This window comes from Paralichthys olivaceus, chromosome 4, assembly GCF_024713975.1.
Source record: "Paralichthys olivaceus isolate ysfri-2021 chromosome 4, ASM2471397v2, whole genome shotgun sequence".
NCBI classification, from domain to species: domain Eukaryota; kingdom Metazoa; phylum Chordata; class Actinopteri; order Pleuronectiformes; family Paralichthyidae; genus Paralichthys; species Paralichthys olivaceus.
Genome location: NC_091096.1, coordinates 27,654,091 through 27,725,148, shown reverse-complemented (window position 1 = coordinate 27,725,148; position 71,058 = coordinate 27,654,091). Strand labels below are relative to the sequence as shown.

Below are 71,058 nucleotides of genomic sequence, written 5' to 3'. Positions count from 1 at the left end.
TTAAGTGAGTCCACCGGAAATCGAGGTTATATTGAAAGCCTCAAAGAGAAAAAAATGGCTTTAGCCGACCTGCTGGACAGTAAAGTACAGGGCGCCTTGGTCAGGTCCCGGTTCCAGAACATCACAGAGATGGATGCTCCCTCTAGCTATTTCTTCAGCCTGGAGAAAAAGAACGGGCAGGGGAAAGTAATCCACGCACTGCTGTGTGACACGGGGCAAGAACTGACGGAACCAAGCCAGATACGAGGGCGGGCTGTGAGCTTTTATCAACTTTTATACTCCACCGAGTACAAGGAGGAGCCGGCGCTCCTGGAAGGTTACTGCAGGGGACTACCCCAGGTCTCTGCAGAGACCAACTCACAGCTCGAGGGCCCCCTCCAGATGCAGGAGCTACTGACCGCCCTGCAGGGCATGCAGGGATGGCGAGCTCCTGGCATTGATGGCCTCACAGTAACATTTTATAAGGCCTACTGGGACATCCTCGCAAAGGATGTCTCAGAGGTTTTTAATGAGTGTCTGGCCTCTGGTTCCATGCCAGTGTCCTGCAGGAGGGCAGTCCTCACACTACTGCCCAAAAAGGGGAACCTGCAGGACATCAGAAACTGGCGCCCTGTGTCACTGCTCTGTGTGGATTACAAACTCCTGTCCAAAGTATTGGCCTCCAGGCTGGGAAAGGCTATGGAGCAGGTCATCCATCGGGACCAGACCTACTGCGTCCCCGGCAGGTCCATGGTGGACAATGTCCACCTGATTCGAGATGTTTTGGATGTCTCTAGTTCATTAGGTGCAAACACTGGTTTCATTTCCATAGACCAAGAAAAGGCTTTTGACCGTGTTGAACACAGCGTCCTGTGGAAAGTGATGGAGAAGTTTGGGTTCAGCGCTGGCTTCATAGCTAAGATCAAGGTGCTGTACAGTGATGTTGAGAGTGTGCTGAAGGTCAACGGCAGTCTGAGTGCTCCTTTTAGAGTGTGTAGAGATGTCAGGCAGGGCTGCGCTCTGTCAGGGATGCTCTACGCTCTCTCCCTGAAACCTCTCCTCCACAAAATACGTTCCAACCTTCAAGGGTTCTTTTATCCTGGTTTTAGTAGAAACATGATTTTATCTGCCTACGCAGACGATCTTATAGTTTTTATTAAGAACCAAATGGAGGTTGACGTTTTAGTAGACATTATCAAGGATTTTAGCTTGGCATCGGCAGCGAGGGTCAACTGGAAAAAAAGCGAAGCCCTTGCTGTCGGTGAGTGGCGCAGTGGTCTCCCGGTTCTCCCCTAAAATCTGGAGTGGAAGAAAAGAGGTTTAAAATATCTCAGGGTGTTTTTAGGAGCAGACCACATAATGAAGAAGAACTGGGAGACCGTCACAGAAAAAATTCAAAACAAACTCAACAATTGGAAATGGCTGCTCCCCCAGATGTCTCTTAGAGGTAGAGTTCTGGTTTTAAACAACTTAGTAGCATCCCAGCTGTGGCACCGACTAACCTGTGTAGACCCCCCCCCCAGGCTTACTCGCAGAAATCCAGAGGAAGATGGTTGACTTCCTCTGGTGTGGTCTGCACTGGGTGCCACAGGGAGTGCTGTTTTTAGACAGAGAGGAGGGGGGACAGGGCCTTGTCCACCTGGCCAGCCGGACTGCCACTTTTAGACTCCAATTCATACAAAGGTACCTCACAGGTCTGGCAGATCTGGTGTGGAGAGATGTGGCCAGCAGCATCCTGAGGCGTGCCAATAAGCTGGGGTTGGATGATGCTCTGTTTTTAACTGATCCTAAATTTTTAAAACTAACTATGTTACCTCCTTTTTATCAAGGTGTTTTTAAGTCATGGGCCCTTTTTAACCATAAAAGGTTCCCAGAAGCCAACTCTCTGCACTGGTTGTTGAGAGAACCCCTCGTCAATGGAGCCAGACTGGACGTCAGCAACAAAACAACACATGGCCTGATGGCGGCGCTGATCCGGTCTGGAACCCTGACCCTACAGCAGCTGGTGGATGCAGTGGGGCCGACACTGACCAACACCCAGGCCCTGGGCTCTCTGCTGGGGCTGCAGTCTCTCCGGGTGGCCCAGAGGATCCTTGAACTCTGGACCCAGAGGCTCTCCGAAGAAGAAAAGAGCCTCCTGAGGGGCCACCAAAGCAAAGAAATCAAACCTGATGCTGCAGACCCCTACCCTGATATCATCCTGAGCCCAGGGCTGGGGGAGAAGACCGGCCCCCTACTCACTGTAGTAAATAAACAAAAACTAACCATACACAGAGGTGACAAAAAAACCCTCTACAGGAACTGTGTAAAGAGCATCCACCAGTCCCGACTGAGCAACAGGCCCCCCACTGTGTGGACACAGAGGTGGGGTGAAAATAGACCCAGCCCACAGTGGCGTTTTATATAAACGTGAGACTGTCTATCACGTTTTTACAGAGTGCAAGAGACTCACAAGTCTCTTCTCTCTTTTAACCACGGTTTTTTAGTCTTTTTAACGTAATTTTTACTGAGAAGGTTTTTATCATGGGAGCTGGCTACAAGAATTTTAATAAAGAGAAGTGGCAGCTCCTTAACTTCCTCTCAGGTGAAGCCAAACTGGCAATTTATATCAGCCGTAAACACAGGGTGGAAAACAGGGAAGGGCAGGAAGCAATGGCAGTGTGGGTGACAAACCTCCGAGCAAGACTCAGACTCGAGTTCAACTTTTATAAACATATCTCTGATCTCGAGTCTTTTAAAAAATGCTGGTGTTTTAAAAACATAATCTGCACCGTAAATGATGATGAGCTGTCTTTTCCACACTTTTTAACTGTTTGATGTATTTTTAAATTATTCTAATTACATGAACACTTTATTTTAAAAACCTGTACAAATGAAAATATGTAAATAAAGTGTTTTTGTAAAAAAAAAAAAAAAAATCTAACTCTCTCTCTCTCTCTATCTCTCTGTGTCTCTCTCTGTCTCTCTCTGTCTCTCTCTGTCTCCTTACTCTCTACACATTAAGAGAGCAGAACAAGGAATATATATAGGTTTTGCCACCACCAGGTGTGAATGGTTTGAATACAATGACAAGTAAGTGATTGGCAAATACAATCCTGCTGGTGAAGATGCGTGCGCAGGTGTGCATTTGTGTTGTGTCTGTTACAAGCCTCTCGCTATTTGTGTTTGTATTCTTGCATCACACCAACCAAGGTATCAACGAGCACACGAAACGCGCACTAATAGTAAAGACGCATAATAATGGTGGCTTTTCTGTATAGCAATTTTTCATGATGTCGTACTGTTTTAAACACACAAGCGCAGCAGGGTCCAAATGTGTGACGTATGAACGATAATGCTGAGTGTACAGTTGAGTTGTGACTGTCACAAGGTAACCTGGGTGTATTCGCTGAAACAGTAACACATGGTGAGTGGTTCGCAGACTCCACAGTCATCAGAACAGTCATCAGAACGTAAAGGTGATAATGCTTCCTCAGCCAGATCAGTGGCATAGTGGGTAGCGTCACCACGTTTACGTGAGGCATTTTTATGTGGAGCACAGCGTATCTACTCCCGTGGTGGGATTTTACTCACATTTATATTTAGCCCCAATAATAATAATAATTATAATTATAATTTGCCAGAGTTGTCATAGTTACACAGGGTACTTTATTTACTCCTTCGAGTGACACAGCCCCAACAAAGCACGTAGTCATCTGACAGAAGAGAAGAAATACACAACACGTTGTTCGACCATGAAGTCGTTTAGTTCGTTTTCCACATTTGCCTCGTCACACGTGTCACGTTCACAACACACTCGACTCAGTTCAGACAGATCATCTGTGGATCACACACAGATAAACAACACTGGCAATACAGAAACTACGAAAAACAAACACACTCGTGTTCTGATGAGCGTTTGGGTTGTTTTCATTCTCCGAGGACTGAACCTCATGGTCGAGAACATCGAGCACATCTTTTAAGATCACGTCTGCTGACTTTAACCAGCAGCGAGAGTCGGAGGACACATGAAGCTAAACACATCCAACACAAGCACGATCATCAACTTTACTCACACAAACACCGCGCGAGCTTCCACCTTGTTGTTCATGTGAGGCATGTTTTCATGTGACAGGTGTTTGGTGTGTGCGCATTGTAAATGATCACCAGCGTCATACAAAGGCACTTTGCGTGGAGCTGGCCACGCGTGTGTATTCTCCATAACTCCATGTTTCTCCTATGAATGATGGTCATCAGTTTGTGAAGCCTGTTAATAAGTATGCAGTGTTTAATCTGTGTTCGGACTATCACCAGATGACATGGGTGTTTCCTCAAACCACATCTGGTGTGATACACCTGATAGAGTAAAAAGCGCTTGATTGAGGAGAAGCGCACAGAACTTTTCAGCGGCTCCATGGCGTAATGAGATCGTCATCAGGCCAGAAGCTCAAACTGCTTCAACTCGTCGTTTCGAATCTCGTCCAAGATTTTAGGACTATCTTTATTTTTTTACCCATATGATTTAAATTGTTGTTTAATGTGATGTTGACACGGACAGACATGTATAAACTCGGTTTTGTTTGATGTTATCACTCAGTCCTTCGCTGTATTTATATATGTTTGCTCATTGAAAAGTCCAGGAGAGGGGAAAAAAAGGAAAAAGAAGAGAACGGAGCTGAGTCACCCGCGGTGCTCAACGTCCGTGAAATTCAAAATAGTGTCACCTGACTGTAACGCATGCGCCGTGTTCAGGGTGGTATGGCCGTAAGCGATTGACTCCACCCACAATACCTCCTTTATACATGTGAATCATCACCATCATCAATGGTTCTATTGCTTTGCAATTGTTCATGAAAAACAAGCTCAAGGTGCAATTTTGTCATATTGTTGCAAGAAAAAAATCATTACAATTTTCAAAAATGACCTTCAGCAATATTGTCAGTGTTTCATTTCCAGTTGTTTCCCTGATGCAGAGTAAACTCCCTGCTCTTTCATCGCTCTCTCCAAATAAGACAATTTGAAAATGATATGTTAATAAAACATGAATAAAGTAGTGTTTTGATTAGAAACAAATCTGATGAATGCTCACTCTCACCTTTCAGTGATGATGTGAGGGTTCCATATTCTTTTTTTCTTTGATGAACAGTCTTTCCTGCTCTTTCCAAGATGTGTCTCCTCTGAAGCAGGAGCAACAGCACCATCTGCTGGCAGCAAAGAGAATCATCACCATAATCCACAGTTTTGTTGCTTTGTGACCATTGACACTCTGGAATTCCTTCAACTGTTTTATTGTGCAGGGAAAATAAACTGAAGGTGTCATTTTGTCCTAGTATTGCAAGAAAAAAAAAATATTTGAATTTTCAATCATTTCCTTCATTAATTATGTCAGGGTTGTACAGTTTTTTCCCCTGATGCTGAGTAAACTCACCGCTCTCTCTAAATATGACATTTTGAGAGTGCCATAATGAAATGACACGGATAAAGTAGAGTTTTGACTACATATGGTCTTTTGAATGCTCACTCTCTTCCTTCAGTGTATGGAGGACGAGAAATGACCTAAGTATAAATAAGTAAATAATTGTATAAATAAATGTGGAAATAAATAAAGAAACTCCTTTATCCGACCAGACGTCATTACTCCGACCAGAGTTTTTCATTCATCCTTCCTTTTCTTTACTACCACATCTTTTGTCCAATCACACACCCTTTATCCAACCAAAAAGAAAACCTGGCATTCTGCCAATAACCAAGATAGTTTATCTCCCATACAATTTTTTTGTTACACAAAAGCAAGACAGAAGCTGAGAAGTTCCTGAGGGGAGCTCTTTTGAGAAGTTGCAGACCGCGGATGACTCGGCTGGCCCCGAGGCATCATATTACATACAACGACATAGAATCCAACACGCGTGTCTCACTGTTATAATGGTTTATTTATTACAGGTCATTTATACTATTGTGTCATGTACAATGAATGGTGTTATTCTCACAGATGTACAGTGCCTCATTGTTATAACGGTTTATTTATCTATTCTGGTCATTTATACCATTGTGTTATGTACAATGGATGTGCTATTCTCACAAAATGTACAAAGAAATACAATAAAGCGCTTCCACAACCTCAAGGATTTCACCTCTGACTTTTCATGCTGATGTTGATGGAAACAGCTTTCGAAGTTCTGTGATAGGCTATCACAGACAACACATCTGCTGCTGTTGCATGTGCATGTTACATGTCCACACTTGATAAGCCAAATTTTTACCTTGCCGCATGCCTGACATTCAGGATTCAATTCTTGGGACCCCTTGATGTCAAACCACTTGAATGTTTTGGTTCTGCAAACACTGCACATGACTGAACCTGCGTCTTCCAGGCTGTTCACACAAGACAGACCACACAAATGTCCACACGACAGGCAACAGTCAGAAATCTGGTAGCAGCAGAAACAGGCGAAGGGGTGACAGCTTCCTCAGTTTCATTGTCCGTCTCATCTTCGACACGTGTTGGACCTATGAGAAAACATTATAAAACAAAATTACTTTTACAATTCTACACCGATGTCTTTGACATTACCGTTTGCAATACAAGTATGCAGAATCACATTACCTGTGAGGATGACGTTGTTGCTCTGTTCCACCTCTACGACGTATCTAACGTAATTCCTTTTTTCTGCTGTGTCAAAACAAGATGGAACAAATCGACCGTCAGCCTTGACCACATCGCTCAGACTGAGCGCAAATAACTATCAAATGCTGGGTCTCATTTTCTGTACAGTTCCACCTGCTCATGTTCCACCCAAGACCTGATGGGGGGAAATTGATGTGAGGCTGTGGCACAAGGCACCATCGGACAACCATTGTCATGTACTCCATCATTTTAAGGCTTAGCGAGCAGACAGAGATCTGTTTCTGAGGAGAAACAAAGCACAGAATGATCTCTTCTGCTTTTATGCACTGATGAGGACCTTAAAATATCCATAAAGGTCTGAATCATCCCACTTCGTAAATTTATCCAAACACCCCTTGTTTGTCTCACCAAGGTTTCTCATTTATCCAATCACATGTTGTATATTCAACCAGATTTTTTTAAACGAGAGGTGGTCGGATAAATGAAAAAAAATCTGGTTGGATATACAACATGTGATTGGATAAATTAGAAACATGGTCGGAGCAATGACGTCTGGTCAGATAAACGAGAGGTGGTCGGATAAATGAAAAATCATCTGGTTGGATATTGTGGTGGCAATTTCTGTGAAACAAGCTCAAAGTCAAACACTTCTTTCTGAAAGTTTAATTCAGCATCTGCAGATGGACTCATCAGTACACATCACCTGAATGACATGCACAAATGAGCAAAGAACATAAGAAAATCAGTGTTCCTATAACTCACAGCCCGCTCCCACTTAGCATGCAAAGGTTTTTATTGCCCTCTTGTAGTTTCACTCAGTGGAGGAGACATCTTGTCCTTTTGTTTACATGTTCTGTGGATGACCCCCCTGTGAGACGCCAGGTGTTTGATCCCAATAAGAGATACCAAAAGATACCATAAAGTTGTGGTTTCTCGAGGCCATAAAACTCAAGTCTCTTAAGCCACCATCATAAACCTTAAAGTTACCCTTTTTAGATTAACCATTTGGTCAGTCCTCCACATACATGTCTGCTCATGCATTTAAACATACACAAATGTAAAATTTCCATTACAGGTTAAAACACATAGGAGACTGTAACACACTTCAGGAGCTTGAAGTACCATTTTAATCCTTTTTTTTTTAATTTTAACTGAATTTTGGAGAAGAAAATTGTCCTCAACTAGTTGCATTGGATAATCCATAGTAGAAAACAGGAGAGCTGACAGAGAGCTGTTTCTTGCAGCATTCAATTCCATTGCCATCTTCTCCTGAGCCCCCTGTGCCTCGACTGCAGCGGCAGCTGCCATCTCTTCCGGAGCCTCCTGTGTCTGGACAGCAGCAACAGTGTCTCTTTCTTCCCTCACCACAGTCTCTCTCTCGATCATATCCATCCATTCTTTCGGCATTGCCTTCTTAATTTTTTCTATCACTCCCTAAGCTGTACCCAACCACATTTCATCACCATTTTCTCTCACCTCATCCACCACCATCTGAGCCCTCATGAACCCCGGCACATACTCATAAACTAGATCCCTCAACTTTCTAATCCCTGCTTTCCATATCACCCTGTTGTATATTGTTTCCCCGTCAACTGTGATTTTTGGGTTTAAAAACACTGGTTGTTCCCATACTTGTTTCACATTTTTGCATTCATACTTGACACATTTCACAAACTCACCCCATGCTCCAAGCAGCTCTTTGTAGAAATCTCCCACTCCATTCAGCATGCCTTTTTTCAGTTCCATATACACTCCACTCTCTCCACACCCTCCACACTTGTTGATCGCCTCTCTCAGAAAAACCTTCCACACACGATCGCTCCTATTTTTTAAACCTCACCATCATTTTCACCCTTAGTGCTTTCTTTTTCCTTTCTAGATTAATTAGCTTCATCCCACCATCCTCAGTCATTTTCCATTACTTCTCTGGCTATCCTCACTCCCCTCCCATCCCACAAAAAGTCACTCACCATTCTCTCCACTTCCTTCAACACTCGCTCAGGCACATCCAGCACATTCATTATATATTTTAATTTGCTCATAATTAATACGTTTACCACTATCACTTTCCCTTTCAATTTCAATCGTCTCTGTTCCCACATTCCTAATGTCTTTTTTATGTTGTTTACTATCCCTTCATACTGCCTATCTCTCCCTTCTTTATCTTCAATCCCTAAGTTCACTCCTAACACCTTCATATATTCATTGTTTTCTTTTAGTTTTTTAGACTTCTTCCCCTACTCTGCTCTCTCCTATGTACATGATTTCTGATTTTTCAATATTTAATTTGTCCTCATACATTCTCTCATCCATCTCCCATTTTATGTATTCTCTCACCTTCTTTATATTTTTTTCCTTGAGCAGCTCTCCATTCAAGCACCACACCCCTCCTCCTCTCGTCTTTGTTTCTTGCCCTAGCGTGAATTTTAGCATCATGTGATCGCTGAGTGTTATTTTGTATTGTATTTCACCTAATGTTTCTGCTAATTTCTTTGTGCTTAATACTAAGTCTATTCTGCTTTGTTTTAATTCACCCTTCACCACTTGTTTTCTGGAGAATACTTTCACCTCTGGGTTTCTGTCTCTTCACACATCACACAATCTTTTCTCACTTTTTATCTTTTCTAATACCCCTCTTGATGAGTCATGTTTATATTTCATTTTTCTGGAAACATCTAATTTTCCACACCATACATTGAAATCACCCACTATTATACTGTTGCTTTCACACATTTCTCCCATTTGTTCAAACATCACCTTTCTCTCCTTGTCTGTATTTGCTGCATGCACATTTATACGTTTTATTTCTTCATTCATATATTTAAATTTGATCCCTATCAACCTCCCTTCACCATCATTCTCACACATCTTCACTTTCTCTATCACTCCTTTTTTTTTATTAATATTGCTACTCCCCTTGCTTTCCCATCACCATTGTTAGTGTATACTTCTCCTGACCATTCTTTCTTTACTTCATTCACACATCTTTCATTGCAGTGTGTCTCTTGAATTCACATTATGTCGTACTCACTCATTCCATATATGTCTTGTCTTTTCCATTTGTTGTTGAGCCCTCTAGCATTTAGTGTTAGGATTGTTTTCATTAGTAGTGATATGTTCATTTATTTTTGTTTTTGCTTTTCTTATTTTGCCTCTGGTACCTCTGAGGATTCTGTCTTTTCCTTATTTGCATGATTTTGGATACTAAGTCCATGTCCATGTCTGAGTCGTTTGTTTTCTGGCTCTCAGCTTCATCTTCTTTCTTTTTGGTATGGGCTCTCCTTCCTCCGCTCGTTCCGTCTTCAGTTGCCGCAGCTGCTGTCACCGTTGCCTTTTCCTTCTCCTTCACCGCTGTTGTCTCCGTCACTGTCAAGTCCTCCTCTTGTTCAACATCCAAAGGACACAAGGACAACTCAAATTTCCAACTCAATCACTTTATTTTTCTTTGTCAGTTGACTGGTCTGTTCATGAATTAGGTTGTAAACCTATAAAAGAGAGAAACAAAAGTTTACATTTTTAAACATTAAACATTTTAAAATAATTTACTACTTAAGCTTTTAAATGGAATAAAGAAAAATCTAATTTCATGAATTTTCCATTTTTAGTAAAGTTTTAACATTTAACATAATTTTAACACCTTTAACCTTGTATTATCCTCTTGTGTCTTGTACTTTAACATTTTCAAACTCAAAATGAAATATTTCTTAGTGCAAACTCATTCAACACAAAATCAATGACTTCAATGCTGCAATTCATTTCTTAACTAATCTACACAGCAGTTAAACATAAACTTGAACATATCAAGCAGCATTGCAAAAATCATGAAAGTAAATAAAACATTTCACCGACCATTGGCGTCTTTAGACTGAACCGATGAGTGAAGTTGGAGCTTCTTCTCTCTTTGTTTGAATGACTGAGAAGTCCATTCCTTCTCAGGTGCTCCAAATCAGTGACAATGATTGATCATGTGACTAGCAGCTGGTTTGCTGCTGCTGCTGCACTCTGGGAAGTGTAGTTCTTTGAGATCCTAATCTGAGATTCAGCTCAACAGTCACCGCTGCTGTCTCCATCACCTCTGCTACCTCCACCACTGACACCATCATCGCTGCTGTCATCTCTGTCTCCTCTGCTGCTCCGTGCTCCCCGTCGCTGTCATCTGAGTCCTCACTCACCACTTCTCCCTTGCTCTTTTCCTCCTCCGCGTCTCCTCCCATTCCCTCGAGTTCCATGGTTTCGTCTTTCCCATCCTTTATTCCGTTTTTTTCTTTTATGCTGTCCATTTTGATTTCGCATTCTCTCGCATAGTGCCCCTGAACTCAGCATCTGTGGCACTGGAATTCAGGGCACTCTCTTAGGATGTTTCCTGGCTGCAAACACATTCTGCAGACCTTAGTTTGTTTATCATGCATAACTTTTTTTTTTTAAACTTTGTTTATTGGTTTTTGCAGATGTATACAACTGTATTAAAACATTTACCAGGAGTTAAGTATATGTAACCCACATAAAAAATCAGGTCACTAACCCTGTATATGTCATTTAGACACTCAGTTCATCTCCTGTAGGGGGCAGTGTTTTCCATGAGCCTAAGACAGGTATCGCGTGAAGAAGTCTGCACCTGTGTGTGACGCAGTTCCCTCTAAAACCACGAAGCAGACAGTAGCAAACTGTAGCAAACAGTAGCAGAGAGCCACGACTAAATTAAAACAGACGTCCGCAGGCAGAGACGGTAGTCACAGGCAAATCCAGGCTCGTCCGGATAAGCTGTGAGCCGAGGAGGATAAACCCCCCTTTATGAGAATTCATGCTTGATGAACCTCTGGTTGGTTTTTTTTGTTTCGTGCTAGTCTGATCAACTATCAGAGAGATAGAGAGACGATTAAGATGGCGAGCCCAGCCCAGCGATTCTGAGAGAGAGACGATTAAGATGGCGAGCCCAGCCCAGCGATTCTGAGAGAGAGAGAGAGTTGGAGATGTGGTGTGGCCAGCCACAGAACCTACCTTGAGACTCCAGATCATGTGAATCACACATTCTGAGAACAGATAAGACACACACACTCTTCACCTATCCGGGTAGTAGAGATTTAGGATGACATACTTGAATGGACATTGATACAGAACATCCACACAATTGGATCCCTTTTTCAGAACTGAACTTTCTTGAGTTGGAGAGCTCAACTTCAATGGACTCTGATTTTGTGTCTTTTTTATTTTTGTGACGCCTCATTTGGTAAATAAAAGTACAGCTAAGCTGTCAATGTTATTGTTGTTGTGCATTGTTATTAAAGTGTCACCTGTTCAAATCAAACCACACCCACTCCTTTTTGTGAGTAAATTCCTGGTGCAACTCATACCGGACCTAGAGCGATGTGATGTCTCTTTAACCTAAAAGTCAGGACCAAAGGTGCTACACAAAACTTGGCGAGCCAGCCAGGAGGAGTTGATGGTTGAGCAGTTGACATTTCTTTTGCTTTTACTGACAAAAAGTGAACTGCATATTTAGAAAATTGTGTTTGTTGTAGTTGATATTATGGATGTTATAGAGGCTGAAAATGTGAAAATACCTAACTCTGTCTTAGTAGACGGTTTAACTGGAGAAGCGATAGACAATGAGGTCATTGAATATTTAGGGCAGTACGGTCCTATTGGAAGGACAATTAAGGTGACCAGTTCATAAGCTCAGTTTAAAGACACTGCTATTGTGGAGTTTAAGTCAGGTGAGACCATACAGTTTCTGCAGAGCACCTTGCCCTGCAGGCGACCCACTAGTAACCCAAACGTTACTAACCACATTCAGTGCCTCTCTGACCTGTATGCAGCTGATAAAGGTTCAACCTTGACACGCACTTACTTAGCTGAACTGAAAGGTGTTGCTAAGCTAAGTGGCGCTGACTTTGAGAAGGTTTTGATGGAAGAGTTGAGCAGAATTCGTGAGTCTACCAAACCCCAAACAGCCGAACCAGATATGTCTAAAACTGATCATGGACCTCAGTTGACCAGTGATATAACCTCAGCAGAGGTAGTGACTGACCCGACCCAAACTCCTGTTAAAGTGGTCACTGACTCAACTCATTCCCATGAACATGACTCCATTTCACTCATTGTAGGTGCAGAGGCATTACCCTCACCTAAGAAACCAGCCTTATACTTATCCTCTGAACAACTCACCCCCACTGAAGTCCAAAAGGTAGTAGTCGAACATGTCATCAGGAGTAGCGACGTGGTTTCCCAATATCATGGCCACACAAAGCTTAGGTGTTTTTCTGGGAAGACTCCCTGTCCCAATCTAGAGTCTGACTATGATACATGGCGTAATAATGTTGATTTCTATCTTGCTGATCCTTCCATGTCTGACAAACTCACAGTCAGAAAAATAGTAGAGAGCCTCCTTCCACCCGCTGCCAATGTTGTTAAACATCTTGGGCCTAACTCCAGAACCCATGACTATCTCAGTCTGCTCGATTCAGCATACGGCACCGTGGATGATGGAGACGAGCTTTTTGCTCAGTTTCTGAATACAAATCAAAACTCAGGTGAGAAACCTTCCAGCTACCTACAGCGACTGCAGACAGCCTTGAGTAAAGTGGTTAAGCGAGGTGGCATTGCGGCCGTTGACTCAGAACGCCAGCTCCTCAAGCAGTTTTGCAGGGGTTGTTGGAATAACAGTTTAATCACGAGTTTACAGTTGGAGCAAAAGAAAACTAACCCTCCCTCATTCTCAGAGCTGCTCCTTCTGTTACGCACAGACGAAGACCGTCAAGCTGCTAAGTCAAACCGAATGAAACAACACTTAGGGTTTTCTAAGACCAAAGTTCAGTCAAACCCCCTTTCTGTTAATGATTGTACCCCTGATGATACTGACATGGCAACTGTAGCCTCTGTGACCCCTTCCGTTGACACGAATAAATTAGAACAGCAAATTGCTAAGTTACAAGCTCAGATAGCGTCTCTTAAAACATATTTGAGTAGCAACCCCGTTCAGTCTTCCACTAAACCAAATAAGAATACAAGACCCAAACCAAAGACCCCAGCTGAGCCAAAATCCCCACCCCCAGGTGAATCTGCACCTGAAAAGAGACCCCGACCAGGCTATTGCTTCAAGTGCGGGCAGGATGGGCATATTGCGCCTTCTTGCAGTAATGAGCCAGACCCTGAACAGGTTGAACTAAAACGGAAAGAGTTCAGGCAGAAACAGCAAGCCTGGGAACAACAAAACAGACATCATTTAAACTAACTTCAGTTCCTGTTGAGGGACTAACAGGAACTGAAACCAAGCGTGCATGTCCCAAAGCTGATCCATCTGATCTAGCATCCATTCATTCTCAAAACCTGGAACATCACATCAAGCTCCCAAGAGGACTTGTTGGGAAGAAATGTACTGCTTACATCACAGTAGCAGGAGTTGAGTGTAGTTGTCTTCTTGACACTGGGTCTCAGGTGACCACAGTGTCCACTTCTTTCTACAACAGCTATCTCTCAGAACATCCTATTCAACCAATTGATGGTCTTAATGTTGAAGGTGCTAGTGGTGCCACAGTTCCTTACTTGGGTTATATTCCCCTTGTCCTCAAGTTTTCAAAGACATTTGTCGAAACTGAGCCTGAAGTCTCTACTTTGGCGTTGGTTGTTCCAGATATACGTTCCAACTGTGAACTTCCTGTACTAATAGGGACAAATACACTTGATGTCATGTATGACGAGCACTGTCATGAAAAAAATCCCAATGATCTATCGTCTGTTTATGGCTTTAGACAAATCCTTCATACTCTGAAGCTCAGGAAGGAAGTAAGCTCCACTGGGAGAGTCGGCTTGATGACCCTGAAAGGCAGAGAACAGAGAGTGATACCTGCGCAAGGGAAAGTGCTTCTAGAGGGTTATGCTAAGATTAACACTACAGATGAATGTGTCATTGTCGAACAGCCTAGTACTTCCTCATTACCGGGTGGTATCTTTGTAGAGTGTTGTCTTGTTAGCATGCCCAAGGAACATCCTTACAAGTTACCTGTGTGGGTAAGAAATGAAAATGAACATGATGTAACACTTCCTTGTAGTTGTGTTATTGCTGAACTTCATGCTGCTGCGTCAGTTCATGACAACTTACCTGCTTCCCACGAGAACACTAACATTGTTCGGTGTTGTGCTGTTACTCCTCAGTCAGCTTCTGAATCCACCGAATCAGGTCTTGTCTTTGACTTTGGGGAATCCCCTCTTCCACAAGAGTGGAAGGAGAGGATGACACAAAGCTTGAACACTTACGCTGACGTTTTCGCTCAGCATGATCTAGATTTCGGGCACACATCCAAGGTCAAACATCACATACACCTGAGAGATGAAACACCTTTCAAACAGAGATCTAGACCAATACACCCTAATGATTACGAAGCTGTAAGGAAACATCTACAAACGCTTCTGGCAGCAGGAGTGATTCGCGAATCAGAATCACCCTACTCTTCGCCAATCGTCGTGGTTCGGAAAAAGAACGGCGATGTCCGACTTTGCATCGACTATCGGAAGTTGAACTCCCTGACGATCCGAGATGCTTATGCACTTCCACATCTTGAAGAGTCTTTCTCAGCCCTTGCCGGATCTAAATGGTTCTCGGTAATGGACTTGAAATCTGGGTATTACCAGATAGAAATGAAAGAATGTGACAAACCTAAAACTGCTTTTGTGTGCCCTCTGGGTTTTTATGAGTTCAATCGTATGCCCCAGGGTATCACTAATGCCCCCAGCACCTTTCAGCGCTTAATGGAGCGGTGTATGGGTAGCCTTAACCTGAAAGAAGTGCTGGTTTTCTTGGACGATGTCATCGTGTTTTCAAGCACCCTAGAGGAACATGAAACACGGCTTTTGCATGTTCTTGAGCAACTGCGGGAATATGGCTTGAAATTGTCTCCATCAAAGTGCCGTTTTTTCCAGAACTCTGTGCGGTACTTAGGGCACATTGTCTCCAACAAGGGTGTTGAGACCGACCCTGGCAAGGTGAGTGCCCTTCGCACTTGGCCATGTCCCAACACACTTAGTGAGCTCAAGTCATTCCTTGGTTTCGCAGGATATTACCGCCGGTTTGTCAAGGACTATTCCAGGATAGTAAAACCCTTGAACGACCTTACCAGTGGTTATCCACCATGTAGGAAGGGCAGAAAGTCAACTCCTTCCTCTCCTGGGTACTTGAACACCAAAGAGCCCTTTGCCGAACGATGGACACCGGCTTGTCAAGAAGCGTTTCAAACAATCATAGACAAGCTCACTTCCGCACCAGTCCTTGGATTTGCAAATCCGAAACTTCCTTATTTTCTTCACACCAATGCAAGTACTTCTGGGCTAGGTGCCGCTCTTTACCAAGAGCAAGATGGTGAACTGCGTGTTATAGCTTACGCCAGTAGAGGGCTCTCTTCCAGTGAGAAACGTTACCCAGCCCACAAATTAGAGTTCTTGGCTCTGAAGTGGTCTGTGGTAGAAAAATGTCACGACTATCTTTGTGGGAATGTGTTCACGGTTGTAACAGATAACAATCCGTTGACGTACATTTTGAAGTCAGCTAAACTTGATGCTGCTAGCTATCGCTGGTTGGCTGCTCTTTCCACTTTTGACTTTGACATCAAGTATAGGGCTGGGAAGAGCAACCAAGATGCAGACGGTCTCTCCAGACGACCTCATGATGATCTGCCAGATGATGATGCATTCCTTGAGGAGAGAGAGCGAATGAAACAGTTTGCTTCTCATCATCTCTCCCCTTCTCCTGATCACCTTGACTTACCACCTGACGTAATCACTGCTTTGTGCAGTCGTCACCTCCTTGGCGAGGTCGATGGTAACTCACCTTCTGTCACTTTGGTAGAGTCACTGGCTTTGCATGCCGATGCAGTACCAGATGCTTATGGAGAAGTAGAAGCACTAGGTTGTTCCATCATACCTACATTTAGTGAAGCAGATCTCCAACATCAGCAGAGGTCTGATCCAGTCATTGGGAAGGTTATTAACCTGCTGGAATCTGGGAATGGGACAAATCCCAAACCTATCCCTGATTCATTGGAGCTTAAGCTGATGCTTAAAGAATGGAAGCGGTTAGAACTGAAAAATAACCTCCTTTACAGAGCCCGTCGGTCAGATGGTGACATCACCTACCAGTTTGTAGTTCCTATGTCTCTTCGGTCCTCCATTCTCTCTTGGCTCCACGAAGATATGGGACACCTGGGTCTAGACAGGACTCTTGACCTTATACGTTCAAGGTTTTATTGGCCAAAGATGGCTAAGGATGTAGAGAACAAGATCAAATCATGTGGACGTTGTGTAAGGAGGAAAACACCACCGGAGAAATCTGAACCTCTTGTAAATATTCAAACAACACGTCCCATGGAACTAGTCTGTATAGACTATTTGTCCTTGGAACCCGACAGTAAAAACACCAAAGACATCTTAGTTATAACTGATCACTTCACGAAATTCGCTGTTGCCATTCCAACGAAGGATCAGAAAGCAACAACAGTGGCTAAGTGTCTTTGGGAGCAGTTTTTGATACATTATGGGTTTCCAGAGCGACTCTTGAGTGACCAAGGCAGGGACTTCGAATCCCAGCTCATCCACGAACTCTGTGCTCTTGCTGGTATCAAAAAAGTACGCACAAGCCCGTACCACCCCCGAGGGAATCCTGTTGAAAGGTTCAACAGGACCCTCTTAGGCATGTTAGGAACCTTGAAAGAAAAAGAGAAGAGTCACTGGCGTGATTATGTCAAGCCGCTGACTCATGCTTACAACTGTACAAAGAGTGATGTGACGGGTTTTAGTCCCTATGAGTTGATGTTTGGGCGCCGACCCAGGCTACCCGTAGATATTGCGTTTGGTTTACCTGTTCAGGGTGGAGCTCCCAAAAGTCACTCTCAATATGTGAAGAACCTGAAAGCCCGTCTTGAAGAGAGCTACCAAATTGTGACCAAAAATTCTGCAAAGGTCGCCGAACGGAACAAATGTAGGTTTGACAAGGTAGTAAGGGAGTCAACACTCCAAGAAGGTGATCGTGTGCTTGTACGGAACCTGCGGTTAAGGAACAAGCACAAACTTGCAGATAAGTGGGAGTCAACTGTATATAAAGTCTTGAAGAGAAAGGGAGACTTACCAGTTTATACAGTGCAGCCTATCAATGCAGATGGTCCCACTCGAACGCTGCACAGGGATCACTTGCTGCCTTGTGGTAATCTGATAGATGATGAGGAACCTGAGCAGGTCAACCCAAAGGTATGCCGCCCCAGAACGAGGAGTCGACAGTCTCAGTCCCAAGAGGATTACTCAGAGTCTGAGGATGACTCATGTGATTGTCCTGTTCGTTTGTCTGTCATTCCTGAGAAAAGGTTTATTCAGGTCTGTGAGCTTCCCAGGGGACAGCATTCCCCTGTAAATTTAGCTGCAGAGGGTGACTGTTCATTAGCCAACCCCACAAATTTCCAACCACAGGGCGAACTTGTCGCTGGAAATTCTCCTACATCGCTTGCAGAGACGGGTGAAATACTTCCCGACTCGGCTTTGGAGGAGTCAGAGGTTGCAACTGAGCAAGCCCCTATGGAAAATGATACCACTGAACCAGACCTGAACAGAGGAAACATGGCTACTGCTGACAGTGATAACAGTTTGGTGTGTCAGGAAGAACTCGAACATGGTGAAGTCATTGGTGAAAGTCAATGGCTAAACTCAAAACCAACCAGAGACATTGTTGACCAAGACAAGAATGAGAAAGATGGACAATTGACTGACACAGACATTGTTGACCAAGACAAGAATGAGAAAGATGGACAATTGACTGACACAGATATTGTTGACCAAGACAAGAATGAGAAAGATGAACAATTGATTGACACAGACATTGATGACCCAGACTTGACCACACGTCGGTCTGAAAGGTTGAGAAGGCCCCCAAAACGCTTTTACTATGACGAGTTAGGGAAGCCTTTAATCTCCTTTGCCAAGAGCCTCTTGGAGAGTTTTAATAGAGCCCTTGATACTATGGGAGATGACAGTTCCCTTGTAGTCCAGCGAAATAAGCATGAAGGGACTCATGCTGATTTGAGAAGGGAGGGTGTAACCCACATAAAAAATCAGGTCACTAACCCTTTATATGTCATTTAGACACTCAGTTCATCTCCTGTAGGGGGCAGTGTTTTCCATGAGCCTAAGACAGGTATCGCATGAAGAAGTCTGCACCTGTGTGTGACGCAGTTCCCTCTAAAACCACGAAGCAGACAGTAGTAAACTGTAGCAAACAGTAGCAGAGAGCCACGGCTAAATTAAAACAGACGTCCGCAGGCAGAGACGGTAGTCACAGGCAAATCCAGGCTCGTCCGGATAAGCTGTGAGCCGAGGAGGATAAACCCCCCTTTATGAGAATTCATGCTTGATGAACCTCTGGTTGGTTTTTTTTGTTTCGTGCTAGTCTGATCAACTATCAGAGAGATAGAGAGACGATTAAGATGGCGAGCCCAGCCCAGCGATTCTGAGAGAGAGACGATTAAGATGGCGAGCCCAGCCCAGCGATTCTGAGAGAGAGAGAGAGTTGGAGATGTGGTGTGGCCAGCCACAGAACCTACCTTGAGACTCCAGATCATGTGAATCACACATTCTGAGAACAGATAAGACACACACACTCTTCACCTACCCGGGTAGTAGAGATTTAGGATGACATACTTGAATGGACATTGATACAGAACATCCACACAATTGGATCCCTTTTTCAGAACTGAACTTTCTTGAGTTGGAGAGCTCAACTTCAATGGACTCTGATTTTGTGTCTTTTTTATTTTTGTGACGCCTCATTTGGTAAATAAAAGTACAGCTAAGCTGTCAATGTTATTGTTGTTGTGCATTGTTATTAAAGTGTCACCTGTTCAAATCAAACCACACCCACTCCTTTTTGTGAGTAAATTCCTGGTGCAACTCCTACCGGACCTAGAGCGATGTGATGTCTCTTTAACCTAAAAGTCAGGACCAAAGGTGCTACATATACATTCTTTCTTTTTAGACAACAAAAAAAAGAAAGTGGTCATTGAAATATTATTGCATACCCGAACAACTATAAAATAATAATATTAATAATAATATCATAATAATAGGGCAGATTTCCAATTAATTACAATTAATCTTCTGGCTAGCAAGGTAGCAAAAGCAAGTACATCCTTTTTGGATTTAGAATGGGAAGGGGAAGGGGGGGCAACCCCAAACACTGCACTCAGAGAATTTGGTTTTATTTTTTCCCCAACTTCTACTACTTAAAAATCTCAACCCAAAAATTATGTAGAGATGGACAATGCCAGCAGGTGTATAAGGTTTGCAGGAGACTGCTGACACCTATCACAAGTTGGAGTTACACCATCATAAATGTTAGCCAGTTGAGCCTTAGTGTAATAGGTAAAGTGTACAACTTTACACTGAATAATACTGTGTCTAGCGCGAATAGAGGATTTATGTACCCGTCTCAAAATCTCTGTCCAGACTTTCTCTGATATCACCATACCCAGGTCCTCCTCCCAGAGTGACTTTAAGCCTAGGGGCTCTGAACATAAAATATTAATTTGATTATAGATATATGAGATAGAGCCTTTAAGAGTAGGAATTGGCGTCAGGAAGCCATCCAAAGCAGAATCAGAGGGTAAATTAGGAAAGCTAGGGAATGTATCCTGAACCAAACTGCGGACTTGTAAATATCTGCTAATATGTGCTGCTTAGGAAGTGAGAATTTAACTAAAAGTTGCAAGATGCAAAAACATTATATATATATATATATATACATATACAGGTCTTTGAAGTTATGAATACCAAAATTCGTCCACCTTAAGAAAACACTGTCTATAAGGGAAGGAGGAAAAGCATGATTAGCCGCTAGTGGTGCATAAATAGAGTATGTCTGTAGGCCAAAGTGGCGCTTAAACTGGACCCAAATCCTAAGTGAGGTCTTAACAATCACATTCTTGGTGTAGGGAAAAATGGAGGAGTGGATAGGGAAGTATACTAGGGCTTTCAAGGTCACTGGTTTTGCTGAACTTGCCTCCATAACCAGCCATGCTGGGGGAGGATCTAAAGCCTCATATTGAAGCCAGTGCTTGAGAATCCTGATATTGGTGGCCCAATAATAGAACCTAAAATTTGGCAGGGCCAGCCCTCCCAGTGGCTTTGGCCTTTGCAAATATTGTTTGCAGCCTAGGAAACTTCTGATTCCAGATAAATTCAGAGATCAGGCTATCTAGTTTACGGAAAAAAGACTGAGGGAGGAAGAGTGGTATGCACCGAAACAGGTAGGAGAGTCTTGGGAGTACATTCATTTTAACAGAGTTGACACGTGCAATCAAAGACAGATTAAGCAGAGACCATCGTTCAAAGTCTTTCTGGATTCGGGTCAATAGGGGGGCAAAGTTAGCTTTGTAGAGGTCTTCAGATTTGTGCGTAACATGAATACCAAGATATACAAAACTTTATTGAGCAACTTTAAAGGGAAGGTTTTCCAGGGGATACTTCTAACAGCGGGCTTAATGGGAAATATCTCACTTTTGTTAAATTTAATTTATGTCCAGATATTTGACCAAATGAATGAAGAGTGGCAAGAGCAGCGGGAACTGAGACAGGCAGGTTGGAAACATATAAAAGTAGGTCATCAGCATAAAGGGAAACTCTCAGCTGAATATAATTTCTAAATATGCCTGTAATAAGGTGGTTGGACCGAAAGGCCTATCGAGAGAGGTTCAATAGTGATTGCGAATAATAGAGGGCTCAAAGGGCAACCCTGTCTAGTAGAGCGCGAAAAAGGCGAAAATATTCTGAATGGAAATTATTCGTCCTGATTGAGGCTTGTGGGGCTGAATAAAGCAACTTTATCCATAAAATAAAACTATTCTTAAAACCACATTTCTCCAAGACATAGAATATGTAATCCCACTCAACTCTGTCAAATGCCTCTTTGGTATTTAATGATATCACAGTTTCGTGGGTGTCAGAAGAGGAGACATTGTAAAGTACATTGAACAAACGTCTAAGGTTAAGGAAAGAGTGCCTATTCCGAATGAACCCCATTTGGTCCAAGGAAACGATGGAAGGGAGGATGGATTCCAGACGTAATGCTAATAGTTTGGATAAAATTTTAAAATCAACATTTAATATGCTTATTGGTGCAGGCTAACAGGGCTTTTCCCATTTTGCAGAGATGATGCAGCTGTATTAAGTTCAGCGATAGTAATTGGCCTCTCTAACTCTTCCGCAGCTGGTTGATCAAGTGAGGGAATGTCCAAACTTTCAAAGAAAATGGCAAAATCAGGAGTGGTATCTTGATCAGATTAATAGAGAGACATAAAGGGGGAGTTTTTCCTCTCCACAGTCACCTGTGCTTGCTCATTGTGGGAACTGTTGGGTTTCTCTACGTTAATATTGTTTTAAGGTCTTGACCTTTAAATGTAAAGTGCCTTGAGATAATGTAAATTATGAATTAGCGCTATATAAATAAAATTGAATTGAATTGAATAAAATTCCTTAAACACATTATTAATTTCCATGGGTTCAGTGGTGATACGCAAATTAGTCTGAATTTGTGGGATATGGTGAGATGTAGATGCCTGACGTAATTAGTGTGCTAATAATTTACTGGCCTTATCTCCATGCTCATAGAACTGGGAACATAGAAGTTCAGGTAGCGTACAACCTGTCAAGTTCAGATATGCGTTGCGTCAGCTAAATTAATTTCTCCCTCCTCAGTTTCTTCTCATATCCTTCAAAGGAGATTATCTCCCCCCTGATGCATACCTTTAAGGCCTCCCAAAGTACTGAGGCAGACACATCGGGTGTTTTATTCAAGCTCACAAAGAAGTCAATTTGTTGTGAGACAAAGTTAACAAAATCATCATTTTAAAGAAGGCGTGTATTAAGACGCCATGGCGCACACGTAGAATTAAAGCTCTTAATGCAAATATCCATAGAAATAGGGGCATGAACGGAAATAACAATAGCATCATATTTACAATTAGATACCTATGAGAGAAATCTATTATCAACCAAAAAATAGTCAATGCGGGTGAAAGTGTGATGGACATGAGAGAAAAATGAATATTCCTTCCTTCTTAGCAGGGTTACAATAGCGCCAAACATGGCCCATTAAAACTTGTGAATCTAATGTCACACCCACTGGATGATGTTGTTATTTTGGTGTCTTTTTGTGATTTAATATTTATTTTCTTTGGATGTGTGAGTCTTATCTCAGACAGTAGTTTGAGATAAAGACGTGATATGTATATAAAATGTAATATTTGTGCATAAAATGTATGAAAATTATGTATTTTTGATAATAAAAGGAAAAAAATACAAATAAACACGCCCAACCTCATCTGATCTCGGAAGCTAAGCAGGGTTGGACCTGGTTAGTACTTGGATGGGAGACCGCCTGGGAATACCAGGTGCTGTAAGCTTTTTAGACTTTTCTTTGCAAAGAGCAGTGGGCGCTGTTGCTTACTCCTCTCTGAGCTGCTCTCACTGTAACTAATAAACTCTCATCACTAGTTCATTCTGTTTCCTCCTCCTCTCTGAGCTGCTCTCACTGTAACTAATAAACTCTCATCACTAGTTCATTCTGTTTCCTCCTCCTCTCTGAGCTGCTCTCACTGTAACTAATAAACTCTCATCACTAGTTATCAGGACCTGATCAGTACATGAAGTTACTTAGTGTTTGTTTGATTCCAGAGTTTATTAAACTCATTTAAACATCATGAAAAATGACTCGTCAACATGTTGTGCTCAGTACAACATGAGAGGAGACGCTCACAGTCAGGACCAGGTGATAAAATGACCGGAGCGACACGCAGACATGATCAGACACCATGGATTTATAATAATAACTTAACACATTATCTTAAATCTGTTACTAAATCATCCAATAAAAGGTGTACTATGAACTTGTTTTTAAGTGTGAACTGACTCAACACTGCAAACAGCAGCTACTGCACAACAGTCAGCACTGACAGGCAGAAGTAGTAGAACTGGATCATCACACTCCTGTGACCAATCCTGCTCAAGACTGAGGTTAGGACCGCCCTTACTCATTTGCATATGACACAGAAATACAGAAATAAATAAATGTGGAAATAAATAAATGTATAAATAAATAAATGTGGAAATAAAATTAAGACATGTATTTATTTATTTCCACATTTATTTATTTCTACATTTATTTATTTCCACATTTATTTATTTATTCCCACATTTATTTATGCATTTATTTCCACATTTATTTCTACATTTATTTATTTATACTTAAGTCATTTCTCGTCCTCCATACATGTGAGGTCTGGGGGCGAGGGAGGTGGTGAATTTTAAGGGGAGAGAGAAAGTGACAGCGTGGTGGTCAGACACAGTGAGTGGGGTAACAGAGAGTGCCGGGGTACTACAGGACCTTGTGAAGACAAGATCGAATTGATTCCCGGCCCGGTGGGTCAATTAATTCAGAGGAGCGCAGCTTCTCTGGGGGGATGTTGAAATCACCCAGGACAACGAGCGGTGTGCCATCGTCAGGGGAGCATCTCAGGAGGGCATCCATCTCATCAAAAGGTCACAGAGAGGACCAGGAGGGCGATAGATCACCACAATGTTGAGTTTGAAAGGAAGTGTGACTGAGACAGCATGGAATTCAAAAGCAGATCTGGGAAGGTGGTCCAGGGGAAGGACCTGGTAGGACCACATGGGGGAGAGGAGGAGACCAGTTCCTCCTCCTCGATCTGTTTGTCTCAGGGGGTGTGAAAAGGAGCAGGCAGATGAGAGGGCAGCTGGAGTGATCCAGGTCTCAGTAAGGGCCAGGAAGTGGAGAGTCTGCAGGGAAACATAGTAACATAATTAACAGATATTTATGTAAATGTCTCTCCCCGTCGGGGAATCGAACCCCGGTCTTCCGCGTGACAGGCGGACTTACTGTCCACATCAACCACATCCAGATTACAGTGGTGCTGTTCTGTTAAGGATATGGAAAGCAATTTCCATTGAGGCCTAAGATTGACAAGTTTGTGTTCCCTGTATTTACAAAGACTGATCTGTAAGATATCTGGGATTCCGACCACATCTTTCAAGTTTCCTGGTAATCCGTCCAATGGTTTTTGCATAATCCTGCAAAATAACAGGCAAACAAATGAGACGAATAAATCTATTTTTATCTTTTTCATTTCCAACAGCCCCATCAATGAACAACAACATGAGCCACATCTCAGTGAGAGATCTTTAGACAATCCTCCAGAGAAACCTTGTGTGGAGCCGGGCCTGGAGGAGCCATGAGGCTGAGCAGAGACCTCATGGCCATCCGTCTGCAGGTGGACAAACACTTCCAGAGCAGCAACACATCAGAGGAATGGCAGATGATGGGGGAGGTCATCGACAGCCTGCTGTTTGGCCTATACATCATCTTCATCTCTGTCAGCTTCATCACCATCGTGTCCATCTGGATCTGGAGTAACTTGTATGCGGCGTGATTCACATCAGGACGACAAGAAGAGAGTTTTTATCACTGTGGGTGTACCAGGAGCTCACACACTGGATTCTGAGACTAGGTACTGGCTGATTTACCGTGTCTGAGTGATAGAACAGGATTTTCTGTATTTTTATTAACTTTTTAGTAAGTTTGGACTAAAACTTTGAAGAAGAAAATGGAAAAGGTTTTTCAGTCCACTCAGTGACTGTGTCCATGCTGCTCTCAGTTTCACTTAGATTGTTATTATATGATCAACTTGCTGATTTATACAAACAATGTGAGGACCAGTAAACAGAAACGTGTAAATCACTCTACCATCTCTTTCCAAATTTGCATGTCTTTGAGCCCTTTGTGTGTGTGGGGGATTGTATAAAAAAATGAAAATGAGTGGAAAAAGAATTTCCCCTTGAGGGATCAATAAAGTTTCAATAATTAATTATTAAATCTCTTTTTAAAAAGTCAAACAAAAACCTCAGCCGTGACTTGAACCTTATTATTATGTGTTTGGCTCTTAAAATGAAATTAAGTTGAACAACATAAATAATGATAATGAATATAATACATTTTCCAGAAACGTTATGAAATGTTGTGTATTTTTCGTCTATAAAGTTTATAGTTCAGATTGTAGTCAGTGGTCACAAGGCCACAACATCAAGACCACATTTTCCCTTGTTTAAATTTCAAATCAAAATGGTTACTACCGCCTGTTTACCCTAATTTATTAACTAACTTGATGCTACTGTTTTTGATGATTATCATTAAAAACTAAATTGATCTATGTTGGATTATATCCACTGGATGGCATCATTGGCCAACTGGTGCATGCATGAAGTAGAAAGTAATGCTGCCGGTATCCACCTCTCAAGGGTAGGCTTTGCTCCAGATTGGGAGCAATCCCAATCTCACATCCCTTCCTCTCCACAACTGATGACTTTTCACTCCACCTGTCATGGCTTGTGCCGTTTCCGTGGTGTTTTCCATGTCCCTCCTCCTTTTCCTCCTCCTTTTCCTCCTCGGGTGTGCGTGGGTGTGGTTTCTACTCCTGGCATGAGTTCTACACCTGGCTTCAATCATCCTCATCACCAGCGCTACAAATACCCAGGTCTCTCCTCCACTCCTTGCCAGGTTGTTACAGTCACTCCTGTGGTTCACACTCTCAGCTTCACTCGTAGTGTTTCTTAGAAAAAGAACCTCCTCGCTTGTTTTTTGTACATGTGACTCACTTTGTTTTTTCCCCTGCCTCAGGATCGCCAGAGCTCAACCCGCATGCCCTCGCTCCTGCTCACCCTCAGCCAGCCTTCAGCCTGTTGCCTGCCTGCCACAAGCTTTTCATTAAAAAAAAACTCATTTCACAAACTGTTCCTCTCTTTGTCTGCTTCCGGGTCCAGCCACAACAAAACCGTAACACCACCTTTAAGTCTGGCCAACTATTAAAACATCTACATCCTGACATGGTTAAATAGAGAAACCAACAGTTCAACAATGAGCAGCACTCTGAGACTGTGAAGGGAAAAACTCCCTCATCAACAGGGAGAAACCTCTAGAACCAGACTCAGTGTGGGCGCTTATCTGCCTCGACCGGTAGCAAAGAAAAAGGAGAGGAGAGATGGATGGAAAAGTGGGGAGAGAAGAGAGAGTGATAGATGTGATCAGATCTGACTAGTTAAAATGTAAACAACAGTGTAAAGACTATTATTTATTAGTGATAACAGGCACAATTTATATAATAATTAATTACTGAAATATTGTAATTAAAAATAGTAATAATGGTAAAAGTTGTTGTCCTGAAGTTCCGGGGTGAGAGATATCTGAAATGAGAGAGAAAAAGAGAGAGAGAGAGAGACTATGGGAGGACAAAGTGAAATAGTCATTGACATGTATTAAAATAAATAAATGAATGTGGGGGGGCAGAGGGACAGAGAGAAGTGTTTTTTCACAGTTTGCACAGAGACAGTTTTGCACAATCCTCACCTTATTGACCTCATTCGCCTTGTTTCTGCCTTATTTTTAACATGTTCATAGCCTTATTCTATTTTATGTAAATATTGTATTCTTATGTAAATTTGGTCGGTATTCCAGAAAGGACAGCACAAGAATTTCAATTCATCTCTGTTCTCTGTGTATTTGACAATAAAATGAATCTTGAATCTTGAATAAAGGAAACTGGATCAGAGGCAAACACTAACTCAGGCCCTGCAGCATGTGTTCATCATCTTTTATTCTTATTTCCCATTTGTCATAAAAAAAAAATAGATAGATAGATAGATAGATAGTGAACCCTCTGCTGACAGTTCACAGGAAAAAAGAGAAGGAATGGATGAAAAAGATGGAAATAAGAATTTGATGTCAGTTTCAGTAGGGCTGGACGATTATGGGAAAAACAATAATCCCGATTATTTTGATTCCTATTGAAATCACGATTAATAAACACGATTATTTGTTGATTGGCAGTGGAGATATCTTTTTCAACTTCAGCGCGACATTTATCATACAAAGCAGGCAGTGCCACTCTGCTGAAGTGTTTGCGGGATGGCAACACATACCGCTTGTCCATCGTCTTCACCAGTGTTTTGAACCCTGGGTTGCTAACTGTGCTGATGGGGCACATGTCCTTCGCTAGCATGAACGTCACCGCCTCCGTTATCTCTCGCTGTAGCCGGGAGCCGGTGAGATATGGAGCGGCATTGGAAAGAGTGTCCTCAATGGAGGACTGTGTTGCGGTGGCTGAAGTTGACACTCTTGCACTTTTTTGGGTCTTTTGCTCTGTCAGTACTTTGTCATAGACCACTTTATAGCTGAACTTTAAATGGTTAAACATATTTGTCGTGTTGCCCTGGGGTGCAGACACGACGGCGTAACAAACTTTGCAAACAATCTCCTTCTGCTCTACGTCCAACGATTTGAAGCCAAAATGTCTCCAAATGACCGAGCTTGCCCTACTTTTCTTTTCAACTAAAGGCTCGGGCTGCTTTTCTGCCATGTTGTCAATCGCTCTTTCCACAATCGATCCACAAACTCACTGCTGCAGCTGGTGCCTTCACTCTGCTTTACAGCGCAGTAATTTGCATACAGGCAGCGCGGCGGCACATTAATCGTTTTTCTTCGATTATGAGCGTGAGAGGCCGAAATCGTGATCAAATTTCTATTAATCGTTCAGTCCTAAGTTTCAGCGATTGGCAGCCTTCAAGTCATGGAGCCACGCGAAGAAGTTAGTAACAGACTGGAGGGCCACGTCTTTGCCTTGCTGCTCGCCGGGGTTCTTGTTTAACTCCCACTTGTAGTACGTCCTGATCGTGATCACGTCGAAGTCATAAAGACAGTCAAAGAACATCCGCAGCAGCTCTGATGGAGGGAGGACGACAAGATATTTCAAACAATTAGAATCATTGTGCACAGAAACAGATTCATGGTGTCTGAAAGTAAAATATATATATGAGTAATGAGACTCACGGCTAGGGTGATCCATCTGCACCATCAGGAACTGCAGGGCAGAGAGAGCCTGCAGCTGCTTCGCCTCATCATGCAGGTATTTCTTCAGCAGTGTGGCTCGCTGTCTCATCAGATCGTGGTCCACAATGTAGTAGTTTTCATCAGCTGAGGTAAAAGAAAGGAAAGCTTCATTAAACACTGACAGGACCATCACCTCATCATATTTAGTCTGTTATCCATATTCTCTCATAAGGAAAGTGAAGAACTTGACTTACAGATGATTGTTGACTGGCAGATGCAGGTCGTCAGAGTTCTGATGAACGTGTTGGAGGAGGTCTGCTGCTCATCCAGGTTGTTCTACACACAAACATGTTTATTAACACACATGTAGAAAACAGCTGCAGTCCTCTCATGCAGAGGAAACATTCAGCTAGAACAACAACAGATTGTAGATTGAATTTGAACTGGAGGAACAAACCTCAATCCAATCAGCGATGGTGTGGTTGTCGGCCTTGTCCTGAATCAGTGTGTCCAGCTCCTTTTTCTGCTCTGCAGAGCTCAGCTTCTTCTTCTGACTCTCCTTCGTCTCCTTGTCCAGAGTGAACTCCACATTCTATAGACAGAGGCATAATGTTTAACATGTCTTGCACCTCCTGGTTCCTCCACTCCCCCCACTTGTAATTCACCATATTTAACAAAACCTAACTGTCAACTTTGAGTTGACCATAAAGAAGATGGCACAGAGTTTAAATCATGACCCATCTTCAGTTTCTTCTCTATTTTTGTTTCAAAGGAACTGACGTTTCCTCCAATATTCCACTTTCACTCGTACTAGTTTCTAAACCTGTTAATATCTCAAAAGCATAGTTGAAATTTCAGATCATCTTTCAGTTGGTGATGAAGCTAGAGAGTGACCTCTCACCTTTTCTGTCACAAACTTGTGGACGTCTTCATCCTCGGGCAGGAAGTCTTTCCACCGGAGGCCGGCCTCCTTCCACATTATACCTGCCTTCTCACGGCTCTGATGAGAAGATACACATAGTTACTGACTGATTCATAAACACATCCACTGATCATTATATTACATAGAATCTAGACAATGGACATAAGGAGACACATATGGAGACAGTTCTCACCATTGCTTTGCACAGTCCATTGAGGATGTGAACCAGCAGGACTCCAGCTGTTCCCAGAGGGATCAGAGGCTTTGAAATCTCCCTGGAGACAAAACCAAGGAACAAATTAACAGTGAATGAATGAGAAATTAAAAACTTTCCTTCTCTATTTTGGCTACTTACCTGAAAAGCACTCCCATTGGGATCCCACCTTCAAGGAGCATGGGAGTGAGCAGCTCTGACAGGTACAGCCAGATTTTGGGGATATCTATTGCCAGGTCCTCAGTTTCCTCGATGATTCCCTGAAGCCTGAACAGACAGACAGCACACATCTCAATATGTATTTGAAGATTTAACAAAACAAAACAAAAAAAACTAGTTGAATTTTTTTAATAAGATGACGAAAAGAAGATTTTCCAACTGAATTAGCATTTGGCTGGTTTTGTTTTTGTGAAACCTCTGTGGAACTCAACACTGACCCTTTACAGTACTGCTCAGGTGGGAGGATGCCACTCTTTATGAGCTGGTGCAGCAGCAGGCCCATGCGCTCCCTGGTGGTGGCGTTGCGGTCCAGCGTGTACTCCAGCCCTTTTCTCACAAAAAGGAATAGCAGCTGAGTGCTCTTCAACTCTTGCACACACTGCAGCGCCTCCTGTTGGGACAGTGAGGGACATAACACAGACAGAGATAAATGATGATGTTTACAGAAACTTCAGTGTAACGGTCATAACTGTAACTATTACTGCGAGAAGTCAAAGTGCTGCTACCGCTTCACATTAAAACTGTTCACCCAGCAAACTACACAGCGACTTTTATTGTGAAGCAGCCACAGGAAATGAGTGAGGTAAGGAACTGTCAAGGAAAGTGGTGCTAAAGGTATCATTTCATTCTTCTAACAACTGCTCATCAGCGTACCTTCATGTCATTGATGTTCAGGTACTCCTTGATGATGGCGCTGGACTTCTTTTCAAGCTGTTCCTCCGTCAAACTGGGCTTGGTGGAGTTGAAGGTGCTGTGGTGCTGATACCATCGACCGACTTGTCTGTCAGGCTGCTGGTTGAACTGCTGGCCTCTCTGTCGGTCGGACTGCTGGTTTAACTGTCGGTTGTCCCGTCCATCAGACTGCTGATTGAACTCTCTGTTGTCCCGTCGGTCAGGCTGCTGGTTGAACCGTTGATTGTCCCGTCGGTCAGGCTGCTGGTTGAACCGTTGATTGTCCCGTCGGTCAGGCTGCTGGTTGAACCGTTGATTGTCCCGTCGGTCAGGCTGCTGGTTGAACCATCGGTTGTCTCGTCGGTGGGGCTGCTGGTTGAACCGCTGGCCCTCCAGATTAGCCTCTTTGCGGATCTCGCCAATGGTCTTGGGGCCCTGGTCCTTGTGCCGGGGAACCCACTTGTTCTGTAATGGGTGGAAGCGAGAGAGATGGAGAGTGCAGGACACAGGTAATTAATGATAAATATTTTACTAACAGTTCCACTTTTGACAAGATCGACCCAAACAAGGAATATTAGACGTCAGAAAATATATACTTTCTTAGAAGAGCCGAAATAAGAAAATGAGTTATGTGAAATGTAAATAAAATGTTAATTAATAAGGGACTGATAACATATTCAACATAATACCTATAGTCATGAACACAAAATACATACATGAGAACAATATAGGACAAATAATGTAAGAAATGATTAAACCCACTGATCCTTCAGTAAACAGGATAGTGTTGGATGATCAGCACAATGTGACATAGAATCATATTTCCAAGTAATATGGTGCAATGCTCTGTTGATTCTGCTGAACTAATACATTCTTTGTCAGATTTTGCTGATAGTGGTCCACACAGTGGATCAGTGAATGTGTTCTGACATTTTCATTTTCTTTGCATAACAATTTTGAAAGCAGGTCTCAGCTCTGATGGACTTGCATCAATCATTGTGATCTGATTGGTTCTATTCATAAGCACTTTGCTTTATTTGTCTCATGATTGCCAGTGCATATCCTTGTGTAAATCTGTGGTTTGTGTTGCTTCTGTAACTTACAAGTCGAAGTTCAAGCACATCCTGCAACATGAAGCAGATCCTGTTGCTGGTACTCTTCACCGTTACAATCTGCTTCATCTGATCAAAACACTCGTCCAAACGAGTCTGAAGACAAGCACAAATTAAAACTTAATCCAGCTACACATTCATTAGAACTAATATACATGTAATGAATATGCATGTGAACTTAATTTCCTCTCTACCACACACTTCCTCTATATGTAACTGTGAGTGTTGTACCTTTCTTATCCCAAGTTCTAGCTGCTTGCCGATGGCAGACACTAGGGTGCACAGGCACTCCAGGGACACCTCATCATTGTCCTTGAGCAGCTTGGTAATGCAGTCGCACGCGATGCCATCTGTGAGCATTTTAAGTTTGTACAGCTCACCGAGGAACTTCAGGTTACTCACAGACTCCCTTTTGGCCTTGTATTTAATCTCCTCTAACTCTTCAGTGAGCTGCTTCTTCTCCTGGTCCTGTCAGGGAAAGATGTTGAAAAAATTATGGATCAAGAAAAAGAAACTTTAGCAGAGGGATAGTTAAGTTTATATCTCTAAAACCCAGATGTTTAACATGACAGTTCCAAATATAGATAAGATTCTGTAGCATCTTTGCATAATGCTTTCACAGTATGTGGTTGTCTTTGGATCCCCTCCATCAGTCACTCAAGTTCAATCACCATGACTTCCTTTGTGCATAAATGAAAAACCCAACTGGTAGTTCTTAATACGTTACTGTACCCCTGAAGCAGCCTCCAGCTCCTCCTGTTTCTTCTTCAGGATTTCATTGTCATCTTTGTCTTTCTCAAACTCCTTTTGACAACGTAGGAGCAGAAGCTTGTTGAAAGTGACTTTCAGTCCATCTGGGGTGTGGACTGTGAGCTGCAAAGAGAGAAAACAGGACAGGAGAGGACGTGTGGTCGGGTTATGTAGTGCAAATGGCTTCTCAGTTCCTCGATCCCATTACTTTGACCATTGGCCCAGAACTATGGCACTAAATTCATGTCATCAGCCTGGTAGAGGTATGTGTAAACTAGGACTTGAATGGTAAACACCAATCCAGGAGCACGTTTCTGTTACATATACCAGACATGGTTATCATATCATTCTTATTAAAGTGATTGTGTCCTTATTAGTAGATCACAGACACATATTGTGCTCCTTCTCTGAACCAATTCCTCACACTTGAAGGCTTTTTGTCACTATCTAAGCTAAAATATCAACACACAAACATTCACAGGCTTAATTTCAAAGAATTCAAAAGGCCATACTTACCATCTTGAGGCTTTGGCACATTTTGGCATAGACCCTTGAAAAACTTGGCTCTGAGATGGCCTTTTCGAAGGTGAGCTCTACGACTCCGCTCAGCCTCTCCTTGGTGTCGATGTCGAGTTCAGTCACCTGATTCACCAGGATATCTAACTTTTCGGGGGTCACTCTGTTAAGGATGCCGCGGAACAGTTTGAACACCACTTGGGTCTTGACCTGCTCTGGATCGTTCTCTGGCTTTGCGCAGCTGTGAACACCTGTCCTCACTGAAGACTCCCAGGGGTTCTCAGCCTTGTGCAGCTTCAAGTCTGCTGTCACTTTCCAGGGGATGACTTTCCTCTGGATCTGCTCAGAGGGACGTGGTTCACTATCTAATCTCACACTAGTTGACATGGTTCCTGTCTCAAGTTGAATATTTTATGTTGGTCCTTCAGAAAATATGATGCAGATGCTTCTTGCCGCCTACATATATAGGGTCAAGATCAAAGGCAGGACAGGATGCTTTGATCAATAGGCAGTTAAACTACAATAAACTATACTAAACTATAAATAAAGCAATAAACCCTAAAAATTCCTTTAATGTAGTGCTTTATGATGTATTTGTATGGCGGTTGAGGGCTCAACGTACTGCAAATCAAGAAAACACTTGCAAATTAAGAGTTTCTGTATTTGCTTGTGTTGTGACCTTTTGCAGCATATGTGTCGTCAAATGGATGAATTGTGTTTTCTCTATTTGCATGGTTTTCTACATTTGTAGCACATTGAGCTCTCACGGCCACAGTTGACTGTAGATGGACCGCAATTTTATACAATGAACATCATATTGTATTTAAGAAGACATGAAACTAGAGATAACTCCTTATAAACTCATAAACTCCTTATGTTTACTGACATTATGAATCAAGTGAGAATCATTTTCTCATAGACTTCTACAGAAACTACTGTTGGAGTCATCCTCTGCTGGTCATAACACAGAAAAGTGAGCTTTTCCAATCCAACATTTTTATAGGAGTGATATAAAGCCCTGATTTCATGTTTATAGGGAACACTGCAAAAAAAGAAAGAATGGAATATTGTGTTTTTGTAGAATCAGTTGAGACGCTGTTGTAAGCTTGTGATCATTCATTAAAATTGAAATCTACATGGGTTGCATTTAAAGGTTCAGTGTGTAGAATTTAGTGACATCTGGTGGTGAAGTGTCATGTTGCAGCTATATACTCCTCACCTCACCCTCTCCTTCCAAACATGAGAGAGAACCTGTGGTGAACTTCAGTTGTCATGAAAACTCAAAAGGTGTTTAGTTTGTCCAGTTTGGACGACAGTAAAAAACACGGCTGCCTCCACAGAGAGGACCCCCCTCCATGTAAATATAAAGTATTTAAATATAAAGAGCTCATTCTCTGGTAAAGAAAACAACAATTCATACAATTTAGTTGAAACACACTCGTGAAAACATCACAAGGATTATTTCACATTCAATTTCTGCCAAAAATCCCTTTCACCTAAATCGTACACACTGAACCTTTAAGGGGACTGATATGCACTTTACTGAGTGCCATTGTAGCTCACGTTTATATTATCTGCCTTTGTCATGTGTCTGCACTTTAGGTTCTGAGATCCTACTTACATAGCAAGTCAAGGGTTTCCCCTCCACTCAAAATTCTTGCAGCTGCTGCTTCAGGATCAGAGCAGACGCACCTTATGAATCCTGTATCCTTGCACAGTGCTGCATGTCCTCCCTCCTCACTCCCCCACTGACCTGTGCTCACTTTACACATTTACAATAAACACTAATTAGATGTAATTAGGATCTGAACAGTAGTGAACCCTACTTTGTGTTTGTTTGATTCGCTCCAGAGTTTATGAGAAGTATTTATACAATTTGATAGTCCACCATTTTGCATGCATGCACTTCAACATCAATTAATAACTAAATAACTTTTGTTTGTGTGAAGAGCGACAGACAGGCAGACACGCACACACACCAAAAAAATTCCTCCTGCAGATTATGACATAAAACAGTGTTTAACTTTGTTGTTGCAGAAGATCTGACGCCCCGTTTATCCAGGAGCATACATATTGTACGTGTGAGTGATTAGAAAAGAGCAGAGGAGCTAAATCTCTCATTAATGAGCCTGGTTGCACTGGCAGCAAGGCCACCTTACTGAGTGTTTCAGCACACAAGCCTTGGTGCATTGATATGTAGAGTGTCAAAATAATTACATTACGATTTATTTTATTATTTATCAATTTATTTGTTTATGTATTTGTTTATTCATAAGTTGGAGGGGTTGGTCCCCGTTGCTAAAAAAAATCAGAGGGGAAACACTGAAGTTCGTAGCACTGTAGCTTTAAACACGTAGTATTAACTGAGGATGATTCAGATGTGTGCATCAACATTTTTTAGCAGCTCAAAGCTACATTTTAGCAGCTCTCTCAGAAATTTCACTAAAACTTCATTTTCAGTTTAATGCAAGAAATCATAGGTTCCACTACATGTCTACAGATGTTTAGAATGAATAACGTTATCCTTTAGAGATCATAAACCAATTTGTAAGGATGGACTCATACTTGTGTGTAAAAAGTGATTTCAAATATTGATTTCTTAAAGTTTTCAGCATGTATTGGTGGTATTCAGTTACTTAAATGGAATTCCAAAATGTACTATACTCCGGCCAAGATGTAAAATCCTGTATCCAAAGCATGCTAACTTCCTGTGTGTCTGAATGTGTACCCATTGTAGTATTATGTGTGCCAGGTCCTAAAATGCGTACAAGCATTTCTATCAAAGAAATTCCCATTCCTCTACAACCTTCCCACATCTAGGATCTGTTTCTCTAACAGCTGAGGGACTTTGCATTCCCTCTTTTCTCCCTCTTGGCAGATCAATCCACCTGCCCTTCCTCTATAGAACAAAGATGCCACATCTGAAATACAGATAAAGCAAACAGAACAAATGTGCTACCTCCGGAGCATGGCATCACACATTTCGGTAAATCTATGATAAAGTCACAAAAGGAATCTCTCTTCCTTGAAGACTCGCAGATACTGTCCCCTCCCAGTATCTGTCGGGCTGAGCAGGCAAAGAGAATAAATCATCCCTTTTCATGTGGGAGTCGAGCTTTGAAAATTAACATTTCCCTCCTATTAACGAATGCTACTCAGAGAGGAGCTCTTAGTGGATATATGTTGCAGGTAGTTCTATAAAACACAAATGCCTCTGTACTCTTTACACAAAATGATGCAGAGAGTTTCGCAAAAATGTTCCTCAGGCACACTGAAGTGGGATTTAAACTAATTCCAACAGGCATGACCTCCAGTAGCCAGCTATGAGATGGTGAGAAAGGATCCAGGCAACGTTCTTCTTCTAGCACTCCCTTTTTTGAATGTCATACAACTTGTTGTTATACTTTTTGTATAAATAACTAAGTGTTACACATTGAATGTCTTCCTGGAGATACTACATAAAACCATACATCATTATTCCTCACATCCCTTCCTCTCCACAACTGATGACTTTTCACTCCACCTGTCATGGCTTGTGCCGTTTCCGTGGTGTTTTCCATGTCCCTCCTCCTTTTCCTCCTCCTTTTCCTCCTCGGGTGTGCGTGGGTGTGGTCTCTACTCCTGGCATGAGTTCTACACCTGGCTTCAATCATCCTCATCACCAGCGCTACAAATACCCAGGTCTCTCCTCCACTCCTTGCCAGGTTGTTACAGTCACTCCTGTGGTTCACACTCTCAGCTTCACTCGTAGTGTTTCTTAGAAAAAGAACCTCCTCGCTTGTTTTTTGTACATGTGACTCACTTTGTTTTTTCCCCTGCCTCAGGATCGCCAGAGCTCAACCCGCATGCCCTCGCTCCTGCTCACCCTCAGCCAGCCTTCAGCCTGTTGCCTGCCTGCCACAAGCTTTTCATTAAAAAAAAACTCATTTCACAAACTGTTCCTCTCTTTGTCTGCTTCCGGGTCCAGCCACAACAAAACCGTAACACCACCTTTAAGTCTGGCCAACTATTAAAACATCTACATCCTGACATGGTTAAATAGAGAAACCAACAGTTCAACAATGAGCAGCACTCTGAGACTGTGAAGGGAAAAACTCCCTCATCAACAGGGAGAAACCTCTAGAACCAGACTCAGTGTGGGCGCTTATCTGCCTCGACCGGTAGCAAAGAAAAAGGAGAGGAGAGATGGATGGAAAAGTGGGGAGAGAAGAGAGAGTGATAGATGTGATCAGATCTGACTAGTTAAAATGTAAACAACAGTGTAAAGACTATTATTTATTAGTGATAACAGGCACAATTTATATAATAATTAATTACTGAAATATTGTAATTAAAAATAGTAATAATGGTAAAAGTTGTTGTCCTGAAGTTCCGGGGTGAGAGATATCTGAAATGAGATAGAGAAAAAGAGAGAGAGAGAGAGACTATGGGAGGACAAAGTGAAATAGTCATTGACATGTATTAAAATAAATAAATGAATGTGGGGGGGCAGAGGGACAGAGAGAAGTGTTTTGCACAATCCTCACCTTATTCACCTCATTCGCCTTGTTTCTGCCTTATTTTTAACATGTTCATAGCCTTATTGAATTTTTATGTAAATTTGGTCGGTATTCCAGAAAGGACAGCACAAGAATTTCAATTCATAGGGAAACGTGTGTTCTCTGTGTATTTGACAATAAAATCTTTGAATCTTGAATCTTGAATAAAGGAAACTGGATCAGAGGCAAACACTAACTCAGGCATGTGTTCATCATCTTTTATTCTTATTTCCCATTTGTCATAAAAAAAAAATAGATAGATAGATAGATAGATAGTGAACCCTCTGCTGACAGTTCACAGGGAAAAAGAGAAGGAATGGATGAAAAAGATGGAAATAAGAATTTGATGTCAGTTTCAGTAGGGCTGGACGATTATGGGAAAAACAATAATCCCGATTATTTTGATTCCTATTGAAATCACGATTAATAAACACGATTATTTGTTGATTGGCAGTGGAGATATCTTTTTCAACTTCAGCGCGACATTTATCATACAAAGCAGGCAGTGCCACTCTGCTGAAGTGTTTGCGGGATGGCAACACATACCGCTTGTCCATCGTCTTCACCAGTGTTTTGAACCCTGGGTTGCAAACTGTGCTGATGGGGCACATGTCCTTCGCTAGCATGAACGTCACCGCCTCCGTTATCTCTCGCTGCAGCCGGGAGCCGGTGAGATATGGAGCGGCATTGGAAAGAGTGTCCTCAATGGAGGACTGTGTTGCGGTGGCGGTGGCTGAAGTTGAAGCTCTTGCACTTTTTTGGGTCTTTTGCTCTGTCAGTACTTTGTCATAGACCACTTTATAGCTGAACTTTAAATGGTTAAACATATTTGTCGTGTTGCCCTGGGGTGCAGACACGACGGCGTAACAAACTTTGCAAACAATCTCCTTCTGCTCTACGTCCAACGATTTGAAGCCAAAATGTCTCCAAATGACCGAGCTTGCCCTACTTTTCTTTTCAACTAAAGGCTCGGGCTGCTTTTCTGCCATGTTGTCAATCGCTCTTTCCACAATCGATCCACAAACTCACTGCTGCAGCGGGTGCCTTCACTCTGCTTTACAGCGCAGTAATTTGCATACAGGCAGCGCGGCGGCACATTAATCGTTTTTCTTCGATTATGAGCGTGAGAGGCCGAAATCGTGGTCAAATTTCTATTAATCGTTCAGTCCTAAGTTTCAGCGATTGGCAGCCTTCAAGTCATGGAGCCACGCGAAGAAGTTAGTAACAGACTGGAGGGCCACGTCTTTGCCTTGCTGCTCGCCGGGGTTCTTGTTTAACTCCCACTTGTAGTACGTCCTGATCGTGATCACGTCGAAGTCATAAAGACAGTCAAAGAACATCCGCAGCAGCTCTGATGGAGGGAGGACGACAAGATATTTCAAACAATTAGAATCATTGTGCACAGAAACAGATTCATGGTGTCTGAAAGTAAAATATATATATGAGTAATGAGACTCACGGCTAGGGTGATCCATCTGCACCATCAGGACCTGCAGGGCAGAGAGAGCCTGCAGCTGCTTCTCCTCATCATGCAGGTATTTCTTCAGCAGTGTGGCTCGCTGTCTCATCAGATCGTGGTCCACAATGTAGTAGTTTTCATCAGCTGAGGTAAAAGAAAGGAAAGCTTCATTAAACACTGACAGGACCATCACCTCATCATATTTAGTCTGTTATCCATATTCTCTCATAAGGAAAGTGAAGAACTTGACTTACAGATGATTGTTGACTGGCAGATGCAGGTCGTCAGAGTTCTGATGAACGTGTTGGAGGAGGTCTGCTGCTCATCCAGGTTGTTCTACACACAAACATGTTTATTAACAAACATGTAGAAAACAGCTGCAGTCCTCTCATGCAGAGGAAACATTCAGCCAGAACAACAACAGATTGTAGATTGAATTTGAACTGGAGGAACAAACCTCAATCCAATCAGCGATGGTGTGGTTGTCGGCCTTGTCCTGAATCAGTGTGTCCAGCTCCTTTTTCTGCTCTGCAGAGCTCAGCTTCTTCTTCTGACTCTCCTTCGTCTCCTTGTCCAGAGTGAACTCCACATTCTATAGACAGAGGCATAATGTTTAACATGTCTTGCACCTCCTGGTTCCTCCACTCCCCCCACTTGTAATTCACCATATTTAACAAAACCTAACTGTCAACTTTGAGTTGACCATAAAGAAGATGGCACAGAGTTTAAATCATGACCCATCTTCAGTTTCTTCTCTATTTTTGTTTCAAAGGAACTGACGTTTCCTCCAATATTCCACTTTCACTCGTACTAGTTTCTAAACCTGTTAATATCTCAAAAGCATAGTTGAAATTTCAGATCATCTTTCAGTTGGTGATGAAGCTAGAGAGTGACCTCTCACCTTTTCTGTCACAAACTTGTGGACGTCTTCATCCTCGGGCAGGAAGTCTTTCCACCGGAGGCCGGCCTCCTTCCACATTATACCTGCCTTCTCACGGCTCTGATGAGAAGATACACATAGTTACTGACTGATTCATAAACACATCCACTGATCATTATATTACATAGAATCTAGACAATGGACATAAGGAGACACATATGGAGACAGTTCTCACCATTGCTTTGCACAGTCCATTGAGGATGTGAACCAGCAGGACTCCAGCTGTTCCCAGAGGGATCAGAGGCTTTGAAATCTCCCTGGAGACAAAACCAAGGAACAAATTAACAGTGAATGAATGAGAAATTAAAAACTTTCCTTCTCTATTTTGGCTACTTACCTGAAAAGCACTCCCATTGGGATCCCACCTTCAAGGAGCATGGGAGTGAGCAGCTCTGACAGGTACAGCCAGATTTTGGGGATATCTATTGCCAGGTCCTCAGTTTCCTCGATGATTCCCTGAAGCCTGAACAAACAGAGAGCACACATCTCAATATGTATTTGAAGATTTAACAAAACAAAACAAAAAAAACTAGTTGAAGGTTTTTAATAAGATGACAAAAAGAAGATTTTCCAACTGAATTAGCATTTGGCTGGTTTTGTTTTTGTGAAACCTCTGTGGAACTCAACACTGACCCTTTACAGTACTGCTCAGGTGGGAGGATGCCACTCTTTATGAGCTGGTGCAGCAGCAGGCCCATGCGCTCCCTGGTGGTGGCGTTGCGGTCCAGCGTGTACTCCAGCCCTTTTCTCACAAAAAGGAATAGCAGCTGAGTGCTCTTCAACTCTTGCACACACTGCAGCGCCTCCTGTTGGGACAGTGAGGGACATAACACAGACAGAGATAAATGATGATGTTTACAGAAACTTCAGTGTAACGGTCATAACTGTAACTATTACTGCGAGAAGTCAAAGTGCTGCTACCGCTTCACATTAAAACTGTTCACCCAGCAAACTACACAGCGACTTTTATTGTGAAGCAGCCACAGGAAATGAGGTAAGGAACTGTCAAGGAAAGTGGTGCTAAAGGTATCATTTCATTCTTCTAACAACTGCTCATCAGCGTACCTTCATGTCATTGATGTTCAGGTACTCCTTGATGATGGCGCTGGACTTCTTTTCAAGCTGTTCCTCCGTCAAACTGGGCTTGGTGGAGTTGAAGGTGCTGTGGTGCTGATACCATCGACCGACTTGTCTGTCAGGCTGCTGGTTGAACTGCTGGCCTCTCTGTCGGTCGGACTGCTGGTTTAACTGTCGGTTGTCCCGTCCATCAGACTGCTGATTGAACTCTCTGTTGTCCCGTCGGTCAGGCTGCTGGTTGAACCGTTGATTGTCCCGTCGGTCAGGCTGCTGGTTGAACCGTTGATTGTCCCGTCGGTCAGGCTGCTGGTTGAACCGTTGATTGTCCGGTCGGTCAGGCTGCTGGTTGAACCATCGGTGCTCTCGTCGGTGGGGCTGCTGGTTGAACCGCTGGCCCTCCAGATTAGCCTCTTTGCGGATCTCGCCAATGGTCTTGGGGCCCTGGTCCTTGTGCCGGGGAACCCACTTGTTCTGTAATGGGTGGAAGGGAGAGAGATGGAGAGTGCAGGACACAGGTGATAAATGATAAATATTTTACTAACAGTTCCACTTTTGACAAGATCGACCCAAACAAGGAATATTAGACGTCAGAAAATATATACTTTCTTAGAAGAGCGGAAATAAGAAAATGAGTTATGTGAAATGTAAATAAAATGTTAATTAATAAGGGACTGATAACATATTCAACATAATACCTATAGTCATGAACACAAAATACATAAATGAGAACAAGATAGGACAAATAATGTAAGAAATGATTAAACCCACTGATCCTTCAGTAAACAGGATAGTGTTGGATGATCAGCACAATGTGACATAGAATCATATTTCCAAGTAATATGGTGCAATGCTCTGTTGATTCTGCTGAACTAATACATTCTTTGTCAGATTTTGCTGATAGTGGTCCACACAGTGGATCAGTGAATGTGTTCTGACATTTTCATTTTCTTTGCATAACAATTTTGAAAGCAGGTCTCAGCACTGATGGACTTGCATCAATCATTGTGATCTGATTGGTTCTATTCATAAGCACTTTGCTTTATTTGTCTCATGATTGCCAGTGCATATCCTTGTGTAAATCTGTGGTTTGTGTTGCTTCTGTAACTTACAAGTCGAAGTTCAAGCACATCCTGCAACATGAAGCAGATCCTGTTGCTGGTACTCTTCACCGTTACAATCTGCTTCATCTGATCAAAACACTTGTCCAAACAAGTCTGAAGACAAGCACAAATTAAAACTTAATCCAGCTACACATTCATTAGAACTAATATACATGTAATGAGTATGCATGTGAACTTAATTTCCTCTCTACCACACACTTCCTCTATATGTAACTGTGAGTGTTGTACCTTTCTTATCCCAAGTTCTAGCTGCTTGCCGATGGCAGACACTAGGGTGCACAGGCACTCCAGGGACACCTCATCATTGTCCTTGAGCAGCTTGGTAATGCAGTCGCACGCGATGCCATCTGTGAGCATTTTAAGTTTGTACAGCTCACCGAGGAACTTCAGGTTACTCACAGACTCCCTTTTGGCCTTGTATTTAATCTCCTCTAACTCTTCAGTGAGCTGCTTCTTCTCCTGGTCCTGTCAGGGAAAGATGTTGAAAATATTATGGATCAAGAAAAAGAAACTTTAGCGGAGGGATAGTTAAGTTTATATCTCTAAAACCCAGATGTTTAACATGACAGTTCCAAATATAGATAAGATTCTGTAGCATCTTTGCATAATGCTTTCACAGTATGTGGTTGTCTTTGGATCCCCTCCATCAGTCACTCAAGTTCAATCACCATGACTTCCTTTGTGCATAAATGAAAAACCCAACTGGTAGTTCTTAATACGTTACTGTACCCCTGAAGCAGCCTCCAGCTCCTCCTGTTTCTTCTTCAGGATTTCATCTTTGTCTTTCTCAAACTCCTTTTGACAACGTAGGAGCAGAAGCTTGTTGAAAGTGACTTTCAGTCCATCTGGGGTGTGGACTGTGAGCTGCAAAGAGAGAAAACAGGACAGGAGAGGACGTGTGGTCGGGTTATGTAGTGCAAATGGCTTCTCAGTTCCTCGATCCCATTACTTTGACCATTGGCCCAGAACTATGGCACTAAATTCATGTCATCAGCCTGGTAGAGGTATGTGTAAACTAGGACTTGAATGGTAAACACCAATCCAGGAGCACGTTTCTGTTACATATACCAGACATGGTTATCATATCATTATATTAAAGTGATTGTGTCCTTATTAGTAGATCACAGACACATATTGTGCTCCTTCTCTGAACCAATTCCTCACACTTGAAGGCTTTTTGTCACTATCTAAGCTAAAATATCAACACACAAACATTCACAGGCTTAATTTCAAAGAATTCAAAAGGCCATACTTACCATCTTGAGGCTTTGGCACATTTTGGCATAGACCCTTGAAAAACTTGGCTCTGAGATGGCCTTTTCGAAGGTGAGCTCTACGACTCCGCTCAGCCTCTCCTTGGTGTCGATGTCGAGTTCAGTCACCTGATTCACCAGGATATCTAACTTTTCGGGGGTCACTCTGTTAAGGATGCCGCGGAACAGTTTGAACACCACTTGGGTCTTGACCTGCTCTGGATCGTTCTCTGGCTTTGCGCAGCTGTGAACACCTGTCCTCACTGAAGACTCCCAGGGGTTCTCAGCCTTGTGCAGCTTCAAGTCTGCTGTCACTTTCCAGGGGATGACTTTCCTCTGGATCTGCTCAGAGGGACGTGGTTCACTATCTAATCTCGTACTAGTTGACATGGTTCCTGTCTCAAGTTGAATATTTTATGTTGGTCCTTCAGAAAATATGATGCAGATGCTTCTTGCCGCCTATATATATAGGGTCAAGATCAAAGGCAGGACAGGATGCTTTGATCAATAGGCAGTTAAACTACAATAAACTATACTAAACTATAAATAAAGCAATAAACCCTAAAAATTCCTTTAATGTAGTGCTTTATGATGTATTTGTATGGCGGTTGAGGGCTCAACGTACTGCTAATCAAGAAAACACTTGCAAATTAAGAGTTTCTGTATTTGCTTGTGTTGTGACCTTTTGCAGCATATGTGTCGTCAAATGGATGAATTGTGTTTTCTCTATTTGCATGGTTTTCTACATTTGTAGCACATTGAGCTCTCACGGCCACAGTTGACTGTAGATGGACCGCAATTTTATACAATGAACATCATATTGTATTTAAGAAGACATGAAACTAGAGATAACTCCTTATAAACTCATAAACTCCTTATGTTTACTGACATTATGAATCAAGTGAGAATCATTTTCTCATAGACTTCTACAGAAACTACTGTTGGAGTCATCCTCTGCTGGTCATAACACAGAAAAGTGAGCTTTTCCAATCCAACATTTTTATAGGAGTGATATAAAGCCCTGATTTCATGTTTATAGGGAACACTGCAAAAAAAGAAAGAATGGAATATTGTGTTTTTGTAGAATCAGTTGAGACGCTGTTGTAAGCTTGTGATCATTCATTAAAATTGAAATCTACATGGGTTGCATTTAAAGGTTCAGTGTGTAGAATTTTGTGACATCTGGTGGTGAAGTTTCATGTTGCAGCTGAATACTCCTCACCTCACCCTCTCCTTCCAAACATGAGAGAGAACCTGTGGTGAACTTCAGTTGTCATGAAAACTCAAAAGGTTTTAGTTTGTCCAGTTTGGACGACAGTAAAAAACACGGCTGCCTCCACAGAGAGGACCCCCCTCCATGTAAATATAAAGTATTTAAATATAAAGAGCTCATTCTCTGGTAAAGAAAACAACAATTCATACAATTTAGATGAAACACACTAGTGAAAACATCACAAGGATTATTTCACATTCAATTTCTGCCAAAAATCCCTTTCACCTAAATCGTACACACTGAACCTTTAAGGGGACTGATATGCACTTTACTGAGTGCCATTGTAGCTCACGTTTATATTATCTGCCTTTGTCATGTGTCTGCACTTTAGGTTCTGAGATCCTACTTACATAGCAAGTCAAGGGTTTCCCCTCCACTCAAAATTCTTGCAGCTGCTGCTTCAGGATCAGAGCAGACGCACCTTATGAATCCTGTATCCTTGCACAGTGCTGCATGTCCTCCCTCCTCACTCCCCCACTGACCTGTGCTCACTTTACACATTTACAATAAACACTAATTAGATGTAATTAGGATCTGAACAGTAGTGAACCCTACTTTGTGTTTGTTTGATTCGCTCCAGAGTTTATGAGAAGTATTTATACAATTTGATAGTCCACCATTTTGCATGCATGCACTTCAACATCAATTAAGAACTAAATAACTTTTGTGTGTGTGAAGAGCGACAGACAGGCAGACACGCACACACACCAAAAAAATTCCTCCTGCAGATTATGACATAAAACAGTGTTTAACTTTGTTGTTGCAGAAGATCTGACGCCCTGTTTATCCAGGAGCATACATATTATACGTGTGAGTGATTAGAAAAGAGCAGAGGAGCTAAATCTCTCATTAATGAGCCTGGTTGCACTGGAAGCAAGGCCACCTTACTGAGTGTTTCAGCACACAAGCCTTGGTGCATTGATATGTAGAGTGTCAAAATAATTACATTACGATTTATTTTATTATTTATCAATTTATTTGTTTATGTATTTGTTTATTCATAAGTTGGAGGGGTTGGTCCCCGTTGCTAAAAAAAATCAGAGGGGAAACACTGAAGTTCGTAGCACTGTAGCTTTAAACACGTAGTATTAACTGAGGATGATTCAGATGTGTGCATCAACATTTTTTAGCAGCTCAAAGCTACATTTTAGCAGCTCTCTCAGAAATTTCACTAAAACTTCGTTTTCAGTTTAATGCGAGAAATCATAGGTTCCACTACATGTCTACACGTGTTTCGAATGAATAACGTTATCCTTTAGAGATCATAAACCAATTTGTAAGGATGGACTCATACTTGTGTGTAAAAAGTGATTTCAAATATTGATTTCTTAAAGTTTTCAGCATGTATTGGTGGTATTCAGTTACTTAAATGGAATTCCAAAATGTACTATACTCCGGCCAAGATGTAAAATCCTGTATCCAAAGCATGCTAACTTCCTGTGTGTCTGAATGTGTACCCACTGTAGTATTATGTGTGCCAGGTCCTAAAATGCGTACGAGCATTTGTATCAAAGAAATTCCCATTCCTCTACAACCTTCCCACATCTAGGATCTGTTTCTCTAACAGCTGAGGGACTTTGCATTCCCTCTTTTCTCCCTCTTGGCAGATCAATCCACCTGCCCTTCCTCTATAGAACAAAGATGCCACATCTGAAATACAGATAAAGCAAACAGAACAAATGTGCTACCTCCGGAGCATGGCATCACACATTTCGGTAAATCTATGATAAAGTCACAAAAGGAATCTCTCTTCCTTGAAGACTCGCAGATACTGTCCCCTCCCAGTAACTGTCGGGCTGAGCAGGCAAAGAGAATAAATCATCCCTTTTCATGTGGGAGTCGAGCTTTGAAAATTAACATTTCCCTCCTATTAACGAATGCTACTCAGAGAGGAGCTCTTAGTGGATATATGTTGCAGGTAGTTCTATAAAACACAAATGCCTCTGTACTCTTTACACAAAATGATGCAGAGAGTTTCACAAAAATGTTCCTCAGGCACACTGAAGTGGGATTTAAACTAATTCCAACAGGCATGACCTCCAGTAGCCAGCTATGAGATGGTGAGAAAGGATCCAGGCAACGTTCTCCTTCTAGCACTCCCTTTTTTGAATGTCATACAACTTGTTGTTATACTTTTTGTATAAATAACTAAGTGTAACACATTGAATGTCTTCCTGGAGATACTACATAAAACATCATTATTCCTCACATCCCTTCCTCTCCACAACTGATGACTTTTCACTCCACCTGTCATGGCTTGTGCCGTTTCCGTGGTGTTTTCCATGTCCCTCCTCCTTTTCCTCCTCGGGTGTGCGTGGGTGTGGTCTCTACTCCTGGCATGAGTTCTACACCTGGCTTCAATCATCCTCATCACCAGCGCTACAAATACCCAGGTCTCTCCTCCACTCCTTGCCAGGTTGTTACAGTCACTCCTGTGGTTCACACTCTCAGCTTCACTCGTAGTGTTTCTTAGAAAAAGAACCTCCTCGCTTGTTTTTTGTACATGTGACTCACTTTGTTTTTTTCCCATGCCTCAGGATCGCCAGAGCTCAACCCGCATGCCCTCGCTCCTGCTCACCCTCAGCCAGCCTTCAGCCTGTTGCCTGCCTGCCACAAGCTTTTCATTAAAAAAAAAAAAAAACTCATTTCACAAACTGTTCCTCTCTGTGTCTGCTTCCGGGTCCAGCCACAACAAAACCGTAACACCACCTTTAAGTCTGGCCAACTATTAAAACATCTACATCCTGACATGGTTAAATAGAGAAACCAACAGTTCAACAATGAGCAGCACTCTGAGACTGTGAAGGGAAAAACTCCCTCATCAACAGGGAGAAACCTCTAGAACCAGACTCAGTGTGGGCGCTTATCTGCCTCGACCGGTAGCAAAGAAAAAGGAGAGGAGAGATGGATGGAAAAGTGGGGAGAGAAGAGAGAGTGATAGATGTGATCAGATCTGACTAGTTAAAATGTAAACAACAGTGTAAAGACTATTATTTATTAGTGATAACAGGCACAATTTATATAATAATTAATTACTGAAATATTGTAATTAAAAATAGTAATAATGGTAAAAGTTGTTGTCCTGAAGTTCCGGGGTGAGAGATATCTGAAATGAGATAGAGAAAAAGAGAGAGAGAGAGAGACTATGGGAGGACAAAGTGAAATAGTCATTGACATGTATTAAAATAAATAAATGAATGTGGGGGGGCAGAGGGACAGAGAGAAGTGTTTTGCACAATCCTCACCTTATTCACCTCATTCGCCTTGTTTCTGCCTTATTTTTAACATGTTCATAGCCTTATTGAATTTTTATGTAAATTTGGTCGGTATTCCAGAAAGGACAGCACAAGAATTTCAATTCATAGGGAAACGTGTGTTCTCTGTGTATTTGACAATAAAATCTTTGAATCTTGAATCTTGAATAAAGGAAACTGGATCAGAGGCAAACACTAACTCAGGCATGTGTTCATCATCTTTTATTCTTATTTCCCATTTGTCATAAAAAAAAAATAGATAGATAGATAGATAGATAGTGAACCCTCTGCTGACAGTTCACAGGGAAAAAGAGAAGGAATGGATGAAAAAGATGGAAATAAGAATTTGATGTCAGTTTCAGTAGGGCTGGACGATTATGGGAAAAACAATAATCCCGATTATTTTGATTCCTATTGAAATCACGATTAATAAACACGATTATTTGTTGATTGGCAGTGGAGATATCTTTTTCAACTTCAGCGCGACATTTATCATACAAAGCAGGCAGTGCCACTCTGCTGAAGTGTTTGCGGGATGGCAACACATACCGCTTGTCCATCGTCTTCACCAGTGTTTTGAACCCTGGGTTGCAAACTGTGCTGATGGGGCACATGTCCTTCGCTAGCATGAACGTCACCGCCTCCGTTATCTCTCGCTGCAGCCGGGAGCCGGTGAGATATGGAGCGGCATTGGAAAGAGTGTCCTCAATGGAGGACTGTGTTGCGGTGGCGGTGGCTGAAGTTGAAGCTCTTGCACTTTTTTGGGTCTTTTGCTCTGTCAGTACTTTGTCATAGACCACTTTATAGCTGAACTTTAAATGGTTAAACATATTTGTCGTGTTGCCCTGGGGTGCAGACACGACGGCGTAACAAACTTTGCAAACAATCTCCTTCTGCTCTACGTCCAACGATTTGAAGCCAAAATGTCTCCAAATGACCGAGCTTGCCCTACTTTTCTTTTCAACTAAAGGCTCGGGCTGCTTTTCTGCCATGTTGTCAATCGCTCTTTCCACAATCGATCCACAAACTCACTGCTGCAGCGGGTGCCTTCACTCTGCTTTACAGCGCAGTAATTTGCATACAGGCAGCGCGGCGGCACATTAATCGTTTTTCTTCGATTATGAGCGTGAGAGGCCGAAATCGTGGTCAAATTTCTATTAATCGTTCAGTCCTAAGTTTCAGCGATTGGCAGCCTTCAAGTCATGGAGCCACGCGAAGAAGTTAGTAACAGACTGGAGGGCCACGTCTTTGCCTTGCTGCTCGCCGGGGTTCTTGTTTAACTCCCACTTGTAGTACGTCCTGATCGTGATCACGTCGAAGTCATAAAGACAGTCAAAGAACATCCGCAGCAGCTCTGATGGAGGGAGGACGACAAGATATTTCAAACAATTAGAATCATTGTGCACAGAAACAGATTCATGGTGTCTGAAAGTAAAATATATATATGAGTAATGAGACTCACGGCTAGGGTGATCCATCTGCACCATCAGGACCTGCAGGGCAGAGAGAGCCTGCAGCTGCTTCTCCTCATCATGCAGGTATTTCTTCAGCAGTGTGGCTCGCTGTCTCATCAGATCGTGGTCCACAATGTAGTAGTTTTCATCAGCTGAGGTAAAAGAAAGGAAAGCTTCATTAAACACTGACAGGACCATCACCTCATCATATTTAGTCTGTTATCCATATTCTCTCATAAGGAAAGTGAAGAACTTGACTTACAGATGATTGTTGACTGGCAGATGCAGGTCGTCAGAGTTCTGATGAACGTGTTGGAGGAGGTCTGCTGCTCATCCAGGTTGTTCTACACACAAACATGTTTATTAACAAACATGTAGAAAACAGCTGCAGTCCTCTCATGCAGAGGAAACATTCAGCCAGAACAACAACAGATTGTAGATTGAATTTGAACTGGAGGAACAAACCTCAATCCAATCAGCGATGGTGTGGTTGTCGGCCTTGTCCTGAATCAGTGTGTCCAGCTCCTTTTTCTGCTCTGCAGAGCTCAGCTTCTTCTTCTGACTCTCCTTCGTCTCCTTGTCCAGAGTGAACTCCACATTCTATAGACAGAGGCATAATGTTTAACATGTCTTGCACCTCCTGGTTCCTCCACTCCCCCCACTTGTAATTCACCATATTTAACAAAACCTAACTGTCAACTTTGAGTTGACCATAAAGAAGATGGCACAGAGTTTAAATCATGACCCATCTTCAGTTTCTTCTCTATTTTTGTTTCAAAGGAACTGACGTTTCCTCCAATATTCCACTTTCACTCGTACTAGTTTCTAAACCTGTTAATATCTCAAAAGCATAGTTGAAATTTCAGATCATCTTTCAGTTGGTGATGAAGCTAGAGAGTGACCTCTCACCTTTTCTGTCACAAACTTGTGGACGTCTTCATCCTCGGGCAGGAAGTCTTTCCACCGGAGGCCGGCCTCCTTCCACATTATACCTGCCTTCTCACGGCTCTGATGAGAAGATACACATAGTTACTGACTGATTCATAAACACATCCACTGATCATTATATTACATAGAATCTAGACAATGGACATAAGGAGACACATATGGAGACAGTTCTCACCATTGCTTTGCACAGTCCATTGAGGATGTGAACCAGCAGGACTCCAGCTGTTCCCAGAGGGATCAGAGGCTTTGAAATCTCCCTGGAGACAAAACCAAGGAACAAATTAACAGTGAATGAATGAGAAATTAAAAACTTTCCTTCTCTATTTTGGCTACTTACCTGAAAAGCACTCCCATTGGGATCCCACCTTCAAGGAGCATGGGAGTGAGCAGCTCTGACAGGTACAGCCAGATTTTGGGGATATCTATTGCCAGGTCCTCAGTTTCCTCGATGATTCCCTGAAGCCTGAACAAACAGAGAGCACACATCTCAATATGTATTTGAAGATTTAACAAAACAAAACAAAAAAAACTAGTTGAAGGTTTTTAATAAGATGACAAAAAGAAGATTTTCCAACTGAATTAGCATTTGGCTGGTTTTGTTTTTGTGAAACCTCTGTGGAACTCAACACTGACCCTTTACAGTACTGCTCAGGTGGGAGGATGCCACTCTTTATGAGCTGGTGCAGCAGCAGGCCCATGCGCTCCCTGGTGGTGGCGTTGCGGTCCAGCGTGTACTCCAGCCCTTTTCTCACAAAAAGGAATAGCAGCTGAGTGCTCTTCAACTCTTGCACACACTGCAGCGCCTCCTGTTGGGACAGTGAGGGACATAACACAGACAGAGATAAATGATGATGTTTACAGAAACTTCAGTGTAACGGTCATAACTGTAACTATTACTGCGAGAAGTCAAAGTGCTGCTACCGCTTCACATTAAAACTGTTCACCCAGCAAACTACACAGCGACTTTTATTGTGAAGCAGCCACAGGAAATGAGGTAAGGAACTGTCAAGGAAAGTGGTGCTAAAGGTATCATTTCATTCTTCTAACAACTGCTCATCAGCGTACCTTCATGTCATTGATGTTCAGGTACTCCTTGATGATGGCGCTGGACTTCTTTTCAAGCTGTTCCTCCGTCAAACTGGGCTTGGTGGAGTTGAAGGTGCTGTGGTGCTGATACCATCGACCGACTTGTCTGTCAGGCTGCTGGTTGAACTGCTGGCCTCTCTGTCGGTCGGACTGCTGGTTTAACTGTCGGTTGTCCCGTCCATCAGACTGCTGATTGAACTCTCTGTTGTCCCGTCGGTCAGGCTGCTGGTTGAACCGTTGATTGTCCCGTCGGTCAGGCTGCTGGTTGAACCGTTGATTGTCCCGTCGGTCAGGCTGCTGGTTGAACCGTTGATTGTCCGGTCGGTCAGGCTGCTGGTTGAACCGTTGATTGTCCCGTCGGTCAGGCTGCTGGTTGAACCGTTGATTGTCCCGTCGGTCAGGCTGCTGGTTGAACCATCGGTGCTCTCGTCGGTGGGGCTGCTGGTTGAACCGCTGGCCCTCCAGATTAGCCTCTTTGCGGATCTCGCCAATGGTCTTGGGGCCCTGGTCCTTGTGCCGGGGAACCCACTTGTTCTGTAATGGGTGGAAGGGAGAGAGATGGAGAGTGCAGGACACAGGTGATAAATGATAAATATTTTACTAACAGTTCCACTTTTGACAAGATCGACCCAAACAAGGAATATTAGACGTCAGAAAATATATACTTTCTTAGAAGAGCGGAAATAAGAAAATGAGTTATGTGAAATGTAAATAAAATGTTAATTAATAAGGGACTGATAACATATTCAACATAATACCTATAGTCATGAACACAAAATTCATAAATGAGAACAAGATAGGACAAATAATGTAAGAAATGATTAAACCCACTGATCCTTCAGTAAACAGGATAGTGTTGGATGATCAGCACAATGTGACATAGAATCATATTTCCAAGTAATATGGTGCAATGCTCTGTTGATTCTGCTGAACTAATACATTCTTTGTCAGATTTTGCTGATAGTGGTCCACACAGTGGATCAGTGAATGTGTTCTGACATTTTCATTTTCTTTGCATAACAATTTTGAAAGCAGGTCTCAGCACTGATGGACTTGCATCAATCATTGTGATCTGATTGGTTCTATTCATAAGCACTTTGCTTTATTTGTCTCATGATTGCCAGTGCATATCCTTGTGTAAATCTGTGGTTTGTGTTGCTTCTGTAACTTACAAGTCGAAGTTCAAGCACATCCTGCAACATGAAGCAGATCCTGTTGCTGGTACTCTTCACCGTTACAATCTGCTTCATCTGATCAAAACACTTGTCCAAACAAGTCTGAAGACAAGCACAAATTAAAACTTAATCCAGCTACACATTCATTAGAACTAATATACATGTAATGAGTATGCATGTGAACTTAATTTCCTCTCTACCACACACTTCCTCTATATGTAACTGTGAGTGTTGTACCTTTCTTATCCCAAGTTCTAGCTGCTTGCCGATGGCAGACACTAGGGTGCACAGGCACTCCAGGGACACCTCATCATTGTCCTTGAGCAGCTTGGTAATGCAGTCGCACGCGATGCCATCTGTGAGCATTTTAAGTTTGTACAGCTCACCGAGGAACTTCAGGTTACTCACAGACTCCCTTTTGGCCTTGTATTTAATCTCCTCTAACTCTTCAGTGAGCTGCTTCTTCTCCTGGTCCTGTCAGGGAAAGATGTTGAAAAAATTATGGATCAAGAAAAAGAAACTTTAGCGGAGGGATAGTTAAGTTTATATCTCTAAAACCCAGATGTTTAACATGACAGTTCCAAATATAGATAAGATTCTGTAGCATCTTTGCATAATGCTTTCACAGTATGTGGTTGTCTTTGGATCCCCTCCATCAGTCACTCAAGTTCAATCACCATGACTTCCTTTGTGCATAAATGAAAAACCCAACTGGTAGTTCTTAATACGTTACTGTACCCCTGAAGCAGCCTCCAGCTCCTCCTGTTTCTTCTTCAGGATTTCATTGTCATCTTTGTCTTTCTCAAACTCCTTTTGACAACGTAGGAGCAGAAGCTTGTTGAAAGTGACTTTCAGTCCATCTGGGGTGTGGACTGTGAGCTGCAAAGAGAGAAAACAGGACAGGAGAGGACGTGTGGTCGGGTTATGTAGTGCAAATGGCTTCTCAGTTCCTCGATCCCATTACTTTGACCATTGGCCCAGAACTATGGCACTAAATTCATGTCATCAGCCTGGTAGAGGTATGTGTAAACTAGGACTTGAATGGTAAACACCAATCCAGGAGCACGTTTCTGTTACATATACCAGACATGGTTATCATATCATTCTTATTAAAGTGATTGTGTCCTTATTAGTAGATCACAGACACATATTGTGCTCCTTCTCTGAACCAATTCCTCACACTTGAAGGCTTTTTGTCACTATCTAAGCTAAAATATCAACACACAAACATTCACAGGCTTAATTTCAAAGAATTCAAAAGGCCATACTTACCATCTTGAGGCTTTGGCACATTTTGGCATAGACCCTTGAAAAACTTGGCTCTGAGATGGCCTTTTCGAAGGTGAGCTCTACGACTCCGCTCAGCCTCTCCTTGGTGTCGATGTCGAGTTCAGTCACCTGATTCACCAGGATATCTAACTTTTCGGGGGTCACTCTGTTAAGGATGCCGCGGAACAGTTTGAACACCACTTGGGTCTTGACCTGCTCTGGATCGTTCTCTGGCTTTGCGCAGCTGTGAACACCTGTCCTCACTGAAGACTCCCAGGGGTTCTCAGCCTTGTGCAGCTTCAAGTCTGCTGTCACTTTCCAGGGGATGACTTTCCTCTGGATCTGCTCAGAGGGACGTGGTTCACTATCTAATCTCGTACTAGTTGACATGGTTCCTGTCTCAAGTTGAATATTTTATGTTGGTCCTTCAGAAAATATGATGCAGATGCTTCTTGCCGCCTATATATATAGGCTCAAGATCAAAGGCAGGACAGGATGCTTTGATCAATAGGCAGTTAAACTACAATAAACTATACTAAACTATAAATAAAGCAATAAACCCTAAAAATTCCTTTAATGTAGTGCTTTATGATGTATTTGTATGGCGGTTGAGGGCTCAACGTACTGCTAATCAAGAAAACACTTGCAAATTAAGAGTTTCTGTATTTGCTTGTGTTGTGACCTTTTGCAGCATATGTGTCGTCAAATGGATGAATTGTGTTTTCTCTATTTGCATGGTTTTCTACATTTGTAGCACATTGAGCTCTCACGGCCACAGTTGACTGTAGATGGACCGCAATTTTATACAATGAACATCATATTGTATTTAAGAAGACATGAAACTAGAGATAACTCCTTATAAACTCATAAACTCCTTATGTTTACTGACATTATGAATCAAGTGAGAATCATTTTCTCATAGACTTCTACAGAAACTACTGTTGGAGTCATCCTCTGCTGGTCATAACACAGAAAAGTGAGCTTTTCCAATCCAACATTTTTATAGGAGTGATATTTGTGTGCGTGTGATGCGATGCAGATTAATTGATTGAATGTTGGTGGAGATATGACTTACAGTATATGATATATCACTTCAGACTGTGTCAGTTCCCTCGTGCTCTGAGCCGTCAGTTCATCTATTTCTGATGCCCTCAGATGCAGCAGGCGTGACTAATGTAAGAGGTGACGGGTTAGAAGGGCACAAGCCCCACCAGTGCACGTGAGAGCGAACAGCAGTCCTATGAAAAGCTTTCAGGACAGTTTCCAGCTTATTGAACAACAAAATATTGACTCAGCAAAAATGAATTAAAAAAAAGGAAAGCGTAGACGGAAAATTCTCATTGATGAAGCGAGTCAAGATGGCGACTGCTGCGGTAAATGCTCATAAATGTAAATAATGAAATAAAAAAAACAATTATGAATTTTTTACAATCCAGCGGAATATGTTATTTTAATACAGTAGCAAATGACAATGTGACTGAATCAGTGTGACAACAATTCAGGAAAATCACTATTCATGCCTTCAAAACAAGCCTGTAAACAGTCTGAGTGAGAGAAACGCGAGTAAAGTTTGTTACTTCAGTGTCCCGTATATGAAGCTGGAAAATGTCCCCCATCATGTTATCATGTTTTCTGTCTGGAGAAGAAGTTTCTATGACCAGCGAAATCGCTGTCGGAACTCGATCCTGCTGCAGCATCAGATGGAGACGAGTTGCGATCACATGATCAGACGCAGAGGAAGATAACAGAGCTTGGAGTCGTAACTGGCCTGAAAGATTCAATTCAATTCAATTTCAATTCAATTTTACTTGTATAGCACCAAATCATCATATACATTATCTCAAGGCTCTTTACATAGAAGGTCAAGTCCTTAAAATTGAATTAAACAAGTTGTGACATTAATGTTCATATATTTGCCAAATTGTCTTTGACTTGACTTGAGTTAGGTTAGCTGGTGAAATGTTATAGTTGATGTTAAAGGGTTTGTATTCATACAGCGCTTTTCTAGTCTTGATGACCACTCAAAGAGCTTTACAGTACAGATTACCTGTCACGCATTCACACACACATTCACACAGTGCATCTATGGCTTCAGTATCTTGCCCAAGGACACTTCGGCATGCAAATGGAAAAGACTGTGATCAAACCGCCGCATTCTGGTTAGAGAACGGCCGCTCTACCCCTCAGCCACAGCCGCAATCAAACCGCACACTCAATATCAGTCCAAGAAGTGAGGCCACTTTCAAAAGCTCCCACACATTTTTCTCCGCAGTTCTTCACACACTCAAAGGTCAGCAACAGCAAGGTCCTCACTGACTTAATCACTCCAATAGTTCATTTACTGAGTCATTGTCCAGCAGAGCTTGGAATGTTCTGAGCTGGGACTCTACAGCTCTTAATGAAATTGTCAACTTTTTGTTCTCCAAGTTGACGAACCAGACATGCCTTCCAAAAAAAACCCTGTTTTGTTCTTATTTCTAATGAGAAGAGGAACTGCGGGTGTCTTGATTTAACAGCAGGTCAGAGTTGATGGGCTTTCTGTGGGACGATTACGGCGGCTGAGAGAGTTAATTGAGATTTTCTGCCTGTTGACTTGTTTCAAAGCCTGGTAAAAAAGAAAGTTGATGTAAATCCTGCGGTACTTGGTGGAGCTGAAATGAAGAAGACCCTAGTTAATTGTGAAGCTGTCTCATTTGCAGATGCCCTGCTGATAAAGGTCTCTCAGTCTCACCTTTTCTCCTGTCAAACACCCTAACTGGTAATTATGGACTAATTACAGATATACACACAACACAAGCATGTGATGAGCCTCACAGCAGCAGATGCACAATTCTCTTGCAAACTTTTTGTTACTTGGATACGTCCAAGGGTGGCTTTGACATTGTTAAATATACATTTAAACGAGGCTGCATGATACACATCCAACATTACAGCATTAACAGCTGTTGAGTCACTAATCTGTAGCAGAAACGGTGCAACTATAGAAAGCATATAATTGTCTTACTTCTATTTCTATCACTCCAATCTTATGTTTAGCAATGAGTCATGGTAGCATTCAGTCTCTCATTCAGTTCTTGTCTTGTAATGATGGCTGAAGCTTATGGCAAGTGACCATCACCATGCACCACCCGCTTCAGGCAAGAAACAATGTTCGGTGGCAGAGAAATCGTATATATTTCACCTTTAAATACTAAATCTTGTAATGTTTTACTGGACTTTAAGATTTTACTGTCCAGTAGCTTTTCACATAAAATTTATGAGAAACCGTAATGAAGTAATTTCAAGGGGGGGTCATTCTATTCCAATGTAAATGCAGAGAATCCTCTCAGCTACTTAACTTTTTGTAAACATGCAGCTCATCAGAACAGAACAGTAGGAAGGCAAAACAAAACAAATGGGTATAGAATCACTATACATTGATGGATGGGTTGACAAAACACAGGACTGCTTTTCTATTTCTGTGTGACACCAGTTTTTTTCTTTTTTTTAATTAGTCCATGATTGGTCCACTACCTTATTTAGTATTCTAAACATGATGGTAAAGAAAAAACTTATTTTAACCCAAAACCTTAAGTATATTTGGCCCTAAACCTCATGGCCGTACCTTATTGCTACAATAATGATAAAGGTCGGCCTGCAACCAATACTCTCCTATAGGTCATATTATTGTTACCATGACAACAAAGGTCAGGCACACTTACTGCTAGTACACTTATATGGGTTGAATGCAAAGCTAGGGACCAAAGACCTATTGACAATGGACCTGCGGAGCTGGTGGTTGATATTGCATAAGGAAAATAAAACAATAAAAAAATTGCATTGATGCAAAAGAAAAACAAAAGTCTACATTTACATGTGATGTACGTTTTTACGTTTTAGCGAAGTCCATTCAACATCTTTTATATGACTTTCAAAAATCAGAGAGGAGCAACAATTGTGACTTAAATGCATTTTAGCAAAATGGACATAGCCTTCAGAAGGATTTCTGACTGAGTTGAATGGTGTATATATAAAGTAATTCAGCACACATTTTACTTCCTCAACTTTCTTTAATGACACATTCAGTCATACTGAAGGAAACAACAACACAAGTGAGAGGCAGTTCTGATGAAAACAGGCAAGGTTAAATAAATTAAAAACTAATTCAATGTGTCGATGAACAAAATATATATCTGAGCATTTCTTCCCTTCACTCTCATATTTTTTTTCCTGACAGTATTTTGAACCTTGATTAATTAAAGGGACTGTAACTGTCAGTTAAATAGATCAGCTTTTCTTATTTTTCATTAAGGTGTTTCCTCATTATCACTTGCAGCTTTTCTCGGCGACTCAACCAGACAGTGACTGTCACAGTTCAGCTGCCATTCACAATGATTGTATCCCAGTCAGATACAACAGCCGAATACTCTTCAGATTCACCCGACTATGAAATAACAATAACACAACTAACAGTTACCCTTCCTTTAGCTGAAATGAATGGCAGCTTTCAACTCAGTGTCAACTGCCATTTACTTCCTTTTGAAATAAAATGAAAACACAAGATCGGTGTGCACAAACTGCTGGTATCCACCCAGTGTCAATACAGAGCTGAAGTGAGCAGATTGTAGTTTAAAATGGAGAAAATCATTTTTACCATGACACAATTAATTCACCTAGTTTTACATAGTATCATAGATGAAGTTTATTGTTGCAGACAGGATAATCAACAATCTGTCTATGAAGTGATGCCCATTGTCTAGACAACTGGATAACTCCTCAATTCTTTCAATTGTGCTTAATGTAATCGATGTTGTAAATACTCTTATTTTGCTGATTTTTCGCCATTACACATGGCATCTATTGCACTTCTGTCCGTCCTGGGAGAGGGATCCCTGACATGTGGCTCTCTCTGAGGTTTCTACGTTCTTTTTCCTATGTTAAAGGGTTTATTTTAGTAGTTTTTCCTTATTCTTGTTGAGGGTTAAGGGCAGAGGATGTCACACCTTGTTAAAGCCCTATGAGACAAATTGTGATTTGTGAATATGGGCTTTACAAATACAATTTGATTGATTGATTGCCTTAAAGCTACTAATGTAATACTGAATAGAATGCTCTCTGTTGTCAAAGCAGATGCTAGCTCCTGTTTTAATTATGGTGTTCCTCAAGGCTCCGTCTTTGGCCCACTACTATTTCCATAAACATGCTTCCTCTCAGCCAGCTGAGCTATGTGTTTATTAATCTGTCATTTGACATTAACACAAGCAACCTAATAATCTGTTTGCCTACCTGATCCTGGCTGTCCCAAAACTTGTTAAAATTATGTGATAAGTCTGAGGTCATAAACACTGGTCCCACAAACTAACAGTAACATAATAACACAGAGCAATCCCTAATAAATCTTTGTAATTCTTTGTAATTCTTAATGCAGATTTTGGTTTTGCAATAAGAAAAATGTGTGAAAAGTAGATTTACATGTTTTTAATTTGTTACAATGTTTTTTTAGATGCTATACAAATACAGGATATATATGATTATTGACCTTTATTTCCCCTCAATGTCAAATTGTAATGATCTGACAAATCACAGCTGACACTTAAACAACACAATCAAAGTTAGAATTAAGTGATGGTTGTTTCATCAACTTACCTTCATATTTAATTTTGCAGGATCATGTGCATACAATTAATTTCACTTATAAAGCTCCACCAATAAAGAAATACATGCAAGCAAGACTGTCCTACAAATAACAGCATTCATCATATGTTCAAATCCCAAATATGATATATAGAAAATATATCTATCTATATATATAATATATAAAGAAATATTTAGGGAGGAGGTTAAGTTGGATTGACGGATAACAGAAGTTAAAATAATTCTGTCCCTAAACTGTCCAGACAGCAAATTAGAGAATGTAAATGTACTGTGGTTTTTCATATTATATAATCTTCAGCAGATGAAGTTTGAATTATGTTCAAATCCTTAAGAAAGTTTGAGGTCATAGGTTGAAGATGCATTGAGTCAGTTAGTGCAGTTAGCCAGCCGCTGATACTTTAACACTTGTTTAAGAAAAAACAAGCTCAAGATTTATTGGTTCAAAGGACAGATTTAGTTTCTGATCATTAATTTATTCACTCCCTTTGCTTTCTGTTCTCAAACGGTATTATCATTATGTTTTGGCTGAGCACCACAGAGATCGGTATCCACCGCCAGTCTGTCTGAGTGTAGTGAGCTGCCTTGTTATCCCATGTGCTATCATCATCAGAGCCCAGCTTCCCATTTCAGTCCAATTCATCTGAGCCTCCAGCTGCCCCCCCCCCCCCCCCCAGGCCACATAACATTTACTCTGTCTGGCCGTCGTCCAGCCACTCAATGCAAATAGTAGATGTGCTCTTCTGAGGGAAATATCATCCACGTTTTGCTCAACAAGAGGAAGTGGCATGCCAAGATTGCTCCCAAGGTCAGAGTTTGTTGCTATCAAGAGCCTCTCGCCCATCTGGAGGGAGGAAAGCATAGCGTCCATCGCACAGAGCTGGCAGCCCTGCTCAGTGTGTCAGGCACAAGCTGCAGATACACCCATCTGATCAACAGTTGGCATCTAAGTACATTTACTCAATTTAACCGACAAATGTCGGGTAAACTTTATAAAATAATCAAAACAATACATACCTGAGTCCTACATCAATAACAACCCCGCAACCATGTAGTAAACTGATAACGTCAAATATTTTTTAATGTAATAAATAATAAAAGGAATTACAAAAAGAAACATGGAATAAGTGTGTAGCACATGAGACTATTATTCATGTGAGTCATGAAAAAGCAGCAACCACAACTATACTGACTGACAAGACTTTTCGTTTGTACTAAATCTTTTGTACAGGTAAAGAAAAGAGAAACAAAAGAAGAAGCTGGTGCAAATGGACACAGCTGAAGCAGATGAACGTGATGGATTTGTGGTGAGCTATAATCCATCCCACTGGATCTGAGGGAAACATTCTTTTGTTATTAAATGCCACCATCTGGCAGAGTGGGTAGATTACTTTGTCTGTAGTGATGGGGATTAGAAGGGTATTGATCACATATGATTGCTCTAACATGATGACATTAGGAGTAATATCCTGGAAAGTTTAGAAAAATGTCTATTTTTTGTTTGTGTGTAATCTTTATTTAATTTATTGCAATATCTTGCTTGCAAGGAAATCTTAGTTTTGACAATAAGTGCATTATCAAAATTCTTTTCTGAGTGTTCCAGATACATTTAAAAAAGGGGCTCACCACAGTAGGGCAAGGGTCTAAATATTTGAATTGATGTGAAAGGTTCAATAAGCCATGTTTGCAGGAAAACAGAAGAATCTAATCCATGAGTTTTACATTTTGAGGAAAACACCAGGTAAATACGCTTCATCAGAATCTTACTGGGGATTCCTGGACATAAAATTATGAATTTATTGTTGTACAAGAGCTGGCAGTAATAGAGCAGGACACTGTGCAAATAGGTGTGAAAAATGACTTGAGGGAAAATCGAAACATATTTGTATTAAGCTTTTTTGGCTTTTATTTATTTATTCATCTTGTGGGCTCAAGAAATGTATTTCTAAACAAATTAGTCATGTTTGTAGTAAATCATATGAATTTGTTCTTGTTTACATATAAGTATACCATATACTGTAGCATACATATAAATATATGTGTAAATATAGCAGTAAATTTAGATGGTGGTCCATCAACATCTGTTATCATGATCTTACTCATTTATTGCACTGCCAACGCAACATAACACTGATTATGTTGAGTTAGATCCACAAGAGTTCATGTTGTGTTAGTTTACCTCGATATAAATGTCAGTTCATACCTTCATGTTTTTGCAGTTTTTCTTTTTGCTTCCAGTTTAGCTCTCAGTGGATTGTGGATCATTTACTGCACAAAAATGTCTCTTCCAAGGATCCTCAGATAAGTTCACTGACAGAGACAGAATACAGGATGCCTCTTATTTCAACAGGTCAAAAAGCTGAATCCCCGCCTGGAAAAAGAGACATTTTGGGGGTTGGAGGAAAATGTTTTTCCTTTATCAGCAGACTAAGACTTTTCATTAAAATATTAATTTATTAATTTGTCCCTTTATCTTGCACATTATTTTTTACTTATTTTACACATATTTCAGAGTTAAATGAAAACAAGTCTCCGGTCAATCTCTGGGCTGAGATTTACAGCATGATTATAAAAGAAGTCAGTACAATCTGAGTTGTCATTTAATGTTATAATTATATTTATTCTCAGCAGCAGGGGAAAACCCTAGGATAACATAAGAGACTTGATAGTGATGAAGCAGCCATATTCTAGACTGTATGTAGCCATTGCTTTGTTCAGTTAAAATTGATCCTCCGTCTCACTCTGTGATGAAGAATGATAAACTGTGTTAACTGTGTTCAGTCTGATGCTTCCCTCTTCTTCACCTCTCCTGTATCTTCCTCACCTCCCCAGTTCTCTTCTCCTCTCTCCTTCTCCTGTCCCACTGATTTCAGAGAGGCAATCAGCTTTATCCAGCCAAAATCAAACATCTTTTTTTTTATCACGATGATTAGATAATCAACATGTATTTTGTATAATTTATTTTACACATAGATTTAACCAACATACCAAACAATGGGAGATTAAACAAAAGCAAATCATGAATGCACTATTCCATCCTGCAGGAGCTGGATTGTGCTCATTATTCTATATGGACTGAGTCACACAACACAGCACAACAACAGAACACCAGCTACAGCCACTGTTCAATGCAATAACAGATGTACATCGATCAGCATTATGTTGCTATTTGTCACATATTGCAGTTTAATATAATGTAATAAACATCTATCTTCCATTATCCCTTATGTGCTCTTGTAGCTCTTTCAGTCTTTGTCTTGTCCTATCTCTGTAATTGTTTACAATCGTGGGTTTGTCTCCACAGCTTTAATCATACGCAGAAGTGTGCTCTGGAAATGCTTGTTTTATAAAGGCTGTTTTAGAACCATTAAGCTCAACTCCCCAGCAGAAGAGCCGGCTTCTTCAGCAGCCTGAGCTTGTTCTCACATCCTGACTCATCAACAGGAGTCTTGTCCTCCTCCGGCTCCTCCGGCTTCACCTTGTTGCATTCAGCCCTTTTCTTTTTGAAAAAGCTTCATATGGTTGTAGCCTTCAGGATGTTGCTGCAGTGAATCAACTCACCAGGTATTATTTAAACCCCCTACAAGGAACTTTTCATTTTCCTTGATTTTGATGCCTGATGTGGTTTTCTATATCTCCTGTCGAGAAAACATGGTTTGGCCACCATGTCCATTTGGTTTGGGAAGAATGAAAAAAACACTGCTGTTTGCAGGAGCATAGCAATGAGGTAATACTTTTGCAATTATTACATATATATTTATATAGATAGATATTTACACAGTCTATATCTATATAAATATAGATATATCTATATATATATGTGTGTTTTTTATTAACTATAGATAATGTTTTTCTGTCTCATTTTTGTTGTTGTGGCAAAAAGTACATAGTCATATTTACAGTATAGCCACTTATAGCCACTAATATTATTGGATAATCACTAATATTATTTGATTGCGGTCTATAGACGTTGTTTCTACGATGTGTAATGAAGCTGCTGTTGAATGTCCAGTTTGTCATTAAAGACGTGTAGAAGTGCCTATAAACCCAGTCATTGTGTAGTAGGTAAATTTCACTCACAATAAACATAAGATGAATTTTAGTGTCCCCTTATCTCAATACTGTGTCAAAATTCTCCCTGTTAGCTTGCAAACAATCTGATCCTTGGGGAACCCTCTAATACTTTGTTATTTTTGTTCTGTAATTCCCAGCATGGATTCAGTGGAATTTAATTATGCTGTACAAAATATTAACATGAAATACTCTTTGAGATTCGTAGAAATGAATATCAGACTGTAAGCTTGAAATAAAAACTGATGTGGACATTGACTTGTGAAGGAACATGTAAGAGATGTGCGTTGATCTTAAGCAACACTTCCATAACCCTGTGATGGCCATGGTTTTTTTTAGAGAGCTGACAGATGATAATGAGCATGTAAATGTTTGGTTTCCTTCCAGCAAGGCAGACTCTCTCCCCCATACAGATTTCTCTGGTTAAATCATCCCAATTAGCCAACAAACCCAGACGGTGTCTCTGGGGAACATGCTCCCTGCAGGAGGGCCAGATTAAATGAATCAGACTGTGCAGCCACGCTTGTGTTACTTAAAAAAAAACTAAACAAAAAAAAAACACTTTATTTTCTGTTCAAAGTCTTTGATTTCAAACTGAATGCATTTCCAACAGATACATATTTAATGATTGTGTTTTTCACACCTTTGTGCCTCCATATACGGATGTGATTTATAATCTTTGATGGAACATTGGGACATTTTCACATCCCACACTCACTGTGTATTCTGCTCTGTAGTCTAACCTTGTGTATAATGAGGATCTTCACACTGAGCCAACACTCACGCACCTTTAAAGCCACAGTGCAGAGCCTCAAATCCCTTTGTTCTCTATTAAGTACAGTTTAAATATCTTATTTTAAGTGTTAGGGTTTCCATAATTTAAGCTTTTGTTCCATTTGACATAAGGGGATGTCATCAGAGGAAGCACCGACTCAGTGTATCAAGGTCCCGCTGGTATATACCCCCCCATTAGTATAGTATTAAATAACTAATAAAAAAACAAACTATTCTGAAAAAGTAAGACTTGAACATGCATTGTAATAGTTACATAGTATAGTAATAGCTTGCTAAATTACTGACACTGTGTGTGGGATTTATATGATGATGTAATCATTTCTCTTGTTTCAGGAAGAAACCTGGGTAAATCCTCATGCACTCTTGTCGTTCCATGAAAGAAAACTGACAACCTCACGTACTCTTCGAACAACACGCATGTACAGTGTTTTACGGTTCCATGGTTTCTCTAAAAACATTATGGGGCTTCTCCTCAGAGCAATCGAAAAGAATCCTCTGCTGCTAAATAAAAACCCCTGTGGACCTTTTGGTAGAACTGTCATCAGCATTCAAGAAAATGTAACTTGATGCTTAATCAATCTAAACATCTTTTCAGGTTTTACTTTAAAACAATAAATGGGATATGTTTTTAAATCCTTATTAATATAAGTGACTGAAATTAAACTCTTATTTTTCTCTGACTGTATTCGGGTAATAAAGGAGATGGTTTATTCGATTGAAAGAAATGTTTGTAATGTAATGGAGGGCTTTGCATTCAAAATGATCAGCCCTTCTTCCACCACAATAACCCTCAAACAAGATGTTTTTCTATTCAGAAAACAGATTTCATGTGAAAATGACTACGTGACTTTGTTTCAAAAATGAATGATGTCAGGTCACCTATTACATTTTTTTATCAAAATATACATCAAGCTAATACCAGCAAATCAGTCCAGGGATTCTGAATGAAGCAAGACTGAGCCCAGACTGTTAAAAAAAAACACATGAATTTATGAATTAAACAGAATTCACAGTGACAGATCTTCTTTAACCAGATTCTATCTGTTTCTCTATCTAAAGCATCAACAGAAGCTCCTGCACCTCATGCTTCTGTAAAGAAAGCATCTGTTTCCTGTCTTGGACCGCCACTAACATCACATCAGTCTGGTTTCAGCTAAATTGTTTTTCCATCAGTTGTGAAGGGAAATATCTTGAGGAGAGTTGTGGTTCCATTATATAAGCTACACTCCGAGAAAACCACAGGAACAATTCATATAATATTCATTTATAGTCTTCCAGAGCAAGCTGTGTCCACATGACTAATGTGACCAGACACCAGCATTTCACACGGTTCGCTCAGAATGCTAAATGAGAATGAATGTATTACAGAGCAAAATATGTTGATTTGTAGAGGCCACATCCTGTGCGGCAGGAAATTTAAAATCAAGTCACAACATGTAAAGTAAACTGACAGACTCTCCCTTTGATCGATCTCGTTCTCTTATATTCCCTTTGCAGCTTCATTAGCACAATGTGTTCTTCATTTAATTTCTCACAAAGGCCCTGGGAGAATACAAGACCCCTCTGAGCTATAATAAAGGCACCCAAGCATGTGCCGAAAATAAACTTATTGACCAGCGCCAATTAGGCCAACATTTTCTATTCTATTGCCAAGGAGACCTTGTTAAAGCATCACCACACGAGCGCAGAAACAGAAGTGTTTAAAGCCTTTAGTGTGGGATAGTGTGTGGTGGGCAGCACAAACTGCTCCCAAACTTCAGAAGGTGTGAACACATATCATCATATCCAATCATTTGCACATAAATGTTTTTGTTTATGAGTTTACTGTTGGCCTGGCCTGTCCATCTTGTCCTCTGCATGTGGCTGTAGATGTTTAGCAACGTCACATTGAATAGTAACAAGACTACGGACGTTATTTCAGCATTTCAATCTACAGTCATCCAAACTTTGCTGCTGTGTTTTGCTGCTGGTGAACTTTGACTGATGAAGTGAGGTTAATATGTTGAAAACATGGAAATAGTGTTGATACCAGTTCAGAAGCTTTATAACAGGAGCCACTGGCAAATTATACAGGTCAATATCCACATTCACTCTACTTTAGATAACTGTTACGTGTATTGAGTGTGTGTGTGTGTGCGGGTGTCTCTCTCTCTCCCTTGCTCTCTCCTCCCTTTGTCCTGCAGGTGAGAAGTGGAAGATTGGCTGCCACCTGTGAGCTCCAGAAGATCTGTGGATTGGCTCACACTCCAGCCAAGTAGCCAATCAGAGACAGAGGGCACCATTTTAAAAGCCTCTCTTTTGCATTGTTCTCCCTCGGTTGCTTTCTACCAAGGAAGGTTCGTGGTGGGGAGGTTGAACTGAGGTAGGGCTGGGGTTCCCTAAACATTCTCACACGTAGGAAGAAATTGTTGTTTACACTAGGTTATGGGTTGTCGCCACTGATGTACTTTTATTAGTTTCAGACACTTTTTTAGATAAGATAGTCAAGCCTTCTGTGTTATTTTTCTTTCTCACAGATAGAGTTGAGCTAGGCCCTATTTTGTTCTTTGTTTATTCTGTTTGGCACAACCCGCACAGTTCCTCCTTCCCCCACATGTTTCAAACCTATGTTTGTTGTTTACCATCATTTAAATTGGAAATAAACCTTTTTTCTTTGACTGCCTCACGTCCACTCTGAGTTCTTTCTCTGTTGATTGTCAGCGTTATTGTTTCTGCAAACACGGAAACGTAACAATAACTGATTCCATTCAGTGAAAACACATGTTTATACACATATTGTGTGAGACAGAAAATTCCTAAAAACAAGAAAGCATTGTCAAGACGCGTTCATCTCTAACCCTAGGTATACTTGTTCAATTGATGATGCTGCAAACTGAGAGTCAGATTGTTACAATCAACGATTGTCTTTTGGAAATAAAAGGACAATGTTAGGAGCCTTACCTTGCAAAGCAGGGCCGCTTTGACTTGTGTCCCTGCTGAAAAACTAGAGAGCAGGCACATCTGTGTGAGAGTGGAACTGTAATGCAAATGCAGTGGATTAGTTTACCGGGGGAGAGCAAATAAAAGGTACCATTGTGAACACTTAGCTTCAGGGACACCATGCCAAACAGGGTGAAGCGATGAAGAGGTTCATGAGGCCAGACCAGGGGTTGCTAGAGGCTAGAAGGAGGTAATGGTGAAATCATTACAGTTCCTCAAACCACATCTGGTGTGATACACCTGATAGAGTAAAAAGCGCTTGATTGAGGAGAAGCGCACAGAACTTTTCAGCGGCTCCATGGCGTAATGAGATCGTCATCAGGCCAGAAGCTCAAACTGCTTCAACTCGTCGTTTCGAATCTCGTCCAAGATTTTAGGACTATCTTTATTTTTTTACCCATATGATTTAAATTGTTGTTTAATGTGATGTTGACACGGACAGACATGTATAAACTCGGTTTTGTTTGATGTTATCACTCAGTCCTTCGCTGTATTTATATATGTTTGCTCATTGAAAAGTCCAGGAGAGGGGAAAAAAAGGAAAAAGAAGAGAACGGAGCTGAGTCACCCGCGGTGCTCAACGTCCGTGAAATTCAAAATAGTGTCACCTGACTGTAACGCATGCGCCGTGTTCAGGGTGGTATGGCCGTAAGCGATTGACTCCACCCACAATACCTCCTTTATACATGTGAATCATCACCATCATCAATGGTTCTATTGCTTTGCAATTGTTCATGAAAAACAAGCTCAAGGTGCAATTTTGTCATATTGTTGCAAGAAAAAAATCATTACAATTTTCAAAAATGACCTTCAGCAATATTGTCAGTGTTTCATTTCCAGTTGTTTCCCTGATGCAGAGTAAACTCCCTGCTCTTTCATCGCTCTCTCCAAATAAGACAATTTGAAAATGATATGTTAATAAAACATGAATAAAGTAGTGTTTTGATTAGAAACAAATCTGATGAATGCTCACTCTCACCTTTCAGTGATGATGTGAGGGTTCCATATTCTTTTTTTCTTTGATGAACAGTCTTTCCTGCTCTTTCCAAGATGTGTCTCCTCTGAAGCAGGAGCAACAGCACCATCTGCTGGCAGCAAAGAGAATCATCACCATAATCCACAGTTTTGTTGCTTTGTGACCATTGACACTCTGGAATTCCTTCAACTGTTTTATTGTGCAGGGAAAATAAACTGAAGGTGTCATTTTGTCCTAGTATTGCAAGAAAAAAAAAATATTTGAATTTTCAATCATTTCCTTCATTAATTATGTCAGGGTTGTACAGTTTTTTCCCCTGATGCTGAGTAAACTCACCGCTCTCTCTAAATATGACATTTTGAGAGTGCCATAATGAAATGACACGGATAAAGTAGAGTTTTGACTACATATGGTCTTTTGAATGCTCACTCTCTTCCTTCAGTGTATGGAGGACGAGAAATGACCTAAGTATAAATAAGTAAATAATTGTATAAATAAATGTGGAAATAAATAAAGAAACTCCTTTATCCGACCAGACGTCATTACTCCGACCAGAGTTTTTCATTCATCCTTCCTTTTCTTTACTACCACATCTTTTGTCCAATCACACACCCTTTATCCAACCAAAAAGAAAACCTGGCATTCTGCCAATAACCAAGATAGTTTATCTCCCATACAATTTTTTTGTTACACAAAAGCAAGACAGAAGCTGAGAAGTTCCTGAGGGGAGCTCTTTTGAGAAGTTGCAGACCGCGGATGACTCGGCTGGCCCCGAGGCATCATATTACATACAACGACATAGAATCCAACACGCGTGTCTCACTGTTATAATGGTTTATTTATTACAGGTCATTTATACTATTGTGTCATGTACAATGAATGGTGTTATTCTCACAGATGTACAGTGCCTCATTGTTATAACGGTTTATTTATCTATTCTGGTCATTTATACCATTGTGTTATGTACAATGGATGTGCTATTCTCACAAAATGTACAAAGAAATACAATAAAGCGCTTCCACAACCTCAAGGATTTCACCTCTGACTTTTCATGCTGATGTTGATGGAAACAGCTTTCGAAGTTCTGTGATAGGCTATCACAGACAACACATCTGCTGCTGTTGCATGTGCATGTTACATGTCCACACTTGATAAGCCAAATTTTTACCTTGCCGCATGCCTGACATTCAGGATTCAATTCTTGGGACCCCTTGATGTCAAACCACTTGAATGTTTTGGTTCTGCAAACACTGCACATGACTGAACCTGCGTCTTCCAGGCTGTTCACACAAGACAGACAACACAAATGTCCACACGACAGGCAACAGTCAGAAATCTGGTAGCAGCAGAAACAGGCGAAGGGGTGACAGCTTCCTCAGTTTCATTGTCCGTCTCATCTTCGACACGTGTTGGACCTATGAGAAAACATTATAAAACAAAATTACTTTTACAATTCTACACCGATGTCTTTGACATTACCGTTTGCAATACAAGTATGCAGAATCACATTACCTGTGAGGATGACGTTGTTGCTCTGTTCCACCTCTACGACGTATCTAACGTAATTCCTTTTTTCTGCTGTGTCAAAACAAGATGGAACAAATCGACCGTCAGCCTTGACCACATCGCTCAGACTGAGCGCAAATAACTATCAAATGCTGGGTCTCATTTTCTGTACAGTTCCACCTGCTCATGTTCCACCCAAGACCTGATGGGGGGAAATTGATGTGAGGCTGTGGCACAAGGCACCATCGGACAACCATTGTCATGTACTCCATCATTTTAAGGCTTAGCGAGCAGACAGAGATCTGTTTCTGAGGAGAAACAAAGCACAGAATGATCTCTTCTGCTTTTATGCACTGATGAGGACCTTAAAATATCCATAAAGGTCTGAATCATCCCACTTCGTAAATTTATCCAAACACCCCTTGTTTGTCTCACCAAGGTTTCTCATTTATCCAATCACATGTTGTATATTCAACCAGATTTTTTTAAACGAGAGGTGGTCGGATAAATGAAAAAAAATCTGGTTGGATATACAACATGTGATTGGATAAATTAGAAACATGGTCGGAGCAATGACGTCTGGTCAGATAAACGAGAGGTGGTCGGATAAATGAAAAATCATCTGGTTGGATATTGTGGTGGCAATTTCTGTGAAACAAGCTCAAAGTCAAACACTTCTTTCTGAAAGTTTAATTCAGCATCTGCAGATGGACTCATCAGTACACATCACCTGAATGACATGCACAAATGAGCAAAGAACATAAGAAAATCAGTGTTCCTATAACTCACAGCCCGCTCCCACTTAGCATGCAAAGGTTTTTATTGCCCTCTTGTAGTTTCACTCAGTGGAGGAGACATCTTGTCCTTTTGTTTACATGTTCTGTGGATGACCCCCCTGTGAGACGCCAGGTGTTTGATCCCAATAAGAGATACCAAAAGATACCATAAAGTTGTGGTTTCTCGAGGCCATAAAACTCAAGTCTCTTAAGCCACCATCATAAACCTTAAAGTTACCCTTTTTAGATTAACCATTTGGTCAGTCCTCCACATACATGTCTGCTCATGCATTTAAACATACACAAATGTAAAATTTCCATTACAGGTTAAAACACATAGGAGACTGTAACACACTTCAGGAGCTTGAAGTACCATTTGAATCCTTTTTTTTTTAATTTTAACTGAATTTTGGAGAAGAAAATTGTCCTCAACTAGTTGCATTGGATAATCCATAGTAGAAAACAGGAGAGCTGACAGAGAGCTGTTTCTTGCAGCATTCAATTCCATTGCCATCTTCTCCTGAGCCCCCTGTGCCTCGACTGCAGCGGCAGCTGCCATCTCTTCCG

General features: G+C 41.4%; 3 protein-coding genes, 3 long non-coding RNA genes and 3 other non-coding genes across 15 annotated transcripts; 3 read left to right on the top strand and 6 right to left on the bottom strand.

The window, feature by feature from the left end:
- Nucleotides 1-23,782: 23,782 nt before the first annotated feature.
- LOC138407361 (uncharacterized) lies at nt 23,783-27,555 on the top strand. Its single transcript, XR_011240789.1, has 2 exons — nt 23,783-26,180; nt 26,301-27,555. It is a non-coding gene; the product is annotated as an uncharacterized lncRNA (long non-coding RNA).
- LOC138407357 (eukaryotic translation initiation factor 4 gamma 1-like) lies at nt 27,254-33,344 on the bottom strand. The gene is made up of 13 exons (XM_069522854.1): nt 32,911-33,344; nt 32,377-32,517; nt 31,876-32,112; nt 31,636-31,740; nt 30,515-30,997; nt 30,079-30,251; nt 29,783-29,908; nt 29,621-29,702; nt 29,407-29,505; nt 28,963-29,097; nt 28,760-28,841; nt 28,506-28,649; nt 27,254-28,397 (listed from the first exon to the last, which is right to left on the bottom strand). The coding sequence occupies exons 1-13, from the start codon at nt 33,295-33,297 to the stop codon at nt 28,222-28,224; spliced, it is 2,370 nt and encodes a 789-aa protein (XP_069378955.1). The 5' UTR covers nt 33,298-33,344; the 3' UTR covers nt 27,254-28,221.
- LOC138407535 (small nucleolar RNA SNORD66) lies at nt 32,578-32,655 on the bottom strand. The gene has a single exon (XR_011240958.1). It is a non-coding gene; the product is annotated as a small nucleolar RNA SNORD66 (small nucleolar RNA).
- A 132-nt stretch (nt 33,345-33,476) lies between the features above and the next one.
- Nucleotides 33,477-38,251, top strand: LOC138407359 (uncharacterized). Of its 7 annotated transcripts, XR_011240787.1 has the most exons (6): nt 33,477-33,883; nt 34,513-34,985; nt 35,789-35,896; nt 36,177-36,241; nt 36,362-36,614; nt 36,735-38,251. It is a non-coding gene; the product is annotated as an uncharacterized lncRNA (long non-coding RNA). The 7 variants fall into 7 exon arrangements; XR_011240783.1 differs by having other exon boundaries at nt 35,789-36,241; XR_011240786.1 differs by having other exon boundaries at nt 34,513-35,896; nt 36,212-36,241.
- LOC138407358 (eukaryotic translation initiation factor 4 gamma 1-like) lies at nt 37,653-43,744 on the bottom strand. Its single transcript, XM_069522855.1, has 13 exons — nt 43,302-43,744; nt 42,775-42,909; nt 42,274-42,510; nt 42,034-42,138; nt 40,913-41,395; nt 40,481-40,653; nt 40,185-40,310; nt 40,023-40,104; nt 39,809-39,907; nt 39,365-39,499; nt 39,162-39,243; nt 38,908-39,051; nt 37,653-38,799 (listed from the first exon to the last, which is right to left on the bottom strand). Exons 1-13 carry the CDS (start codon nt 43,686-43,688, stop codon nt 38,624-38,626), a joined length of 2,364 nt encoding a protein of 787 aa, XP_069378956.1. The 5' UTR covers nt 43,689-43,744; the 3' UTR covers nt 37,653-38,623.
- LOC138407534 (small nucleolar RNA SNORD66) lies at nt 42,970-43,047 on the bottom strand. Its single transcript, XR_011240957.1, has one exon. It is a non-coding gene; the product is annotated as a small nucleolar RNA SNORD66 (small nucleolar RNA).
- Nucleotides 43,745-43,891: 147 nt separating the features above from the next.
- LOC138407360 (uncharacterized) lies at nt 43,892-47,268 on the top strand. Its single transcript, XR_011240788.1, has 3 exons — nt 43,892-44,274; nt 44,903-46,987; nt 47,109-47,268. It is a non-coding gene; the product is annotated as an uncharacterized lncRNA (long non-coding RNA).
- A 764-nt stretch (nt 47,269-48,032) lies between these two features.
- On the bottom strand, nt 48,033-54,203 carry LOC138407356 (eukaryotic translation initiation factor 4 gamma 1-like). Its single transcript, XM_069522851.1, has 13 exons — nt 53,761-54,203; nt 53,227-53,367; nt 52,726-52,962; nt 52,486-52,590; nt 51,293-51,847; nt 50,861-51,033; nt 50,565-50,690; nt 50,403-50,484; nt 50,189-50,287; nt 49,745-49,879; nt 49,542-49,623; nt 49,288-49,431; nt 48,033-49,179 (listed from the first exon to the last, which is right to left on the bottom strand). Exons 1-13 carry the CDS (start codon nt 54,145-54,147, stop codon nt 49,004-49,006), a joined length of 2,442 nt encoding a protein of 813 aa, XP_069378952.1. The 5' UTR covers nt 54,148-54,203; the 3' UTR covers nt 48,033-49,003.
- On the bottom strand, nt 53,428-53,505 carry LOC138407533 (small nucleolar RNA SNORD66). The gene has a single exon (XR_011240956.1). It is a non-coding gene; the product is annotated as a small nucleolar RNA SNORD66 (small nucleolar RNA).
- Nucleotides 54,204-71,058: the final 16,855 nt, after the last annotated feature.

Bases quoted from the DNA above. Each gene is read 5' to 3' on its own strand.
- LOC138407357 (XM_069522854.1), bottom strand. From the start codon at position 33,297: ATGTCAACTAGTGTGAGATTAGATAGTGAACCACGTCCCTCTGAGCAG. The intron at 29,909-30,078 runs GTCAGTGTTGAG...CTGTCTGTTCAG, and splicing joins CCTGAGCAGTACTGTAAAGG to GCTTCAGGGAATCATCGAGG. The intron at 28,398-28,505 runs GTGAGTCTCATT...TCCCTCCATCAG, and splicing joins GCAGATGGATCACCCTAGCC to AGCTGCTGCGGATGTTCTTT.
- LOC138407358 (XM_069522855.1), bottom strand. From the start codon at position 43,688: ATGTCAACTAGTACGAGATTAGATAGTGAACCACGTCCCTCTGAGCAG. The intron at 40,654-40,912 runs GTACGCTGATGA...CTGTCCCAACAG, and splicing joins TGAACATCAATGACATGAAG to GAGGCGCTGCAGTGTGTGCA. The intron at 39,908-40,022 runs GTGAGAACTGTC...TCTTCTCATCAG, and splicing joins ATGGACTGTGCAAAGCAATG to AGCCGTGAGAAGGCAGGTAT.
- LOC138407356 (XM_069522851.1), bottom strand. From the start codon at position 54,147: ATGTCAACTAGTACGAGATTAGATAGTGAACCACGTCCCTCTGAGCAG. The intron at 51,848-52,485 runs GTAAGTTACAGA...CACCCATTACAG, and splicing joins ATGTGCTTGAACTTCGACTT to AACAAGTGGGTTCCCCGGCA. The intron at 49,180-49,287 runs GTGAGTCTCATT...TCCCTCCATCAG, and splicing joins GCAGATGGATCACCCTAGCC to AGCTGCTGCGGATGTTCTTT.